Genomic DNA, 72,089 nt, shown 5'->3' with positions numbered 1-72,089 from the left:
AGGGCAGAATGTAACACACTTTCTCAGTGTGGCTTTTGCTTTTTTTTTTAAGTGTAGTTGATTTACAATATTATATTCGTTTCAGGTGTACAACATAGTGATTCAGTATTTTATAGATTATGCTCCATTTAAAGTTAGTATAAAATATTGGCTATATTCCCTGTGCCGTACAGTAAATCCTTGTATCTTATTTTATACAAAGTAGTTTGTACTACTTAATCCCCTACTGCTATCTTGCCCCCTCCCTGTCCCCACTGGTAACCATTAGTTTGTTCTCTATATCTGTGTTTGTTTGTTTTGTTATATTCATTCGTTTGTTCTATTTTTTAGATTCCACCTATGAGTGATAGCATACAGTCTTTGTCTTTCTCCATCTTATTTCACTAAGCATGAAACCCTCCAGGTCCATCCATGTTGTTGCACATGGCAAAATTTTGTTCTTTTTTATGGCTAATATTCCATTGTGTGTGTCTGTGTATGTATATATGTGTGTATGTATGTGTGTGTGTATATGTATACACACACACACACACACACACACAGATTCTTTATCCATTCATCTATTGATGGGCACTTAGGTTGCTTCTATATCTTAGATATTGTAAATAAAGTTGCTGTGAACATTGGGGTACATATATCTTTTCAAATTAGTGTTTTCGTTTTCTTTGCATGTATACCTTGGAGTAGAATTGCTGGATCATAGGGTAGTTCTATTTTTAGTTTTTTGAGGAACCTCCATACTGTTTTCCATAATGACTACACCAGTTTACATTCCCACCAACAGTGTAGGAGGGTTTCCTTTTCTCCACATCCTCACAAACATTTGTTACTTGTGGTCTTTTTGATGGTAGCCATTTGGACAGATGTGAGGTGATATCTCACTGTGGTTTTGATTTGCATTTCTCTGATGATTAGCAGTGTTGAGTATCTTTTCATGTGCCTGTTGGCCATCTGTATGTCTTCTTTGGAAAAATGTCTATTCAGGTTTTCTGCCGTTTGTTAATTGGGTTGTTTGGGTTTCTTTTGATATTGAGCTATATGAGCTCTTTATATATTTTGGATATTAACCCCTTATCAGTCATATCATTTGCAAATATTTTCTCCCACTCAGTAGGTTGTCTTTTCATTTTGTCAATGGTTTCCTTTGCTGTGCAAAAGGTTTTAAGTTTAATTAGGTCCCATTTGTTTATTTTTGTTTCCTTTGCCTAAGAAGACATATCCAAAAAAATATTGCTATGACTTATGTCAAAGAGTGTGCTATATTTTCTTCTAGGAGTTTTATGGGTTTTGGTCTTATATTTAGCTTTTTAAGCCATTTTGAATTTATTTTTGTATATAATGTGAGAAAATATTCTAATTTCTTTTTTTTTTTTTTGCAGTACGCGGGCCTCTCACTGTTGTGGCCTCTCCCGTTGTGGAGCACAGGCTCCGGACATGCAGGCCCAGCAACCATGGCCCACAGTCCCAGCCGCTCCACGGCATGTGGGATCCTCCCGGACCAGGGCATGAACCCATGTCCCCTACAACAGCAGGTGGACTCCCAACCACTGTGCCTCCAGGGAAGCCCTAGATTCTACTCTTAACTATGAATTATTTGCTTTATCACATATCTATACATGTATCTATCTTTCTATGAATGTATTTGATGCCCATTTAAAAAATTGTTACATATCGTTTTCTTGTCCATTTTTGGAAGATTTTATCTGTTATATGTTGCAATGATCTGCATGTGTCTTTTGTCTTTATGGAGCCTCATTGCTTCTAAGCTAGTGTGCAAAGAAGCATGTTTAAGTAGAACAAAATATTGTAAGGGGCCATTTGAATAACCAGTGTCTGGTTAGCCCATTACAGGTTAGCCCACTTGGATAGTTAAGTGGGAAGAGAGGTTTGAGCACAAGAGAAAATATCTAGTGCCAGCCCTTAAAAGTATGGAAGCAGAATGAACCAGAGGGTGGGAGTATGAGTCCTGATGAATTTGTATGGACCACGTAACCATGAGGAGACTCTCTCTCTATCCCACAGAAAGACAGGCATGATATAGTAAGTGTAACTTAGATGTTGGATGGTTGAATTTTTGTTCTGCCAACACTGGAAAATCCATTAAGAAAGACACAGAATATTCAGGTCATTGGCATGTTTTCTTTTTGTGTTTTTGACTGGATTTAGACTGGTGTTATAAACCACTGGCTGCTTACTTGTTTGGACTGGTACAAGGGTTGGTTTTCTTGGTAGATATGACTAAGTCAAGAAGGTGGTCTATATTGCTAATCTATACTCTCTTCAAAATAAGAAGGGAGGGGCTTCCCTGCTGGCGCAGTGGTTGAGAGTCCGCCTGCCAATGCAGGGGACGCGTGTTCGTGCCCCGGTCCAGGAATATCCCACATGCCGTGGAGCAGCTGGGCCCGTGAGCCATGGCCGCTGAGCCTGCGCGTCCAGAGCCTGTGCTCCGCAACAGGAGAGGCCACAACAGTGAGAGGCCCGCGTACCGCAAAAAAATAAAATAAAAAAAAATAAGAAGAAAAAATTTTTTTGGTTGCATCAGGTCTTAGTTGTGGCACGTGGGATCTTTGTTGAGGCATGTGGGATCTTTCGTTGAGGTGCACAGTCTCTTCATTGTGGTTTGTGGGCTTCTCTCTAGTTGTGGTGTGTGTGTTTTCTCTTCTCTAATTGTGGCATGCAGGCTCCAGAGCACATGGGCTCTGTAGTTTGCGGCATGTGGGCTCTAGTTGAAGTGCACAAGCTGAGTAGTTGTGGCATGCGGGCTTAGTTGCCCTGTAGCATGTGGGATCTTAGTTCCCTGACCAGGGATCAAATCCACATCCCCTGCATTGTAAGGTGGATTCTTATTTTTTTATGGTTTTATTTTATTTTATTTTTAAAATTTTATTTATTTTTTATATTTATTTTTGGCTGCATTGGTTCTTCATTGCTGCGCGCAGGCTTTCTCTGGTTGCCGCAAGTGGGGGCTACTCTTCATTGCGGTGGATGAGCTTCTCATTGCAGTGGCTTCTCTTGTTGTGGAGCGCGGGCTCTAGGCACGCAGGCTTCAGTAGTTGTGGCACACGGGCTTAGTTGCTCCGCAGCATGTGGCATCTTCCCGGGCCAGGGCTCGAACCCGTGTCCCATGCATTGGCAGGCAGATTCTTAACCACTGCGCCACCAGGGAAGCCCTAAGGTGGATTCTTTACCAATGGACTACCAGGGAAGTCCCAAGGTGCATTTAACTTTTGAACAAAGATTATTTTATCTTATAAAAACAACTCATAACCTTCAGAAAATTTGGACCACACAGAAAAGAGCTACAATTCAGCAATTTCACTCCTATGGTTTGCCAAGAAAATCGAAAACATATATCTACACAAAAACTGGTAAATGAGTATTCATAGCAACATTATTCATAATAACCAAAAAGTGGAAACAACCCAGGTATCCATCAACTGATGAATAAGTAAACAAAATGTGGTATATACACACAATGGAATATTATTTAGCAATAAAAGGAATGGCACAATATATTCAAAGTACTGAAAGAAAAAAACTTCCAACCAGGAATACTTTAAACAGCAGAGTTATTCGGAATTGAAGGAGGGACAAAGAGGTTTCCAGACAAGCAAAAGATAAAGGAGTTCTTCACCACTAAACCAGCTTTACAAGAAATGTTAAACGGACTTCTTTAAGCTGAAAAGAAAAGGTTCTGGTTAGTAACAAGAAAACATATGAAACAGTAAATCTCATTGGAAAGGTAGATATATAATAAAGTTAGTGGATTAATCACTTATAAAGCTAGTATAAAGGTTAAAAGACAAAAGTAGTAAAAATAAATATGATTACAATAATTAGTTAAGGGATACACAAGATAAAAAGATGGAAATATGATGTCAAGAAACATAAAATGAGCAGTGGGGAGGGTAAAAATGTTGAGCTTTAGAATGGAATCAAACTTAAGTTGTTATCAACTTAAAATATGCTGTTATAGATACAAGTTGTTAAATGTAAGCTTTATGGTAACCACAAAGCAAAAACCTATAGTAAATATGCAAAAGATAAAGCGAAAGGAGTAACATAATACCACTAAGGAAAGATATCAAACTACAAAGGAAGAGAGCAAAAGAAGAAAGGAACAGAGAGGAACTATAAAAGCAGAAAACAGTTAACAAAAGGGCAATAAGTATATACATATCAATAATTATTTTAAAATGTAAATGAACTAAATTCTCCAATTGAAGGACATGGGAGTTCCCTGGTGATCCAGTGGTTAGAACTTGGTGCTTTCACTGCCATGGCCCAGGTTCAATCCCTTGTCGGGGGAACTAAGATCTCACAAGCCATGTGGTGTGGCCAATTAAAAAAAAAAAAAAAAGACATAAAATGGCTGAATGGATAAATAAAACAAGACCCATCAATATGCTGCCTACAAGAAATTCACTTTAGATGTAGGATACACACAGAACGAAAGTGAAGGGATGGGAAAAGATATTCCATGCAAATGGAAACCAAAAGAAAGCTGGAGTAGACATACTTATATCAGACAAAATAGACTTTGAAAGAGAGATTATAATAAGATACAAAGATGGGCATTACATAATGATAAAGGGGTCAATCCAACAAAAGGATATAACATTTATAAATATTTATGCACCCAACACAGGAGCACCTCAATATATAGAGCAACTATTAACAGACTTAAAGGGAGAAATAGACAACAATACAATAATAGTAGGAAATTTTAATACTCCACTTATATCAATGGCTATATCATCCAGACAGAAAGTCAATAAGGAAACATTGGCCTTAAGTGACACGATGGATCAGATTGACTTAATAGATATACACAGAACATTCTATCCAACAGCAGCAGAATGTACATTCTTTTCAAGTGCACATGGAATATTCTCCAAGATAGATCACATGTTAGGACACAAAACAAGTTAATAAATTTAAGAGTATCAAAATCATAACAAGCATTTCTTCTGACCACAAAAATATGAAACTAGAAATTACATGAAGAAAACTGGAAAATTCACAAATATGTGGAGATTAAACAACATTCTACTGAAAAATAAACGGATCAAAGAATTAAAAAGTAAAATAAAAAAATACCTTGAGAAAAATGAAAATGTAAATACAGCATACCAAAATTTGTGGGATGCAGCAAAAGCAGTTCTAAAAGGGTAGTTCATAATGATAAAATCCAACCTCAAGACACAAGAAATATTTCAAATAAACAACCTAACTTTACCCCACAAAGAACCAGAAAAAAAAAGAAAAAACAAAACCCAAAGTTAGTAGAAGGAAGGAAATAACAAAGATCAGAGCAAAAATAAATGAAATAGAGACTGAAGAAACAATAGAGAAGATCGATGAAACTAAGAGCTAGTTCTTTGAAAAGATGAACAAAATTGACAAGCCTTTAGCTAGACTCACCAAAAAAAAAAAAAAAAAAGAGAGAGAGAGAGAGAGAAGGCTCAATTAAATAAAATCAGAAATGAAAGAGGAGCTATTACAACTGATACCACAGAAATACAAAGGATCATAAGAGACTACTATGAATAATTACACACCAATAAATTTGACAACCTAGAAGAAATGGATAAATTCCTAGAAATATACAACCTACCAAGACTGAATCATGATGAAGTAGAAAATTTGAAGAGACCAATTACTAGTAAAGAGATTGAATCAGTAATCAACAAACAAAATCCAGGACCAGACAGCTTCACTGATAAATTCTACCAAACATTCAAAGAATCCTTCTCAAACTCTTCCAAAAAAATAGAAGAGGAAGGAACCCTTTCAAATTCATTTTTTGAGGCCAGCATTACCCTGATACTAAAACCAGAAAAGGATGCCACAAGAAAAGAAAATTACAGGCTAATAGCCCTGATGAACAAAGATGAAAAAATACTCAACAAAATACTAGCAAACCAAAATCAACAATACATTAAAAGGATCATACACCATGATGAAATGGGATTTATTCCAGGGATGCAAGGCCATTTCAACATTCTCAGGTCAGTCAGTGTGATACACTACATTAACAACATGAAGAATAAAAATCATATAATTATATTAATAGATGCAGAAAAAGCCCTTGAAAACATTCATCATCCATTTATGATAAAAACCCTAATCAAAGTAGTTATAGAGGAAATGTGCTTCAACATAATAAAGGCCATAGATGATAAGCCCACAGCTAACATTATACTCAATGGTGAAAAGCTGAAAGCTTTTCCTCTAAGATCAGGAGGAAGACAAGGATGCCCACTCTTGTGCAAGTCCTAGCCAGAGCAATTAGGCAAGAAAAAGAAATAAAAGGCATCCAAATTGGAAAGGGAGGAGTAAAACTGCCACTCTTTGCAGATGACATGATATTATATACAGAAAACCTTAAAGACTCCATCAAAGAAAATTGTTAGAGCTAGTAAATGAATTCAGTAAAGATGCAGGATACAAATTTAATATACAAAAATCTGTTGCATTTTTGTACACTAATAATGAACTATCAGAAAGAGAAATAAAAACAATTCCATTTACAATTGCCTCAAAAAGAATAAAATACCTAGGAATAAATTTAACCAAGGATGTGAAAGACCTATATATTGACGACTACAAGTCATTAATGAAATAAATTGAAGAAGACACAAATAAATGTAAAGATATTCCATGCTCATGAATTGGAAGAATTGTTATTGTTAAAATGTCCTTAGTATCTAAAGCAATCTTCAGATTCAATGCAATCTGTATCAAAATACCAATGATATTTTTTAAAGAAATAGAACAAATAATCCTAAAATGTATATGGAACCACAAAAAACCCTCAAATAGCTAAAGCAATTATGAGGACAAACAAACCTGGAGGCATAACCCTCCCTGATTTCAAACTATATTATGAAACCATAGTAATTAAAAAAATATTGTATTGGCATAAAAACACACATAGATCAATGAGACAGAATAGAGAGCCCAGAAATAAACCCATACATATATGGTCAATTAATTTACAACAAAGGAGTCAAAAATATACAGTGGGGAAAGGACAGTCTCTTCAATAAATGGTGTTGGGAAAACTGGACAGCCACATGAAAAAGAATGAAACTTGACCACTATCTTACACCATACACAAAAATTAACTCAAAGTGGAGTAAAGACTTGCATGTAAGACCTGAAACTATTAAAATCCTAGAAGAAAACAGCTGTAAGCTCCTTGACATTGGTCTTGGTGATGACTGTTTTTAATCTGGCACCAAAAGCAAAAGAAAAGGAAAAATAAAGTGGGACTATATCACACTAAAAAACTTTAGCATATACACATAAAATAAAATAAAATAAATAAAATACTTATGCACAGCAAAGGAAATCACCACCAAAATGAAAAGGCAACCTACTGAATGGGAGAAAATATTTGCAAATCATATATCTGTTAAGGGATTAATATCCAAAAATATATAAAGAACTCATACAACTCAATAGCAAAAAAACAAAAGGAAAAACAACAAAAAAATCCCAATTTGATTAAAAAATGGGCAGAAGATCTGAATAGACATTTTCCCAAAGAAGAGGTACAGATGGCCAAGAGGCACATGAAAAGATGCTTAATGTCATTAATTATCAGGGAAATGCAAATCAAAATGACAGTGAGATATCACTTCACACCTGTTAGAATGGCTATTATCAAAAAGGCAAGAAATAACAAGTGTTGGTGAGGATGTGGAGAAAAGGTAACCCTTGTACACTCTTAGTAGGAATGTAAATTGGTATAGCCACTTTGGAAAACAGTATGGAGACTCCTCAAAAAACTAAAAATAGAACTACCATATGACCCAGCAATTCCACATTTGGGTATTTATCCAAAGAAAATGAAAACACTAACTCAAAAAGATATATGCAGCCCCATGTTCATTGCAGCATTATTTATAATAGCCACAATATATAACTTAAACAACCTAATTTTCTATCAATGGGTGAATAGATAAAAGAAAATGTAGCATAGGTAGGTAGATAGATAGATAGATGATAGATTGATAGAAAGAAAATGGAACAAAGGAATATTATTCAGCCATAAAAAAGAAGGAAATCTTGCCATTTGTGACCACATGGTTGAGGCTGGAGGGCATTATGCTAAGTGAAATAAGTCAGACAAAGACAAATACCATATGATCTCTCTTATCTGTGGAATCTAAAACAAAACAAAACAAATCAAACAGAAAACAGATTGGTGGTTGCCAGAAGTGTGGTGGGGGTGATGAGAGAAATGGATGAGGGCAGGTCAAAGGGTTAAAAAGTGTAGTAAGTCAGGATGTATGATAGCTACAGAGGGGAAAAAAAAGTCTTTATAATACCAGAACACTTTACTCTGTTCTTAGAACTAAGCGTGACATTAATGAAAAAAATTTTTTTAGAATGAGACCTCAAGTTATCCCTAAGTGGTCATAATAAAGTCTAATAGTATTTTTAATTTAGTGAGGGAATTAGCATTTTTGAGGAAACCTGAAAAAATATTTTTGTTAGGTTAAAAAAAATAAAAAGAAATGAGGTACTGATAACTGCTGCAATATGTATGCACTTTGAAAACATTATGCAAAAAGAGAAAGGCGCCAGATACAAATGTCCACATATTGTATGATTTCATTTATATGAAATGTTCAGAATAGGCAAATACATAGAGACAGAAAGCAGATTAATAGTCGCAAGAGCTGGGGAGAGGGGGAATGGGAGTGATGCTAATGAGTATGCTGTTTCTTTTAGGGTGATGAAAATGTTCTGGAATTAGAGAATGGTGATGATGTACAACTCCAGGAATATACTGAAGCCATTGAACTGTACACTCTAAAAGATTGAACTTTATGGATTGTGAATTATATTTCAATAAACTTGTTATTAATATATGTATATGAACAAAAAAGGACATAAGAACAACTCATGATCCTAATACTTAGAGCGGACCACTAGTAATTTTTACTGCATTTCCTTCTAGTCATTTCTTTAACATATTATTTATGTAGCTGAAATCTTAGGGAATTCTTGCCTTTTTTTTTTTTTACATAATATGGCAACTACAAACTCCTTGTAAACACTAATTTTAATAGATGCTTAATAGTTTACTGGCTGAAAGATGAGAGGGCCTAAATTGGCAGGAAAATCTGCACATAGAGTGGTGTTCTAGGAATCCTAACTAGCTGGGTGATTCAAAAGCCAAAACAGATAAGCAAAAACCTCTAGGTTCTCACTCTTCCTTAGGAAAGAGATAACTTCAATAGTTAATGAAATCAAAAGAAAAATGTCAAAATGTCATATGTCAGAGGACTAAGTTCCTTCATATATAAAAATCACTTTAAAATAAATAAGAAAAAAATGAGTAACTCAATAGGAAATAGAATAAGAACATGAGTAAGTGGTTCACGGAAGAAATACAATGGATAGCAAATTAATAAGATTTAAAATGCACATACCCTTTGACTCAGCAATTCCACTTCTAGGAATTTGCCTTGCCTCTATAATCAGACAAGGGGACAATGAAAAATGGACAAGAGGATTTATTTATTGCATTATTGTTTATATTTGCAAAAATCTGGTCATCTAACTCTTCCTCAGTTGGGGACTAATTAAATAAATTATGGTAAGCCATGGAATGGAATATATTAAACAAACCACTGAAAAGAATGAAGTAGACTTATGTGTAAGAATATGAAAAAGTCACCAAAATATATTGTTTGGTGAAAAAAATCAAGGAACAAATCATGTAACTTCACGTGTGCTTTTAAAAAGATATATTCCAATATGCTTATGTGTACCTTTAAATAATTCTGGAAGGATATGTACAAACTGTTAACAAAGGTCTCTTTCTAGAAGAATTTTTTCATTTTATACCTATTTATATTGTTCGAATTTTTTACTCTCTATATTTTCATTAAAAATATTAAAATGTATGTCAGTAGTTGCCACTGAGTTTAATGGGTTTTAAAAGACTATGTTTATTCCCCAAAGTGAGGATAATTTGCTGAGTTATATTCAGGAAGCCACTTCAGAGGAAAGATTTAGAACATTCTGCCGCTGATATTCTAAGGATGCCTTTGGATCCCGAAATATCCCTCCTCTTCTCAATTTCATGGTGAATGATGCCCAACTACTACATTTTCTGCTCTTTGATTCCGGCTCTCATTGCTCTGTCTGTATCTTTATAAGAAATCCCACCCTTCCTCCACTTACCTGAGTTAACAGGAGCTAGTTCTTTTTAACCAGAACACCCCAGGTAAAAAAGATATTAAAAAAAAATGTTAGTTTAACTTATTTAGGTTCTTAAGCATATGGACACTGATGTTTTCTGACCAAGACTCTAGGGAATATACTAGTGTATTAACTCATTCTTAACCAACTGAATTATATTGAAGGAGACATTTATGATTAGTAAGGGCTTATAACCAATTGTTCTTAAAATAAAATGAGGAAAGTGAAAAATAGAGACACTCTAACATTTCTCAGAGAATAAATGAAAATCATCTGGAGGTCTCACTCCCCACTGTGATGGAGGTTGTGGGTAGGAATGACAATGCAGACGGGGAAAGAACCATGTGAATTTCATTAGAAGGAAATCAAGGCTGGGACTGGGAGATAGATATGGGATGGAGAGAGGCTTTGACATTCAGCAGTGCTTCTCAAGTGATGGTGCATGGACAAGCTGCCTCAAATTTATCTGGGGGAGATTTAACCATTTGTACGGGGCTGACTAATGAGCCTCCCTAAAGAGGTCCAGACCCTAATCCCCGGAATGGGTTAACTTACATAGCAAAAAGGACTTTGCAGGTGTGATTAAGGTCCTTGAGATGTTGATAGCATCCTGCATTATCCAGATGGGCCCAATTTAATTACACAGGCCCTTAAAGAAGGAGGAGGGAGGCAGAAGAGGAGGTCAGAGTGAGGTGATGTGAGAACTCACTGTGCTGTTGCTGGCTTTGAAGGTGGAGAAAGGGGCCATGAGCCGGGTAATGTAGGCAGCCCCTAGAAGCTGGACAAGGCAGGGAACAGATGCTCTCCTAGAGCCTCCGGAAAGGAAAGCAGCCTCGCCGAGACCTGTGTTGGATTTCTGACCTACTGAATGGTAAGAGAATAAATTTATTTTGTTTTAAGCCACTAAGTTGGTAATTTGCTATAGCAGCAATGGGAAGTAAATATGCCATCTACAAGCTCTGGGACCCCATCTTAGGTGATTCTGATCCAGCATTTTTTACAAAGCTGATATCCGTCCAGGTTTGGAGAACCCTGCTTAGAATATGCTTTAAATCCATTTAAGGAGAATGGATTTAAAGAATGTAAGTCTTGAAAACTTTTTGTAGATAAAACATTTTGGAGATCTCATTTTCCTAAAGCATGTCCAGCCAAATACTCCTCCTAATGAAGGAGAGTGTTGTGACAGAGAGACCAAGAAATCCAGAAATCAAGTTTGTTTGTTGGTTGGTTTTTGCGGTACGCGGGCCTCCCACTGCTGTGGCCTCTCCCGTTGCGGAGCACAGGCTCCGGACGCGCAGGCTCAGCGGCCATGGCTCACGGGCCCAGCTGCTCCGTGGCATGTGGGATCTTCCCAGACCGGGGCACGAACCCGTATCCCCTGCATCGGCAGGCGGACTCTCAACCACTGCGCCGCCAGGGAAGCCCCAGAAATCAAGTTTTAATACGTACTGATTTTTAGTGAATTTGGTGTGTTATTACTTTGCCGAGTTCTGGTATGTTTGCTGTCTACTTCCTGGAACAGTTAATTCCAAACTTATCTCTCAGATAAAGAGATTAATTTTTGTAATTCTTTTTATTTTTTTCTTTTTGCGGTACGCGGGCCTCTCGCTGTTGTGGCCTCTCCCGTTGCGGAGCACAGGCTCCGGATGCACAGGCTCAGCGGCCATGGCTCACGGGCCCAGCTGCTCCGCGGCATGTGGGATCTTCCCAGACCGGGGCACGAACCCGTATCCCCTGCATCAGCAGGCGGACTCTCAACCACTGCGCCACCAGGGAAGTCCTGTAATTCTTTTATGGTTACACTTTTTGTTTCAAAATTCAACGAGTCCAGCCAGTATTTGGTGGGCATTCCTGTGAGCAAGGCACACCAAACCCTCCTTCTTCCCGGTTCTTGCCTCGGGGCTGGGTCAGCAGTCCAGGGCTTCTCGAGGTGGCAGCTGGCCCTTGGTTCTGTGCTGTCACCGAAAACCGAATTATCCTCACTCTTGAGGTAAACACACAACATGATTACAGTTTCACCAAAACTGCTGCTTCGCTCAGACTCAGTGTTCACATTGTGTCATCAAAGACATTTGAATCTTATGTTTTGTAATGAGAGGCTCCAGCCTCTTTGTCAGTTATAATTTTTGCTCTGATTAAGGTCTAAACAAAACAAAACAGAAGCCCTCTAAGGTAGAGGTTTTCAACATGGCCACACATTAGACTTTAAAATAATTGTTGATGCCCAATTTCCACCCCCAGACTTTCTGATTCTGTTGATGCGGAATGGGGCCCAGGTGTCAATATTTTTTAAAATGCTTGCCTCCCCAGATGATTCTAATGTGGAGAACCATGTTCTAAGGGACTTGAACTCTAGGGTGCCTGTCCTGCCTCCTTTCTTTTTGAGATTTGAGACGCCCAAGAAATCCTGCTGGTGGTTGTAGGGAATCCCACTGTTGGAGGGGCCGGCGGCAGGCACTTTGGCCTCGGCAACGCAGTTTCTTCTTGGATTAGAAAGCTGACAGGACAACCTACTCTTTCAAGTGGAGTTATGGATGCCCAGTGACCTTGTTCTTGTTCCCAATGGCTTGGGAAATGGACACATTACTGCAGGATTCCTGCAGATGACTCCAAGTGACAGCCCAAAATCCGAACCTGCATGAACGTCTGGTACAAGAAAGAGCTGTGAGCAAATGCACTAATTAGGGCTATGTTCATAGCTCTCCAAGGAAGGGTACTCTCACTAGGTTACGTAGGCACACTTGGGGAACTGTTGTTTTGGGCTGGTGATCATGTAGCGCACACAGTGTAGCTGAGAGCGCCCAGCTCTGTTTTCACTTGCAGATATGTAGCAGTGATGACTAAACAAAAACTAGAATTCCAACAAATGCTGTCAGGTCCGGCACTCGACGGACATGACAAAGCCGTTTTCCATGTATTCTGTCAGTAAGATGGTAAATACAGAGGAAATATTTGAAATGCCCCCAAGCAGATTGGGAGGAAGGCAAGCATCCAATGGGTGAAGCAAATGCTCCCTATTTAGGCTGGAGAACCTATCTTTACCCCAGCCATAAACATAAATGGGGAAGGAAGGCCTAGGTTGATACGGGAAGCATTTGCTTGGGAGACTTGGCCTAAAAAAAGCAGTCAAAAACTGGAAAAAAATGAAGAGGCCCTCAAGTAACGTCCTATCTGCCTATATAGAGAGTCAGTCCTGATGTGATGTAAAGGGCTACAACCCAAGATCAAGGGGTTGTCTGCAGGTGAGGAAGCATTGTGTTTGCTCTGAATACAGTATCATGTGTTGTTATTGTGGGGATCACAGAGACAAGGGATGTAGAAATGCCTTATGTAAACTATAAAGTGCAATATAGATTTGATGGTAGTGGTTCATTACCCAGAGGACCTTGCTACTCAAAGTGTGGTCTGCAAACCAACATCATCAGTCTCCCCTAGGAGCTTACTAGAAATGCTTCTGAAAGTGCTTTTTTTAAAAAAAAAAAAAAAAAAAATTTTAAAGAAAAAATTGTGATAAAACGTACATAACAAAATTTGCCATTTTAATCATTTTAAAAAGTACAGTTCAGTGGCATTAGGTAATTTACATTGTTGTGCCACCTTACCATCCATCTCCAGAACTTTCTCATCTTCCCAAACTAAAACTTGTACCCTGAGTTGCAAGGTCTCCAGGTGATTCATATGCACAAAATTTAAGAAGCATTTGGTCTGTGGGATTTCTGGCAGTAGATCCTGTGTTAAACTTAATCATAGTTTACTATGTAGTAGATGCTATGCTAAGCATTCTTTATCTCACTTAATCTCATTTACACTTTATCTCATTTAATCCTCCCAGCAACGTTATGAAATATTATCATGAACCTCACTGTACAGATAGAGAAACATTTCAGCGTTTTACTGAAGGTTACACATGGGTAAGGGGTAGAGCTGGGGTATCACTTAGCATCTGTGGTTCCAGAGCATATATTTTCCTTCTTCTGGACTTCCTTGGTACCCGTAAAGATCCCATCCAGGTGCTTGCATTTGAGGATATGTATTGAGGAAGAAAGATGCCTGGATATGTAGAGGGAAGAAGTAAAGTAAGATCCCACCACACGTAAATCTTTATTTCCATGGTTTTACACAACTCATGCATCTAGTAAAGAGACTTGGAGAATCTGGGATGCTGCTTTCACAGCGTTATTTCACTTTGTTTCTCCAGAAACTTTACTCTCAACCTGATTTTCTTTCCATTATTATGCATTTCAACGGATCCTATGTCTCTCTTTTCAGAACCTTCTGGAACAAACCAGAAGGTCAAACAGGAAGTGTTTGTGGGGAATTCTGTGCTGAGTAGATTGGTGTGGTCAGGCTCACTGCTCTCCTCCCTCACACCCCGTGGTTTCAGGGCTCAGCATGACTCAGGGATGCAAACTCTGGGAGGTCTGACTCGGAATCTGAGTCAGGAACCCTGACCCGCCTCCTTTGTTCATATCTGAAACTGGGACTTTTACAAAACCCCAAACCTTTTATAATCAGAAAAGATAAATCCCCTATAGGGAAGAAAAACACCATGAAAAATTCCATGGGAAATACCTAAAATTCCCTGTCTCTTTTGTCAACCACTGGGAAGTCAGGTGTGGCCAGACGGTCACAATCAGTGCACAGCTGGACAAGTCCTTGTCCTTTCAGAGAGCAAACACCTTAGAGGGTGCTCTAGTCATTAAAAGTTGCTTGAAAATTACATAAGCCAAGACCCAGGCTTTTTTTTTTAAATTTTTTTATTAGAATATAACTGATTTACAATGTTGTATTAGTTTCTGCTGTACAGCAAAGTGAATCAGTTATACAGATACATATATCCACTCTTCTTAAGATTCTTTTCCCATGTAGGCCATTACAGAGTATTGAAAAGAGTTCCCTGTGCTATACAGTAGGTCCTTATTATCTATTTTATATATGGTAGTGTGTATACGTCAATCCCAATCTCCCAATTCATCCCTCCCCACCCCCTTTCCCCCCGGTAACCATAAGTTTTTCTACATCTGTGACTCTATTTCTGTTTTGTAAATAAGTTCATTTGTACCATTTTTTTAAGACCCAGGCTTCTTAAAGATTACTCAGAACTACTCGTTGATCAAAATCGATTAGACGAATGGTTCTCAACCGTGGCCCCACAGTGGAATCAATCACTCGTGAAGCTCTAAACAAACAAAATCCCTATGCCAAGACCCACATCCAGAGACTCTGACTTAATTAGTCTGGGCGAATGCCCAGGCATTGGTATTTTTAATGTGTGCCCAGGGTTGAGAAACACGGAATTAGACAAAGCCGGCTAAGGTCCCATCATCTTTGTATTCACAGTGCCTAACGCAGCATCTGGCCCTTCATAAATGTTTACGGAACATACGTGTGAATAAATGAACTAGTGTTACCACATAAACTACTGTTAGAACTCGGGTAGTTTGTCATGGGTTTCAAAATACTCTTTGATATGCTTCTTTCATTGAAGTCACGTGACTCCCCTGGAAAATACCGATGTGATGCCCATTTACAGATAAGGAAGCTGAGGCTTAATTTCCCCTCCCAAATCCCACAGAACTGATAAACGAACTGTGTTTATTTAGCTCTTGTCCACTGGGAAATTTACTGACTGCTGTGGTTCTCATCTGGCTTTAGTTGTGCCCTGAGGAAGTTTCTCTGATTGTTTTTTTTGGCAAGTATGTCATTTATTCCTCCCATCTTAACGCTGATGTCTAATTTTAAACAATGCTTATAGTAAAATTCAAACAAAAAAGTAAAAAGAACAGTATAATTAACTCATGTAATCACCCAGCTTCAACAATGATCAACTCAGGGCCAGTGTGATTTCATCTATAACCCCTCACACTGGCCCTTAGTTTGAAACAAATCCCAGTAAATATTTCAGTATGTTTCTCTAAGGACTTAAAAACAAAAAAACCTTAATATATTTATCATACCTAAAAACTTAACAGTAATTCTGAAATATCAAATATCCAGTCACTATTCACACATCTGATTTTTTTTTTTTCCCATTAGTTTCTTTGATTAGGGATCCAAATAAGTTCTATACGTTGCAGTTGGTTGACAGGGCTCTTAAGCCTCGTTTGATTTAAGGGTTTCCCCTTCATCTCTTTCTATTTGTCTCCTTATAATTTATTTGTTGAAGAAACCAGGTTATTGGTCGTGTAGAGTCCCCAGTCTGGGTTTTGCTGACTGTAAGCTCATGTTGTCATTTCACGAATTCCTCTGGGCTCTGTAGCGCCTGTCATTTGCTAGGTAGATCCAGAAGTTTGATCAGATTTGGGCTGGATTTTCTTTTTTTCCCCACAACTCCTTCCTAGGTGCTGGAAAGGTTTTGCCTGAAGGTAGAAATTTTGGAAGCAAAATTTTGGCAGCTAATACACATAAATTCGTGGCCCAGAAGTAAGGCGAAGCTGCATGACCGTGGCCATGGTGGGCTCCGCTTCTGCTGGGAGGATCCCTTTCCCAGCTCAGGGTCCAGGTCCAGCCCTGCCTCCCTCCGGTGTCCTGTGTCTGCGTCTCACCTTTCCTCACTTGCACCCCTTGGCACACTGTGTGGCACCTGCTGGAGCTCTGCGGGGACTCTTCCCCGGAAGTCAGCGTTTGCGAGACCAGATAACATCTCTACTTCTAGCTAGCTGGTGATGAGGGATCAGCGTTTTCTAACAGCCACGCTATGACACAGAGCATTTGCTTAGAGTGACATCTAGTGGCTTTAAAAGTATCATTTATTGAGGTGTAGGGGCCCTTATTTAAAGGAACATCAAACTGTAGTTTGGTTTATTTGTATTTTTTTAATTACAAAAGTATGTTATGATCATGGGACTTCCCTGGTGGTCCAGTGGTTAAGGCTTCACGCTCCCATTGCACGGGGCCCGGGTTCGATCAGGGAACTAGATCCTGCATGCCCCAACGAAGATCCAGTGCACCACAACTAAGACCAGGCACAGCCAAATAAATAAATATTTTTTTTAAAAAGTATCTCATGATCCTAAGAAAAGCCTTAAAGGATACTGAATAATAATAGCCTTGCCAATTATATTTTTTCCCAGAATTTCACCGAAAACTTTGATGGTGCACTATATGAATAGAAAGTGAAAGTCCCACATAAATGCACACCCCAGGAGTAACCACAGCTAATGGTAGATAATTCTCTTTAATGACTGCATAGTGTTTCATAAATTTTTTTACCCCATCCTTCATTAATGGACTTTGGGGTAGCTTCTAATTTTTTTTTTGCTATTACAAGCAATGCTGCCAAGAACATCTGTGTACAAGTGATTTTGGTACTCTTGAGAGTGTTTCTGAAAATAGTCATCCAGAAGTGGAAATACTGGGTCAAAGAGGATGAGAATTTTTTGCACCAATTTACACCTCTACCGACAATGTGTGAGGGTACATTTCCCCATTTGCTCGAAACACCAGCATATTATCATTTACATAAAAATCTGTGGAGCTTGTTTTTATCTTTCTGTTAAAAAAAAAAAAGGATTTTTTTTGTTGCCATGACGAGGTTGGGTTCTGTGTGATACAGTTTTGTTAATCTTCCCAGAAACACTTGTAGGAATTTGTATCCTAGTGGTGGATTCCAACCTAGAAACAAGGAAATTCTTGACCCTTATTAATATTCATTAACTCAAATGATATTTGTGGAGTGTCTGGCCAGTTGCTGGAGACGCAATGTGAATAGAGTATGAAACCTGCCCTCTGTTACTAGGGAGCTGGTGGAGCTCGCACGTAAGCGGATCACTGGGAGTGTGCGAGTTGGGATTTAGTGGAAGGAACCCAAGGAAAGCTGGATTGAGGAGAAGATGCGTTCCCAGAAGGCCTCACACAGGAGAAGGCATTTGAGCTAGGTTTTAAAGAATGAGGCTAGGCCAACAGGTGGGGAGAGTTGGGTGGGACACATGCAATTCAGGATCAGGGAACCAGTATGTGAAAGGTAGGGTATACCTGGGGGAACCATAGGAAAACCCAAGTGGCTAGAAAGTGTTTGGAAGCAGCTCAGATTTGAGACTGTAGAGATGGGCACAGGCTGGATCATACAGTCTGGACTTTGTCTGCAAGTCTGATGTTTCTCAAACTCTGGATCTCTTATTTTATTTTTATTATTTTTTAATGTTTTGACCACACCCACGGCATGTGGGATCTTAGTTCTCTGACCAGGGATGGAACCCACGCCCCCTGCATTGGAAGCACAGAGTCTTAACTGCTGGACTGCCAGGCAAGTCCCTGGACTCTTATTTTAAAAGAAAACACTACCTCAATGCTGTAATTGAAAAATCAGTATCCTTTGCCATAAATGTAAGATTCCATAAAAACAACTTCAGAAAAAAAGAAAAAAATCCAAGTGAGTACATTTGAAATAGTTAAAATTAAAATATAATAATGTTTACAAAAAATGAACACCTAAAATTATCTTCAGCTGGGAAAAAAATAAAATGATTTATAATTGGTCAGTAATAGAGATTCAGCCCTGTGTCCTATAGTTTCAGACCAAGAAGAGGGCTCGGTCAAGACAATTCTGTGTTTCTGATTTTGTGTTTATTAGCCCCCAGAATCAACACACCTGTGTGGGTGTTTATGGCCCCAGCCTCCTAAAGAGCAGGACGGCAGGGAGCTCAGATGACCTCCCAGATCCCATAGCTGGGAATCAAAATCCATGTCTTCTGACTCCAGACCCTCATACCAGGCTGATGTTTGATACAAGGGAAAACTTTCCAACATGTACATCTCTCTGAAAACAGAACTAAGCTGCCTCTGGGAGCAGTGCCAGCGCACACCTGCCTGAGAAGTGGGGTATTTTTTGTGTTTTTTTTAAATTAATTAATTAATTAATTTATGGCTGTGTTGGGTCTTCGTTTCTGTGTGAGGGCTTACTCTAGCTGTGGCAAGCGGGGGCCACTCTTCATCGCGGTGCGTGGGCCTCTCACTATCGCGGCCTCTCTTGTTGCGGAGCACAGGCTCCAGGTGCTCAGGCTCAGTAGTTGTGGCTCACGGGCCTAGTTGCTCCGCGGCATGTGGAATCTTCCCAGACCAGGGCTCGAACCCGTGTCCCCTGCATTGGCAGGCGGACTCTCAACCACTGCGCCACCAGGGAAGCCCCTGAGAAGTGGTTTTGAGGTTATGTTTAGTGTCTGAAGTCTGTGCCTGGGAAATATTTCAAGATACTAACCCAAAGATTAAGAAATTTATGACTTTGTTTTAATCATTAAAACAAGGGTAAAAGGGGGTTTTGAGTTCTACAGAAATAAACATTCAAATTTGAAGCAACGATTGTTAGAGATTTATAGAACCCTAATTATAACCGCATGTGAGTTCTCTGTCCAGCAGCAGTAGTAATTGCTTAGAAAACAAACCTCCAAAATATTTATAACTTGAAGATATGTCAAAAATCCCGCAATAGGGAAAGACTGTTAGTATATTCTTAGAAAATAATGTTTCTGGGAAGTATGAGCCCTTTCGGACACTATCCTTCATGGACTGACATGGTGAAACTTTAATTCCTGGGATTGTCAAATGTCTTGGGTTATCTATTGCTGGATAACCAATTATCCCAAAAGTTAGTGGCTTTAAACAACAATAACTATTTATTATATTTCACAATTCTGTGATTAACTGAGCTCAGCTGGGTGGTTCTTCTGCTCCATGTGTTATCAGCTGTGGCTGCCATTAGCTGGCCTGGAACATTCAGCAAACCTAACTTTGTTCAATTATAGGTATGTTCCTGGTGGTCTTTGCCTGTATAGTATTGACAGCATGAAACGTTTATTGACATGGTTTCAAATTCCCCATTTATACTAACCTTTAAGAACTACCATTTGTCAATTTTTGGCATAGTATCAAAGAAGAATATCCACAGTTATCTGAAAAGGCTATTAAAACAGTCCATCCTTTTTCAACTATCAATATATATCCGTATGAGGCTAGATTTTTTTCATATACTTCAGCCAACAAAACATTTCATGGCAGATTGACTGCAGAAGCAGTTATGAGAATCCAGCTGTCTTCAATTAAGCCAGATATTAAAGAGATTTGGAAATATGTAAAAATGCCATGCTTTTCATGGAATTTTGATTGTTGTAGGGATATATAATTAATCTTCTTTAAAATATGCTATTTATTATCAATTTGGTTTTGATAATGTACTGTGGTTAAGTAAGATGTCACCACTGAGGGAAGGTGGGTGATGGAAACCTGGGATCTCTTGGCATTATTTTTCAACTTCTTCTGAGTCTCTAATTATTGCAAAATAAAAAATTTTAAAATATGTTATTTGTATTAACATAAGTATAGCTTTTATTTTAAAATGATTGATAAGTAAAATATTTCTCAGTTTCAATTTCTAATACAGTAAACATACATAAACAAAAGCTCTTTGGGATCTTCAATCATTTTTAACAGCATAAAGGGATCCTGTGATCAAAAACTTTGAGAATCACTGCAATACAAGTAAGGGAAGAAGTGGGGAGACTGGTGAGAAATCATATGGTTTAGACTAGGGAGGTAGCAGTGGAGGAGTAAGAAGGGGTTCAACTCTGGACGTGTTTTGAAGGTAGAGTCAACAAGATTTGCTGAAGGATCGGTTGTGGGAAACAAGAAAAACAGGTGTGTGTTTTTGTTTGTCTTTTGCCTAAGAAACTGGTGGAATGAAACTGACATTTAATCAGCTGGGAAAGATCATGAAAGGAATAGATTTTGGGGGGAATATATTATTTTGGAAATGTTACGTTTTGAGATGCCCATTAAATATCCAAGTGGAGAAGTATATATGTTCCGTCTGACACAAGGCTTCCTTGTGTCTGGTAATACTATTGGGGGTTATTTAGCAGTTTCCTCATCTAAATCTGAAAATGTTAGGTTTCTGAATTGGCCTCCTATACTTACAGTTACACTAGTACGAGTAGCGGTTAATGTCTTAGCAAATAATCACCCTTCCCTATTGCAGGGTAAACCAATTAGATACGCAGTATACGCAGTATTGGAGTTAGAATCACCTGGAGAACCTTTAAAACATTCTGATAGCACGGCCTCTTACTCAGAGATTTTGATTTAATTGTTCTGGAGTGGGGTCACAGGCATCCTATGTTTTAAAAGCTCCCCAGATGATTTTAATGAGCAGTTAAGGCTAAATCACTGGATTCCAGTCATGATTTTGCTATTTCTTCCTAGAGCAATTAAAAACTTCCTTTTAAATTAAAACTCCCTTGAAACCAACCGCCTATTAATTCACTATGCAAATTGATAAAGGAAATTTTCTCTGAGCCTTGAGTGGTGCAAATAGGACTTGCCCACAGAACACAGAGCCTGAAAGGTGTAAACAGCAGTGAGGGCCCCTGAAGAAGGAGCCAGAGAAACTTGCTTCCCAGAAAACTGATCAGAGTGAGAAGAGCCTGATGTGAACCTGTGACTATGCTATCTAGACTCAAGGAAGGAACTCGGAGTTCAGCCGTTGACACTCCAAGCCTCACTACAACCAACCAATCCTGAACTGACAAGCCAAGGACTTGTTTAAACTGACCCATCATGTTACCTTGTGAAGCTTTGTGGCTTTTGCCTTTATAAGCCCCACCCTTGCCTTTGGTTGGAGTGACGGTCTTCAGGGGCTCCTCTCCACAATATATTCCTATACATAGTAACCCCCCAGGGCTCTAACTCATCCTCTCTGAGTTATTTTGAAGCCTCAGAGTCCTTGTTTACCTTTAATCACAAAGAAGGGGTGGGGGTGGGGGGAACAACACATACTTCATTTGCTGAGTTTTAACTGTTTTCAGGAGATATGTCAGACAGATATAAATGTGAATTCTTTGGTATACTTGGTCTCTCAGTTAATGAATCAGGCAAGGTAAACACATGGGCCATATGTATTCACTAAAATATCTGAACTTTTCTCCAGACTGTACTCACTTTTCTGGAGTAATGGAATAAGAAAATGAAAAGTTTTCCAGGAAGCACAGTGTGTTGGTTTTCTATGCTGTGAAACAAATAACCACAAACGGAGTGGATTAAAACAACACACATTTATTAGCTCACAGTTTCTGTGGGTCAAGAGTCTGGGCACAGCTTTACTGGATCTTCAGCTCAGGGTCTCACAAGCCTGCAGTCTAGGTGTTGGCCAGGAGGCCTTCTCACTGGGAGGCTCAACTACATCCGGAAGAAGCTGCTTCCAAGCTAAGTCAGGTTGTTTGCAAAATTTATTTCCTTGTATGAGAGAAGGCCCTGGCTTTTCATAGCCATCAGTTGGAAGCTGTCTGCAGATCCTACAGGACACCCAAAGTTCCTTGTCATGTGGGTTCCCTCAACATGGCTGCTTGTTTCCTCAAGCCAGCAGAGAATCTCCTGTTCCACTCTACTAACATGGGATTTTATATAATGTAGTATAATCACAGGAGTAACACCCCATCACCTTTGCCGTATACTACTGCTCAAAAGCAAGTCACAGGTCCTGCCTGCAACACATGGAGAGGGGAAACACACAAAGGTGTGGCCACCAGGAGGCAGGATATCACTGGGGGCCGGGGTCACTTCAGGGTGTGTTTGCCAAACAAGAAAAGAGGGCAGGAGAAACGGATTGTTTATAGTCAAACCAAACAAACCTAGTTTGTCCTGAAAAAACTGGAAAGGACAGTGGATGGAGCGAGGGATCAAGGGTTCTGGTCTTGGTTGTGTCATTAACTAGATTACATACCCAGCTGGACCTCAATTTCCTTACTTTACAAATGAGGCAGGGCAGATGCTAATCAAAGAAATGCATATTAAAATAGCAAGGAAACACCATTGTTTGCCTTTAGCAAAAGTTAGAAATGACTGTACTCTAAGGTCGTGAGTTTTTAGTGAAACAACTATGCTTCATCCTGGAAAGCAATCTGTCGTTAAAATGTTCACACCTGTGATGATTAATGTTATGTGTCAACTTGGCCACGGGGTGCCAAGATACTTGGTTAAATATTATTTCTGGGTATATCTGTGAGGGGGCTTCTGGATGAGATTAACATCTGAATCAGTAGACCGAGTAAAGCAGATTGGCCTCCCCAGTGTGGGTGGGCCTCATCCAATTCATTTAAGTCCTGAATAGAATAAAAGGCTGAGCTCTTTGATAGGCTCCCAGATGCCCCAGCGCTCCGTGCCCCCGCCACTGGGTCCGCAAGCCAGTCCAGTCCCTGGGATATGCCGGGTGGGCAGCCTCGGCTCTGGCCCGCCGAGAAAGGCCCGGTAACATTGGCCCGGCTCCGGGTTCGAATCCACCTCCTTCACTGGCTGGCTCTGTGACCTTGGGCCGGGCCCCTTGCCCGAGTCCAGGTGACTCATTGGGACGAGAATGACCCTCCTCGTGGGCTAGGCAGTTCCGGAGGGCACCTGGAAAGTGGTGGCCTGGGCCACAGTTGGGTGGGGGACCACCGTGGGTGCTGCGGCTACCACGAACCGGCAGACCTTGATGTTAACTTAGAACCACTGGCCCGGAGGCGCCCTTCCGAGCTCGCCCTCTCCCTGAGGTCCTGTGCAGCCGTCGCCCGGCCTCCCGGTGCCTTGCAACTCTGCACGGTCCCAGGGCAGTCCAGCCATTTCTCACGACCTCGCAATCACCCCTCTGCACAGGCCACGAACCCCGTCAGACACTCTCGGGCCTTCCAGTGGGGCCGCTCCATCTGGACCCTCCTTCCAGGGCCCCTTGCCCATCATCAGCAAGCCCCAGAGCAAAGGGTGATACAGTCAACAGTCCCTCTGGTGCCTGGGGACAGGAGCAGCCTCTCTGAGGAGGTGAGCTGAACCAGAGCCAATCACCATCACAGCAAAGGACTTTCAGCAGTGCGAGACTCAAGCAGGGGAAAGCTCAGCATGTCCCAGGAGCCAACAAAAGCAAGCCTCTCTACACTTGGAGTCATCGTGTTTCAAGTACTCAGCAGCCACATGTGGCTCATGGCAACCGTATTAGACAGCAACCTATAATTTTTTACTCGGAAATAAAAATATCATGCAAGAATGAAGATGGCGGAGTAGAAGGACGTGCTCTCACTCCCTCTTGTGAGAACACCAGAATCACAACTAGCTGCTGGACAATCATCGACAGGAAGACACTGGAACTCACCAAAAAAGACACCCCACATCCAAGGACAAAGGAGAAGCCACAATGAGACGGTAGGAGGGGCGCAATCACAGTAAAATCAAATCCCGTAACTGCTGGGTGGGTGACTCACAGACTGGAGAACACTTATACCACAGAAGTCCACCCACTGGAGTGAAGGTTCTGAGCCCCACGTCAGGCTTCCCAACCTGGGGGTCCAGCAACGGGAGGAGGAATTCCTAGAGAATCAGTCTTTGAAGGCTAGTGGGATCTGATTGCAGGACTTCAACAGGACTGGGGGAGACAGAGACTCCACTCTTGGAGGGCACACACAAAGTAGTGTGTGCATCGGGACAGGGGAAAGAGCAGTGACCCCAGGGGAGGCTGAACCAGACCTACCTGCTAGTGTTGGAGGGTCTCCTGCAGAGGCGGGACATGGTTGTGGCTCACTGTGGGGACAAGGACACTGGCAGCAGAAGTTCCGGGAAGTACACCTTAGCATGAGCCTTCCCAGAGTCTGCCATTAGCCCCACCAAAGAGCCCAGGTAGGCTCTAGTGTTGGGTTGCCTCAGGCCAAACAACCAACAGGGAGGGAACCCAGCCCCACCCTCAGCAGTCAAGCAGATTAAAGATTTACTGAGCTCTGCCCACCAGAGCAACAATCAACTCTACCTACCACCAGTCCCTCCCATCAGGAAACTTGCACAAGCCTCTTAGATAGCCACATCCACCAGAGGGCAGACAGCAGAAGCAAGAGGAACTACAAACCTGGAGCCTGTGGAAAAAAACCACATTCACAGAGAGACATGATGAAAAGGCAGAGGGCTATGTACCAGATGAAGGAACAACATAAAACCCCAGAAAAACAACTAAATGAAGTGGAGATAGGCAAACACCCAGAAAAAGAATTCAAAATAATAATAGTGAAGATGATCCAGGACCTCAGAAAAAGAATGGAGGCAAAGATCGAGAAGATGCAAGAAATGTTTAACAATATCTAGAAGAATTAAGGAACAAACAGAGATGAACAATACAATAACTGAAATGAAAACTACACTAGAAGGAATCAATAGCAGAATAACTGAGGCAGAAGAACGGATAAGTGACCTGGAAGACAGGATGGTGTAATGCACTGCTGTGGAACAGAATAAAGAAAACAGAATGAAAACAAATGAAGACAGCATAAGAGACCTCAGGGACAATATTAAATGCAACAACATTCGCATTATAGGGGTCCCAGAAGGGGAAGAGACAGAGAAAGGACCTGAGAAAATATTTGAAGAGATTATAGTCGAAAACTTCCCTAACATGGGAAAGGAAATAGCCACCCAAGTCCAGGAAGTGCAGCGAGTCCCATACAGGATAAATCCAAGGAGAAACATGCCAAGACACATAGTAATCAAATTGGCAAAAGTTAAAGACAAAGAAAAATTATTGAAAGCAGCAAGGGAAAAAGGACAAATAACATACAAAGGAACTCCCATAAGGTTAACAGGTGATTTCCCAGCAGAAACTCTACAAGCCAGAAGGGAGTGGCATTATATACTTAAAGTGATGAAAGGGAAGAACCAACAACCAAGATTACTCTACTCTATTATTCAGATGCGATGGAGAAATCAAAACTTTACAGACAAGCAAAAGCTAAGAGAATTCAGCACCACCAAAGCATCTCTACAACAAATGCTAAAGGAACTTCTCTATGTGGGAAACACAAGAGAAGAAGAGGACCTATAAAAACAAACCCAAAACAATTAAGAAAATGGTCATAGGAACATACATATTGATAATTACCTTAAATGTTAATGGATTAAATGCTCCAACCAAAAGACACAGGCTTGCTGAATGGAGACAAAAACAAGACCCATATATATGCTGTCTACAAGAGATCCACTTCAGACCTAGGGACACATACAGACTGAAAGTGAGGTGATGGAAAAAGGTATTCCATGAAAATGGAAATCAAAAGAAACCTGGAGAAGCAATACTCATATCAGATAAAATAGACTTTAAAATAAAGAATGTGACAAGAGACAAGGAAGGACACTACATAATGATAAAGGGATCAATCCAAGAAGAAGATATAACAATTATATGCACCCAACATACGAGCACCTCAATACATAAGGTGACTGCTAACAGCTCTAAAAGAGGAAATCAACAGTAACACAATAATAGTGGGGGACTTTAACACCTCACTTACACCAATGGACAGATCATCCAAAATGAAAATAAGGAAACAGAAGCTTTAAATGACACAATAGACCAGATAGATTTAATTGATATTTATAGGACATTCCATCCAAAAACAGCAGATTACACTTTCTTCTCAAGTGTGCACGGAACATTCTCCAGGATAGATCACATCTTGGGTCACAAATCAAGCCTCAGTAAATTTAAGAAAATTGAAACCATATCAAGCATCTTTTCTGACCACAACACTATGAGATGAGAGATGAATTACAGGGGAAAAAAATTTAAAAACAGAAACACATGGAGGCTAAACAATACGTTACTAAATAACCAAGAGATCACTGAAAAATCAAAGAGGAAATCAAAAAATACCTAGAGACAAATGACAATGAATACACGGTGATCCAAAACCTATGGGATGTAGCAAAAGCAGTTCTAAGAGGGAAGTTTATAGCTATACAATCCTACCTCAAGAAACAAGAAAAATCTCAAATAAACAATCTAACCTTACACCTAAAGGAACTAGAGAAAGACGAACAAACAAAACCCAAAGTTAGCAGAAGGAAAGAAATCAAGATCATAGTAGAAATAAATGAAATAGAAACAAAGAAAACAATAGCAAAGATCAATAAAACTAAAAGCTGGTTATTTGAGAAGATAAACAAAATTGATAAATCATTAGCCAGACTGATCAAGAAAAAGAGGGAGAGGACTCAAATCAAGAAAATTAGAAATGAAAAAGAAGTTACAACACACACTGCAGAAATACAAAGCATCCTAAGAGACTAGTACAAGCAACTCTATGCCAATAAAATGGACAACCTGGAAGAAATGGACAAATTCTTAGAAAGGTATAACCTTCCAAGACTGAACCAGGAAGAAATAGAAAATATGAACAGAACAATCACAAGTAAGTGAAATTGAAACTGTGATTAAAAATATTCCAACAAACAGAAGTCCAGGACCAGATGGCTTCACAGGGGAATTCATTCAAACATTTAGAGAAGAGCTAACACCCATCCTTCTCAAACTCTTTCAAAAAATTGCAGAGGAAGGAACACTCCCACACTCATTCTATAAGGCCACCATCACCCTGATACCAAAACCAGACAAAGATACTACAAAAAAAGAAAATTACAGACCAATATCACTGATGAATATAGATGCAAAATTCCTCAACAAAATACTAGCAAACAGAATCCAACAGCACATTAAAAGGATCATACACCATGATTGAGTGGGGTTTATTATAGGGATGCAAGGATTCTTCGATAGATGCATATCAATCAATGTTGATACACCATATTAACAAATTGAAGAATAAAAACCTTATGATCATCTCAATAGATGCAGAAAAAGCTTTTGACAAAATTCAACACCCATTTATGATAAAAACTCTCCAGAAAGTGGGCATAGAGGGACCGTAGCTCAACATAATAGAGGCCATATGCAACACACCCACAGCAAACATGATTCTCAATTGTGAAAAACTGAAAGCATTTCCTCTAAGTTCAGGAACAAGACAAGGATGTCCAGTCTCACCACTATTATTCAACATAGTTTTGGAAGTTTTAGCCACAGCAATCAGAGAAGAAAAAGAAATAAAAAGGAATCCACATCAGAAAAGAAGGAAAACTGTCACTGTTTGCAGATGACATGATACTATACATAGAGAATCCTAAAGATGCCACCAGAAAGCTACTAGAGCTAATCAATGAATGTGCTAAATTTGAAGATACAACACTAGTGCCAAGAAATCTCTTGCATTCCTATACACTAAAGATGAAAAATCTGAAAGAGAAATTAAGGAAACACTCCCATTTACCATTGCAACAAAAAGAATAAAATACCTAGGAATAAACCTACCTAAGGAGACAAAAGACCTGTATGCAGAAAACTATAAGACACTGATGAAAGAAGTTAAAGATGATACCAACAGATGGAGAGATACACCATGTTCTTGGATTGGAAGAATCAATATTGTGAAAATGACTGTACTACCCAAAGCAATCTGCAGATTCAATGCAATCCCTATCATATTACCAATGGCATTTTTTACAGAACTAGAACAAAAAATCTTAAAATTTGTATGGAGACACATAAGACCCCGAATAGCCAAAGCAGTCTTGAGGGAGAAAAACAGAGCTGGAGGAATCAGACTCCCTTACTTCAGACTTTACTAGAAAGCTACAGTCATCAAGACAATATTGTACTTGTACAAAAACAGTAACATAGATCAATGGAACAAGATAGAGAGCCCAGAGATAAACACACTCACTGATGGTCAACTAATCTATGACAAAGGTGGCAAGGATATACAATGGAGAAAAGACAGTCTCTTCAATAAGTGGTGCTGGGAAAACTGGACAGCTACATGTAAAAGAATGAAATTAGAACACTCCCTAACACCATACAAAAAAAAACCTCAAAATGGTTTCGAGACCTAACTGTAAGACCGGACACTATAAAACTCTTAGAGGAAAACATAGGAAGAACACTTTTGGACATAAATCAGAGCAAAATCTTTTTTGATCCACCTCCTAGAGTAATGGAAATAAAAACATAAATAAACAAATAGGACCTAATGAAGCTTCAAAGCTTTTGCATAGCAAAGGAAACCATAAAGAAGACGAAAAGACAACCTTCAGAATGAGGGGAAATATTTGCAAATGAATTAACAAAGGATTAATCTCCAAAATATATAAACAGCTCATGCAGCTCAATATTGAAAAAACAAACAACCTAATCCAAAAATGGGCACAAGGGGGCTTCCCTGGTGGCACAATGGTTGAGAATCTGCCTGCCAATGCAGGGGACATGGGTTTGAGCCCTGGTCTGGGAAGATCCCACATGCCACGGAGCACCTGGGCCCGTGAGCCACAATTACTGAGCCTGCGCCCCTGGAGCCTGTGCTCTGCAACAAGAGAGGCCGTGATAGTGAGAGGCCCACGCACCGTGATGAAGAGCAGCCCCCACTTGCCACAACTAGAGAAAGCCCTCGCACAGAAACGAAGACTCGACACAGCCATAAATAAATAAAAATAAAATTGGCCCTGGTTTAAAAAAAAAAAATGGGCAGAAGACCTAAATAGACATTTCTCCAAAGAAGATATACAGGTGGCCAAGAAGCACCTGAAAAGCTGCTCAACATCATTAATTATTACAGAAATGCAAATCAAAACTACAATGAGGTATCACCTCACACCAGTTAGAATGGGCATCATCAGAAAATCTACAAACAACAAATGCTGGAGAGGGTGTGGAGAAAAGGGAACCCTCTTGCACTGTTGGTGGGAATGCAAATTGATACAGCCACTATGGAGAACAGTATGGAGGTTCCTTAAAAAACTAAAAATAGAATTACCATATGACTCAGAAATCCCACTACTGGCATATACCCAGAGAAAACCATAATTCAAAAAGACACATGCACCCCAATGTTCATTGCAGCACTATTTACAATAGCCAGGTCATGGAAGCAACCTAAATGCTCATCGACAGACGAATGGATAAAGAAGATGTGGTACATATATACAATGGAATATTACTCAGCCATAAAAAGGAACGAAATTGAGTCATTTTTTGAGACGTGGGTGGATCTAGAGACTGTCATACAGAGTGAAGTAAGTCAGAAAGAGAAAAACAAATATCGTCTATTAACGCATGTATGTGGAACCTAGAAAAATGGTACAGATGAACCGATTTGCAGGGCAGAAGTTGAGACACAGATGTAGAGAACAAACGTATTGACATGTATATACTGATGTGTATAAAGTTGATGACTAATAAGAACCTGCTGTATAAAAAAAAGTCCAAAAAAAAGGCTGAGTAAGAAAAAATTCTTTCTCTCTGCTTGACAGTCTTTAAGCTGGAATATCGGTCTTCTCCTGCCTTCAGACTCAGACTGGAACCACACCATCAACTCTCCGGGGTCTCCAGTTTGCTGACTGCTGATCTTGGAACTTCTCAGCTGCCATAATCATATGAGCCTTACAGTAAATCTTTTTATAGACTCTCCAACATTTGACAAAGTAATCTGATTCCTGGGAGTCTAGCCTAAGAAAATGTACAATTCAAGAGCTTTTTATGAAACAAGCTATGTGCGCAAAGTTATTAACCACAGTATTATTTATAATAATTAAAAACTGGAAACAATATACATGTTTAACAATTGGAGCATGGCTGAATAGATTATATTGCATCTATTTGATATTATGCAGCCATTAAAGGAATAATCATGAAGAGTATGTAACAACACAGATGTCAATTTATAAAACAAAAGCAGAACATTAAATTATATAAACATTTTAGTTTTAACAAGAAAAAGTAAATAATGAAAAGAATCCATATGTTTGGGTCATGGGATTACACAAACAATTTTTCACAACTTTCCTTTACCAATAAGACATTATAAAAACAATAAATAAAAGGTATACAATGAAGGGGTTGAATTATCAGTGGTTCTTAATTGAGATAGACTTCAGAATTTTAAAATACTTATACCTACCTTGCGAAAATTCTGAAATGGGATAGGGCACCTATGTATTTAAAAGTATGCAGAAACACTCTAACCTCATCCCCACCCCCAAATACACAGGTGATTATTATTTTTTATTGAAGTATATTTGATTTATAATATTGTGTTCATTTGTTCTGTAGAGCAAAGTAACTCAGCTATACACATATATACATTCTTTTTTATATTATTTTCCATTATGGTTTATCCCAGGATACTGAATATAGTTCCCTGTGCTATACAATAGGACCTTGTTGTTTATCAATTCTGTAAGTAATAGTTTGCATCTACTAACCCCAAACTCGCAGTCCATCCCTCCCCTTCTCTCCCATCCTTTTGGCAACCACAGGTCTGTTCTCTATATCTGTGATTCTGTTTCTGTTTCATAGATAGGTTCATTTGTGCCATATTTTAGATTCCACATATAAGTGATATCATATGGTATTTGTCTTTCTCTTTCTGACTTACTTCACTTAGTATGATAATCTCCAGTTGCATCCATGTTGCTGCAAATGGCATTATTTCCCTCTTCTTTATGGCTGAGTAGTATTCCATTGTATATATGTACCACATCTTCTTTATCCATTCATCTGTCGATGGACATTTAGGTTGTTTCCATGTCTTGGCTATTATGAATAATGCTGCTATGAACGTAGGGGTGCATGTATCTTTTTAAATTATAGTTTTGTCTGGATATATGCCCAGGGAGTGGGATCGCTGGATAACATGGTAATTCTATTTTTAGTTTTGTGAGGAACATCCATACTATTTTCCATAGTGGCTGCACCAACTTACATTCCCACCAAGAGTGTAGGAGGGTTCCCTTTTTTCCACACCCTCTCCAGCATTTGTTATTTGTAGACTTGCTAAAGAACCACCTTAGCAAGCACCACTCGCTAAAGAAACTGTCTTTTTCTCTTTTTATAGCCTTGCTTCCTTTGTCAAAGATTGACCATAGGTGTGTGGGTTTATTACTGGGGTCTCTATTCTGTCCCATTGATCCATATGTCTGTTTTTGTGCCAATACCACACTGTTTTGATTACTGTAGCTTTGTAGTATTGTTTGAAGTCTGGGAGGGTTATGCCTCCTCCTTTTTTCTTTTTAAATTTTTATTTATTTATTTATTTATGGCTGTGTTGGGTCTTCGTTGCTGCGTGAGGGCTTTTCTCTTGTTGCGGCAAGTGGGGGCTACTCTTTGTTGCAGTGCACAGGCTTCTCATTGCAGTGGCTTCTCTCGTTGTGCAGCACAGGCTCTAGGAGCATGAGCTTCAGTAGTTGTGGCATGCAGGCTCAGTAGTTGTGGCTCACGGACTTAGTTGCTCCATGGCATGTGGGATATTCCTGGACCAGGGCTCAAACCTGTGTCCCCTGCATTGGCAGGCAGATTCTTAACCACTGCGCCACCAGGGAAGCCTCCTCTTTTGTTCTTTTTCCTTAGGATTGCTTTGGCAATTCAGGGTCTTTATGGTTCCATATAAATTTTAGGATTATTTGTTTTAGTTCTGTGAAAAACGTCATGGGTAATGTGATAGGGATCACATTAAATCTGTAGATTGCTTTGGGTAGTATGGCCATTTGGACAATATTCTTCCAGGCCAAGAGCATGGGATATCTTTCATTTCTTTGAATCATCTTTAATTTCCTTTATTAATGTTTTATAGTTCTCAGCATATCAGTCTTTCACCTCCTTGGTCAGGTTTATTCCTAAGTATTTTTTTTTTTGGTGTGATTTTAAAACATATTGTGTTTTTACATTCCCTTTCTGATATTTCATTGCTGGTGTAAAGAAATGCAACCAATTTCTATATGTTACTCTTGTATCCTGCTACCTTGCTGAATTCATTGATCAGTTCCAGTAGGTTTTGTGTGGAGTCTTTAGGGTTTTCTATATATGGTATCATGTCATCTGCATATGATGACAATTTTACCTCTTCCCTTCCAATTTGAATACCTTTTATTTCTTTTCTGATTGCTTTGGCTATGACTTCCAATACTATGTTGAACAGAAGTGTTGAGAGTGGGCATCCTTGTCTCGTTCCAGATATTCACGGTAAGTCTTCCAGCTTTTCACCATTGAGTATTATATTGGCTGTGGGTTTGTCATAAATAGCTTTTATTATGTTGAGATATGTTCCTTCTATATCCATTTTGGTAAGAGTTTTTATCATGAATGAATGTCGAATTTTGTCAGATGCTTCTTCTGTATGTATTGAGATGATTATGTGGTTTTCGTCTTTTCTTTTGTTGATGTGGTGTATCACACTGATTTGCGTACGTTGAACCAAACTTGTGAACTTGGGATGAATCCCACTTGGTCGTGGTGTATGATCTTGTTTACGCGTTGCTGGATTCAGTTTGATAATTTTTTTTGATACTTTTTGCATCTATATTCATCAAAGATATCAGCCTGTAATTTTCTTTTTTGGTGGTATCTTTGTCTGGTTTTGGTATCAGGATGATGGTGGCTTCATAGCATGTTCATAGCTCCTCTTGAATCTTTTGGAAGAGTTTGAGAAGGGTTGGTAAAAGTTCTTCGTATGTTTGGTAGAATTCACCTGAATACACAGGTGATTCTGATGCATACTGGTAGGCAAATTCTCAGCATAAAGTTCCACAAAGCTATGGAGAATAAGGGAGATATTCCCACAATGAGCTCAGCATTGCTTACAAGGCACCTTGGACGATGGGGACCAGACTGGCCTTAGTGTATTATCTGGGCTGCTGCAGTCACTGTTATTAGTGTTTGTGGCTTGTCAGCAATCTGATGCATAACCCTTTGAGCAGGATTGCTCCACAAGGCGGAAGGCCTCCAGGAACTCGTTGATGTCAATGTGGCCATCTTTGTTGAAGTCAATGCTCCGGGCAAGGTCACAGATGCAGTCGTCTGTGACATCAATGTTCATATGAGAGCTGAACAGCTTCCAAGTCTGCCTGAACTCGTCCAGTGAAATGAACCCTTACCAGAGAAAGCAAGTCACTTTAGCGAGTCAGTCTAGTTTTCAGTGCTCATTTCCTCTGACATTCTTGCAAGGATACCTGCTTCCTACTGTTAAACAAAGGCACCCAAGGCCTAGTATCCACTTTAAACTCCCAAGAGGATAGCACTGAACCACTTAATCAGTGGTTCTGAGAGGGAAGCAATAGTGTTCCTCTCCTTATAGGGACATTTAGAAATGTTTTGCGACATTTTTGATTGTCATGACTGGGGTGGGGGTAGGGTGTTACTGCATCTAGTAGGTAAAGGCCAGGGATGTTACTAAACACCCTAAAATGTACAGGATGTGCACCAAAACAAAGAATTACTCAAGCCAAGATGTAAGTAATGCCACTGCTGAGAAACCCTGCATTAAATCATCCTAAACATATGCTAATTTAATCTGCTTGTAAAAAGGTTTTGGACCTATACATCTAAGGTCAGTTGACTTTTTTTTTTTTCCCTTTTTTTGGGCTGTACCACGTTGCTTGTGGGATCTTAGTTCCCTAGCCAGGGAGCAAACCCATGCCCTCCTCAGTGAAAGCATGGAGTTCTAACCACTGGACAGCCAGGGAATTCCCTCAGTTGACTATTTACAAGGGTTCCAAGACCATTCAACAGGTAAAGGATAATTTTTTCAACAGATGGTAGGGGACAACTGGATATCCACAGTCAAAAAATGAAGCTAGACCCCTACCTTGCACTGCAAACAAAAATTAACTCAAAATGGATCAAAGACCCAACTGTAAGAGCTAAAACTGTAAAACTCTTGGATGAATACATAGGTGTTAAGTCCTTATGATCTTCAGTTACTAGTTTTTCTTAGATATGACACCAAAAACACAATAAAAGAAAAAATAAATTGGACTTTTTTTAAATTACAAACTTTTGTGCATCAGAAAACACTACCAAAAAGGTGAAGAGATAACCCATAAAGTCAGAGAAAATATTTGCAAACCATATATCTGATCATGGCCTAATATCCAGAATATATACAAAGAACTCTTACAACTCAACAATAAAAAGAAAACCCAATTAAAAGATGGGCTAAGGATTTGAAGAGACATTTCTTCAAAGGAGATATACAAAGTTCCAATAAGCACATGAAAAGATGCTCAATATTATTAGTTATTAAGGAAATTCAAATCAAAACCATAATGAGATATTTCACACCCAGTAGGATGGCTGTAAAAAAATTTTTTTTAATGGAGGATAACAAGTGTTGGTGAGAATGTGGAGAAATTGGAACCCTCTTACAATGTCAGTAGGAGTGTAAAATGGTATAGCCACTGTGAAAAAACAGTTTGACAGTTCCCCCAAAAGTGAAACATCATTTTACCATATGGTCCAGCAATTGCACTCCTGGGAATACATCCAAGAGAATTGAAAACATATGTTCACACACAAAGTTGTATATGAATGTTCATAACAACATTATTCATAACAGCCAAAAAGTGGAAAAAAATCCAAATGTCTATCAACTGATGAATGGATAAACAAAATGTGATATAGCCATACAATGGAATATTATCCAGCTATAAAAAGAAATAAACTGATACGTGCTACAACGTGGGTGAACCTTAAAAACATGCTAAGTGAAAGAAGCCAGACACCAAAGGCCATGTATCATACACGTCTATTTATATGAAATGTCCATAACATGCAAATACATAGAGACAGAAAGCAGATTAATGGTTGCCAGGGACTGGTGGAGAAGGAACAGGGGATGGGGAGTGACTGCTAATCGGTATAGGTTTCTTTTTAGGGTGACGAAAACGTTCCAAAATTAGATAGCGATAATAGTTACACAAGCTTGTGAATACACTAAAAGAGCACGGAACTGCACGTTATAAATGGGTAAATTATATGGTATGTGAATTGTATCTCAAAAAAAGTAATAATATTTGAAAAGGCCTTTGGAACAATGAGGAAACAGGTGAGGGTATACAGGACCTCCCTGGACATTTTTTTGCAACTCCTTGTGAATCTATAATTATTTAAAAATTTAAAATTTTGAAAAATAAGACTTTGGGAGTAAGATTGCAAAAGCCTTTCTGTTCTAGACACTCTTCATTCCTTTGTGGCTACTTTGATAGAAGGGATAAGGGATATCATAACTATTACAATTCTTCCTATAAGAAGTTCTCATTCAGTTTGTCTTCATTCTTCTCTGCCCAACCCCTCTTCTGTAGGGACAGCTCATGTTGCTCAAATACTACCCTAGTGTCTGCCCATTTATAAGCACTGCCACTAATTTTGCTCCAAAAGCGCTTGAGTAGAAAGGTAAATAATCAGGGAGGAGACTGAAAGGTGGGAGGTAAAATACTTGCTGTGTCAGAAATGGCAGGATAACGAGCGCCTTTACCTGAATGATCACTGTCTATGATCCTAAAAATGGTCTCCAGGTTGGATCGGTTCCGATACAGTGCTTCCAGCAAACTTGATTGTATATTCTGCAAGAAAAAACTCATTTTCCTTCTATCTTTTATGTTTAGGCTTCTCCTAATAGATAATTAACACACAAGTAACCCTGACAATAAGACTCTTGAAAGAACCTGAAGATGTTTTATGATCCCTCCACTCCAGCCCCCTTCAGCCTACTAAATAATCTGATGCTTTAAGAAGTACCTAGTCCATGGTGAAAATGTTCTAAAATTGACCATGGTGATGGTTGCACATATCTGCAAATATATTAAAAACCATTGAACACTTTAAATGGGTGAACTGCATGATATATGAATTATATTGCAATAAAGCTGTTTGTTTTAAAAAGTACATAGCCCAAGGCCTCACATACATTACACATAAGCATTTACCGAACAAATACCGTTTTTTTGTTTTTGTTTTTTTTGTACGCAGGCCTCTCACTGTTGTGGCCTCTCCCGCTGCGGAGCACAGGCTCTGGATGCGCAGGCTCAGTGGCCATGGCTCATGGGCCCAGCCGCTCTGCGGCACGTGGGATCTTCCCGGACCGGGGCACGAACCTGTGTCCTCTGCATCGGCAGGCGGACTTGCAACCACTGCGCCACCAGGGAAGCCCACAAATACCTTTTCAAATAGGGGAAGCAGCATCATGACAAGGAAATCAGTCAGACCTGGGTTTGAGTTCTAGTTCTATAACTTAGAAACTCTATTATCCTAGGCAGGTTATCTAACCCTTGTGACCAGTGTTCTCTTGGGTATGTTGGTGCTGATTATACCTACCTCTTGGAGGTGGTTTTGAGGATAAACTGAGGCAATATGTGTAGGTCACTTAACACAAAGTCTGACACATAGAAACTCAACGAATAGTTGTTTCCATTCATCTTCCTTTTGGGGTTCTCAATATTTGGTTGTTTATGATTCAAAGTTCTCCATAAGGGGCTTCACGGTCCACAGTATGCCTTCATCCACCATTTTCACACCCTTACCTCATGGCTGAATTGTTCTTTGGCCAAGTTTTTCAGCCAGGACTTGTACTCCAGCTTGTTATCTGTCAAGCTGCTCACCAGCTGTGGCCTCAGCATCCGCCATGGCAGTCCTAGATGCAACACAGACTCCACGGCTGCTGCCCAGTCACTCAGGGTGATTAGACCTATAGGAAAGAGCTAACTTGTTGACTCATCACCTACAAATCTTTTATCCTGACATTCTTCTTACTATCAGTAGATAATAGAAGTAATGAGTACTGTCACTGTTTTTCTTGGTTATGGTAGAGTTGGCTGGAAAGTAGGGTTGCCAGATAAAATACAGGATGCCCAGTAGATCTGATTTTCAGACAGACTATAAGTATGTCCCAAATATTGCATGGGACATACTTATATTTAAAAACTATTTGTTGTCTATAATTCAAACGTAATTAGGCATTCTGTTTTTATTTGCCAAATCTATTTGGCAATACTACTGGAAGTCACACAAGACTCTTGTAAATAATATCATAAAACACTATATATATATATATATATATATATATACACACACACACAATACATATACACAGACACACACACATGTATACATAGCATTGGTTATTTCTATGTGTACGAAAAGATAGTGCTATGATTTTATGACTGTTACTGCTATTTTTTAATAGGGCTACATTGTAGTCAGTGTCCATTAGACATTCCACTGGGTTGAGAAAAGACAAAATTTCCAGCTTGGATAATAGAACGAGGAACAGACAAGCACACACTGAAGAGTGAGAAACCGAATCATTGATCTTTTGTTAGTCTTGGACCCACTCTGGTAACCTGTCCCCCTGTTTCTTTTTGCTTAGTTCTGGCCTTGTCACCCTTCCCTGGACTCCATTTCTTTTCACCAGCTTTGTTTATATTTAGCTAAGTTCACGTTCTTCTAAAAGCTTAGAATTTATGAATTTAGGAACGATAACTAGGAGGTTAAGTTGAATAAGGGAGGACGTCTTCAAAAAGGTCTTCTGGTCATTTAAACAAATATTTATTTGCTAATTACCTGAAACAGAGGGTTTTTTGGCCAGCTGCCCTCCTCTATGAATATTTCACTTGAGTAGTCTTACCAGTCTTATCTTTATCACGCTTCTTAAATTCAACAAGAAGATCTGAGGAATGGGCAAATAACTTTTCACGTAGGGCTCTCAGAGCCGACTCCCCAACTCTGCTAATCCTGGGACAGGAGATGAAAAGGAACATTTTAAAACATTAGTATAGAATAAATAGTCTTGGATTTTTACTAAGTTTCTCCTCTCTCTTTCTTAATGTCTCAACCTTCAAAGAGCTCGTCTCTTTTTTCTCCCCAATGCTCTCCTGCTTTGCCCTGCTGTGCACAGATAGGATCTGTCTGGGGAATGCTGCTGTCCTTCCCAGTGTAGGACAGTGGTTAGAGCAGAAGTTCTAGAGAAACACCACCTTTGTGGTAAAGTTATCTAATTATACTGTACCTCTTTTTCTCCATCTGCAAGATAGTGACAAAAATGGTACCTAACTCACAGGATTATTGTGAAGATTAAATAAGTAAATTCATGTAAAGCACTTAGAAGAAAGCCTGGCACATAGAAAGCACTCATCAAATGGTATCTGTTATCATAATCATATGCTTTCCTTGAAATTTATTATTACATTAAACAGTCACAAGGCAGGATTTATGAATAACAAGGTATCACTAAGTTAGTTTTCTTATGCTTACTGGGTCAACAGAGTAATGCTGGGCATGGTACTTGGCCTAAAATGTGTTCAATAAATATCTGTAGTTGAATAAACAAGAATATAAAAAGAGATAAAAGGTAAATATGTACTTTGTCCTATGTCATTGAGGAAGCAGCCATTCTATAAATGATGACCAGATAACCTATCTTTTCAAGTGCTAAAAGTAAAAAAAAAGGCCAAAACACAAACCAAAAAACCCCATTTTAATCATGTTTGATGCAAGTCTTCCTTGAAATTTAAGGTACTTAGCATAATGGTCTCCATAAACCCTCAGAAAAGTATGAGCTGCCTAAAATTCATCTCAGATTTCATGGGTATGTGAGCGTATGTGCTTTTACTGGTGAGTTTGTTGTCTTATCAGAGGCTAAAAGAAGTATGGGACCCCCTAAAAGTTTAAGAACCACTGGTTTGAAAAGCATTTAAACTATTTCTGGTAAACTGTGCTCATGGATGGTTATCATGCAGGGATGGAGTATAGCAATGGCCTTGAGAGCTGCCTGGATGCACAAGGCTCTCTGTCCCTACGTCAAGCAGCGCATATTGAGCTCCGCATGGATCATCTGATTAATCCTCCAACACCCACTGAGGTAGGTACAACTATTATGCCTATCACAGTGTAAGTAACTAGCCCGAGGTCCCATAGCTAGTAAGGGGTAGGGCCAGAAATCAATCTTGACAAGTGGACTCCAGGCTGGCTAAACTATTATCATGAGACATGGGTTTAAACCAAAAATAAATGGATTCTGAATGAGGGTTCCTCTAGGAAAAACACTTGATCTTGAGTTGATGGACACTGAGACATCCATTATGGTTGTCAGAGACATTTTCCTCTTTACTTCTTAGTTCTCTATTGTGGTCCAAACAGTTGGAATTGTTAGACAAGTGACTTCTGCATAAATTCAGGGATGTTGTACTTGCTTTAATGCAATCAGTGAATATTTTTAAAAGGTGAGTGTTCTTTAATTATGGTATTAAAACATGTTATTTATAGGGTTCCCCACAGTGATTCCTTTTGCGGTGGGAACATCTGAATCACATGGAATCATGGTATTCCAGGTTCCTGGGGCTCACCCCTGGAGATTCTAATTTGGGAGGGATGGGATGAGGCTCCAATAAATGATTTTTTATAAAGCTCCAGAGGATTCTGTAGCACAGTAGGTTTCACTATCAGTTGGTGAGCTTAAATTTTCACATAATACTTCTTTTTGAATGATGCTGGCTCCGATTGTGTAAAACTTGAGTGTTCAGTAACTCTTGAGTATTTAATAACTCGAGTGATTTAAAATAATGCACTTTTATGGCACTCATACAAGGCAGATATTAAATATTCCTGTATTCTTTTCCCACTAGATTTATGCTGACTTTAAAAAAAATAACATTATTTCACTTAAAAAAATTTTATTTATTTTTGCCTGTGTTGGGTCTCTGTTGCTGCGCACGGACTTTCTCTAGTTGCAGCGAGTGGGGGCCACTCTTCGTTGCGGTGCGCAGGCTTCTCATTGCGGTGGCTTCTCTTGTTGCGGAGCACGGGCTCTAGGCGCGCAGGCTCCAGCAGTTGTGGTGCGTGGGCTCAGTAGTTGTGGCACACGGGCTTAGTTGCTCTGCGGCATGTGGGATCTTCCCAGACCAGGGATTGAACCCATGTCCCCTGCATTGGCAGGCGGATTCTTAACCGCTGTGCCGCCGGGGAAGTCCCTATGCTGACTTTGTTTTGATTTCTAATTTAGTTTGGCTGATAATTAAAGAAGCTTGTTCAGCAGCACTGCAACTGTATCTTTCAGCAGCGTATATACTCCGGGGCCAGCTTCTAAGTGGGCAACAGCACTGCAGAGTTGTTAAGTATGTGGGTTCTGAAATACGACTGTCTGGGTCAAGGCTTACTTTCACCACTTACTAGCTGTGTGGCCAATGGCCACTGATTTAACCTCTGTTCCTTAATGATCTCATCTATAAAACTGAAATTAGTAATGCTGTGTATTTTATAAGCTCATTGTGAAACAATATATAAATTCTTTACAATAACACTTAGTGTATAGTAAGCTCTCAACTAAGATTAGAACTCAGAATCATCTCAATAGAAACCATTTAAGTAATATTATATGCTCTCTTCCCAGGAAGAAAGGAGCATTGTTAACAAATGTGTGCACTGAAATCTATCTGCTAAATCCCTAGATAGTGAAAGAACCTTTGTCTGTGGTTGACCGCGTAACACAAACGCTTTAAGGATGAAAGAAAAAGGAAGAGTGACCCTGGAAAGATTTAGTGGCCTGGTATATGTATTTCACCCAAGACATACCCACGGAGAATAATTTCTGCAGGAAGCAAATTTGTCCCTTCCATTAATGATGGGTAGGTGGAGATTTTAGAGTATATGGAGGAGAAAGAAGAGGCCCTGTTGTAATGTCTATTCGAGGTCCTACTGCTGACACAGCTAAATTTTGAACTCTGACTTAGAATTTGGATAAATGTAATGACATTTGCACTTCAAAGTTTCCACAAACACTATAATTCTGTCTTTCTGAAAATCACTCATTGAAAAGTCTTGCCTTTGCCTCATGGTAAGCGTGTGGGTTGCCTTGTTAGCTTGAAATTGCACAATGTGTGGGCTCAAGGCCGGCCCTAGTTTGACATAGGCTCCTCTGTTACTGCCGACTTCGTAGTAGTTGGAGGCAGAAAAGATGGTTAACACCTAAATGAAAAAACAGGAAAGAGACGAGCATTCAGGTTCACTGAAGAACTCTTCACCCTCAACCCTACAGGGCCCAACCCAATTTCAGGGGTGGCTGTTCCTTCTTGATCTCGTCTATGTTTTTTTTTATTATTTTTTTTATCATCAATGCTAGTAGGGCAGGAGTTATGACTCAAGTAATAAAAACTTGAATTCTGATAGGACATCCACAACATGTTTTCTTCACATTTTTATCCCAATCAAAAATAGCAGGGGTCATAGAAAACACTTCATTTGGTTCGACTCAGAGGCAAGCTAGGTCTGATTAACTGGGATGCCCACGACAACTAGCAGGCAGATCAGTTATTAAAGGTGGTGCGAAGCCTCACAGCAGGGTTTCCTTTGGAGTGTTGGGCCTGCTGAGATGTTCTGTGAAAAAAATTTCCATTGTCAAGACAATGGGAAATGCTAGACACTGTTATCTCTTCTTGGAGATTTACAATGAATAGAGGAAATTAAAGGCTCTCAGAAGTCCTGCGATAAAGAAACTTATACAACTGTTTAACATTCCTGTTAAACATTTCTTACATTAGTTGATGTCAAACTTTTCCTCAGCGTGGAAACCTGTAATTCTCCTGTAGAGTTGGTATTTCTGGGCATTAGGCTAAGCAAACATTGTAGGATTTGGAGATGCCCAAAGGTTTAGACAGGATGTTAATTATGCTCTTAGGAGACAAAACAATCCTGAATGCCTGCCTGGGGCTCAGTGCAGAGATCCTGTTACCCTATAGTGTAGTTTGAGACCTGGGACAGTAAGCAATGTGACAGAATAGAGATGTGGCTGGGAAAACACTGGGCCATATTTCCATCCATGAAATGGGACCATATCTGCCCCTCACTTTCCTCTCAGGGTATTGGTAAGTGGTGGCCTCAATCAAACGTGGGGTTTTAAAGAGGCTACAAAAGTCAAGGATAAATGACTGTAAAGGACCTAGTTACTTTGGGCAAGTGGATAGCAAGTGGATAACGACTGTGAGGCACAGCTGATAGTGAAGAGCTGAGAGCCTTAGCTTATCCATGTCTTGGAAGGGCAAAATGGACCGGACCACTCTTGCGCGATGGCAGAGGCCTGCCCACCTTGCGGCTGTGGCAGAACTCATAGCCCTCGGGCTTGCACTCGTGCGAGCGGATCAGGAATTGCAGATTGTATTTCTGTAGCAACCGTTCTGTCACGTTAGGCCCAAAATAACAGCCACCTCCTCGAATGGTGTTGGCCTTGCAGCCCTCCTGAGCCATGGGGTCACTCCACAGTATATCCACCACCTAGAGAGAAAAGGCATATTTTGCAAAAGGAGAGACTCGCCTTTTAAAGTTTCAGTTCTAAGTCGATGTTGAGGTCCAGATCGATAACTCAGGGAGAATGTAACCCAGACTCACCATCTCTCTCTTGGAGGTTTGTAGCCTCAGAGTCACCTGCGATTCCTCCCCTTTCTCACCACCCTCCATCCAATCCATCAGCAATTCTGAATTCTCTCCTTTTCTTTATTGAATGAGGCATAAGAAGCTGCCATTTTTCGTGGGTCGAAAATGGTTGAACACCAATGAGTTCAGGTAGTCCTATTAGCACTACTACACAAGATCACCAGCAGCAGAACCTCCCACCTGGATTACAGGTCTCCCTGCCAAGGTCTTGGCCTGGGGAAGTAGCCCCCATTCGGCTGCCAGAGTCATCTATTTCAGCAAGCACTGTGCGCGCCTACTCAATGTCCGTTCTCCTCCTTCCTAGCTGATAGAACTCTTCCTGGGGTGTTTGGCATGGCAATGTGCCTGGCTAAAATACTTGCTTTCGCACTCTCCCTTGCAGCTAGGGGTGGCCATGGGATGCAGTTCTGAAGATTTTGGAAAAGCCTTTAGTTGCCTGAAAACGGAAGACAGAAGCAGCCGATGTAGCCCTTCCGGCCTTGAGCCACAGCAGCCAACTGATAGATGTCAGATATATATAAAATAGCATCCCATAAATTGTGGCTGACCTTCTCAGCCCAGTGATGCTAGGTCCCTAAACCAAGTTCACTCAGACGATACAGCCCACCTACTACATCTTCCCATCCTTTATAAAACTCCAAAGTATGAGTCATTAGGCAAATACCAATAGCCTTCTGGGGTGTTCTAACCCCAGGGAGGGAGAGAAAGAGGGGCGAAAAAACACCCCACTCTGAATTTACATGCAAGGAGGAGATTCGTTCGGTTTTTCTGAAATCCTTGCTCCTTCCCGAAGGCAGCCAAACTGCAGTGGGCAGCGCCGGCCACACCCACCTGCCTCCACTCCTCCTGAGTGGGCTCCCGCCGCCCCTCAGCTTCCGGGTCCGCTTCGGATGCCAAGGGCAAGGGTTCCTCCTTCTCCTTGATCTCTGGGAAGCCCGCTTGCTGCCGACACTTCTCCAGCTCCAGGTCCACGGAGTGCCGCACCCAATGGGAGAGCTCCTTGGGGTCCAGGGGGACCCTGCAGGGGACGCTGGAGGAGCGCCCGGCTCTGTGGGCCTTCTGGGTGCTGGGGCAGAGGGGCGAGGTGGGGAGAGAGTGGCTTTGGGGGAGGAACCACGGGGAGGGTGTCCCGGCAGAGCTCGTCTGGTTGGCTTTTCCCTTCTCCTCCGCCTGTTTCTTATCCTCCTTTCTCGTTTTGCATCTCATGGTGGAAACAATCTAAAAATGTCCAGAGAAGATAACAGATGCTTCAATGAAATGGTTGGTGCCTCTCACTGTTGTGGCCTCTCCCGTTGCGGGGCACAGGCTCCGGACGCGCAGGCTCAGCGGCCATGGCTCACGGGCCCAGCCGCTCCGCGGTATGTGGGATCTTCCCGGACCAGGGCACGAACCCGCGTCCCCTGCATCGGCAGGCGGACTCCCAACCACTGCGCCACCAGGGAAGCCCCCGTTCGTCCTTTTTGAGCAGCACTTTGGCATCAAGTCAATGCTCCCCACATTGGGCTCCACGGATTGTCCCGCAGTGACAAGGTCAACAGAGGACTAGGAGTAAACCCTTTAGAAGCTTTTATAGCAATTGGATACGGCTGTCATTCAATCACGTGATCACTGGGCTTATATTTTTTGTTTGTATTTCAGTTTTCTAGTCATTCACATTTATTGTATTTTACAAAAGTATCAATCTGTGACAAATTAGACATTTATGAAACCTGGTCCTCCACCACAGATCATTGGAAAATGCTAACCTAGGTCATTGTTTCTAGGAACCTAGTGATTTTTAGACAAGGATGGGAAAGGGCACCTCTCAGGAAGGACAGCCCTTATCGACTTTCGTGTTGTTCCACAGACGCAAAAACAAAGGAGAAGGAATGCAGCCTATGGCTGAGAAATGTTGGAATGGGAAAAACTTGATGCTTACTGTGGGAGAGACAGCACTTACTGGGAGTTTACAGGAAGTGCTATCTTGTCTGCTGAGGAAGGACAAGGGAGGGGAAGGAAGGACCTCTTTTCAGCCTGGACCTAATCGGGAAGATACTCTTCTTGCCAAAGGGACTGAGTGTGGTCCCTCTCACTGCCTCAGAGTCATTATGGTACTGGGACCAAGCCAACAATGTAGAGGATACAAGCAGGAAGAATTCTGATCATGAGAAAGAGAGGGCTCAGGCCACAGAGCAGAGCTGGGGCATCCAGCCAAAGGGAGAGAGCAGCCATTCCCGGGATGCCTGAGTGCCACCGTGAAGACTGAGGGCCACAGTGTTCCACAAGGGCATCAAGATAAAGGTCTGGTTCACAAGAGGAATTCTGTGCAAGTGTGTAATCAAGGAGCAAGAACTTTCTGCAAATAGGTCTAAGGGCAGATGTACAAGAAAGCCACGTCCTGGTGTAGACTGACTGTGGGCGGGAACAAAGACGGACACTCAGAGTGGCTCGGCGGTAACTGACTGACGTTTGAAGAGGGATCCAGATGGAAGAGAACAGAACAGAGGTTCTTCTCTAATGTTGGACAAGCGCTAATTACTTCCTAGGCAGTTCCAGCCCTGGGCGTAGAGAGGGAAAGTCCACAAAATGTGAGTGGACTCATAACCACCTCCTTCTCTCCTCAACTGTCTTCTTGCCAACTCACAGCCGAGGGCCAGTCCATCAGTCCCGCCCTTACGATCCTCAGGTAACTTTATAAGGATGTTATCTGCTTCAAGAGGCATCCCTAGGACTTCCCTGGTGGCGCAGTGGTTAAGAATCCACCTGCCAATGTGGGGGACACGGGTTCAATCCCTGGCCCGGGAAGATCCCACATGCTGCGGAGCAACTAAGCCCGTGCGCCACAACTACTGAGCCTGCGCGCCTAGAGCCCGTGCTCTGCAACAAGAGAAGTCACGACAATGAGAAGACCGTGCACCACAATGAAGAGTAGCCCCCGCTCGCCGCAACTAGAGAAAGTTCCCGCACAGCAATGAAGACCCAACGCAGCCAAAAATAAATAAATAAAATAAATTTATTTTAGAAAGAGGCACCCCTAACTTTTATTCTTAAGGGGAGTAATAGTTTTAATATGTATTGAGCCTTTTCCAAATAGGTGCTATCCTTGGCCCTTTATAGGAATTCATTGATTAGGGCTCACACCCCTATGAGATGTCATCTTCATAGTTTTGCATGAAGTCATTGATTAGCCCTCACCTCCCTGTGAGACAGCATCCTTACTTATAGTACAGGTGAGAAAACTGAGGCATAGAGATACTAAGACTGTACCAGGACTGAATCCAGATATCTGACTCCAGAGCCCCTGCTTCTCCAATTTTCTGAAACTGTGGGTGATCATTAGTTAAATCCATTCCACCTATAACCTGCCTTCGCTAATCAAGGTTGTTTTAATTGTTGCTACAGAAGACTTGAGTGTCCTCCAAGCAGTACACAGCCTAAATAAGACGCTTGCCTGTGTTGTTTTCCGGGAACTTGGAATCAGCTGTGTCTAGTTCGGGCTGAGCTGATTAAGACTGGAGGGGACCACTGACCCTTCAACTAGGCATGCACTGGGGTATTATTAGTGCCCTTTTGAAGGTGGAGAGGCCTGTGTAGCCTGGTTACACCTGCCCAGAACCATGATTACTGCACCTTTTTCTAATCACCTTTCCCCACACTCCTCACACCTCAGATGCCCTGCTGCTTTCTCCTATAAATACATTGAGCACCTTGCCTTCAGGGAGGCAGATTTGAGATTTGTTCTCCCTTTCCTCACTTGGCTGCCTTGTCAATAAACCCTCTCTTTGTTGTAAACCTCAGTGTCTCAGCATTTTGGCTGCTATGCTAGGGCAAAAGGAACCTAGTTTGCTAACAAATATGGCAAACCAGCCAGGAGGTAAGTCCAGATGGACCTTTTGGCTGTGGTTGGTTGGCCCCTTGCAGTATTGAGAGCCTGTGGGTGAGTCCAAGCGGCTCCCTTGCCCGTTTTGTCCAGGGACCATCCTCTGGGTTTCCCTGGTGAGGTGCTGCTGACCTTCAGTGCTTAGTTTTGCAGCAAGGAGACAGTTTTGGGGATTTGGGGTTGGAAGACGTCTTTGGGTGAGTAACCTTGTTAAAGAAATGCACCTGTGCCTAGATTGTTTGGCAATTCTGACCACCATACCCGGGTTAAAGGCCCGGGGCTCTGGTTTTTGGTTTTGTTTTGGTCTTGTTTTGTCCATGTCCACCTATGGCTGATTGTCTTAAGTTGCTAAGGATTGGCAATTGGGGATTCAACTTCTTGGTGACTGTATCAAGGACGCTTGGAAAAATTTCACTGCTGCGACCACCTGGAAGCAAAGCCTCTTCAAAAGGGGAAATATTAATTCAGTTCCCCCTTGCAGCCCTCTAGGCAACATTCTCCAAAATTGGGAGACTTTCAGTTATAAATTCATGGAAAAGGTTTTTTGTTTTTATGGGGGTTTTTTTGGTAACACTGCATGGCCACAATATCCTTAAGATCCTGGAGCAAAACGGTCTGAGTGGATCCTTGAATTACAATTTTGCAACTAGATTTTGTAAATGGGAAGAAAAATAAGGTGAAATAATTTATGTATGGTCTTTTATGTTATTGTATCAGAATATTGATATGTTATTGTAAGATTATGGTCCAACAGGAAGGGAAGACAAAGAAACCTGTTTTGCTTGATTCTAATGAAAAGGAAGATGACTTGCTATTAATTCAGTCGAACGCCGCTTCGACTGCTCCTCCCCCACCCTTATATGATGGTGCTGCTGTTCTTTCATTGCCAGCGCCTGAGTCACAGACTCAGGTTCATCCCCACCCCTACCTCCCCACCCCCATTAGATCCAGAAATAGGAACGGTCTTCCCCTCTCATACTGCGTACTGATCAGGGTACTGTTTGGCCAGGGAGCTACCCAAGCTCAGGTGGGGCAATATCTGTTAAGGTAAGTCCCGGTTGTGGGTGTGAATGCTGAGACCGGGCAGCCAATGGGACTGATCTGGGTCCACTCCCCCTTTTCAGCTTTAGATGTATTTAATCAGAAGAGTTTGCCAACTTTAGAGAGATGACCCAAAGGGAATGGAAAATCTTTTTTCATCGATTTTTGCAACTCACAGCCCAACCTGGGCAGACGTTCAAAATGTGTTAAATACCTTCCTCATTTCAGAAGAACTGGACAACTAGAATGGTGCTGGATAAAGCTAGGGAGGAGGCATATTGGCTTCATACTGAAACCCCTGGCAACCGGGTACGGGCTGCAGCAAGGGTAGCTGTACCAACAGTGGATCCTAATTGGGATGTGAATGCTGGGGATAGGCCAAAACTTGAACGTTACTGAGATTCCATTCTTCATTGCGAAGAGGGGTACCAAAACAACTTTTATTGGCCAGAGCACCCCCAATATACAGAAGAAACTGCAAAAGGTGGAAGGGGCTTTAGGGATGCCTAAGTCTCAGCTTGTTGAAATTGCCTTTTTTTAATGGCAGAGACCAGGTTCGGGAGAAAAGGGAACAACAGAGACGGAAACGACAGTCCATTCTGCTGGCGGCTGCCTTAACACAGGCAAGAGCTGGATCAATTCAAGGACCCACACAAGGGACTCAGCGCAAGTTAGGCGGCCCCAAGCTTCCACTCGAATGGAGCACCCCATAGTGGGACCCCTCCAGTGACACTGGAAAAGAGTGTCCCATCCTAAATAAGACTCTTGGAGAAGGTAAACAACAAGTGGCACACCAGATGCCCGAACTGAGAATGAGTGACCAAGAATGATGGGACCCAGGGTTTCCTTTAAATCCTGTCAAAATCCATCAATATCTCTCCTACAGCGTCCCCAGTGATGATGAGGGTGGGAAATCAACTTTCAGGTTTTCTGACCAATTTGGGGCCACTCACTTGGCTTTTAAATACCCAGCTTTCTAAACTTGCTTCTGAGATTGTGTTTTAGTAACTGGGGTGTCTGGAGAAATCTTGAAAAAGTCTTTTCTCTTGCTGCTAGACTGCCAGATGGGGAAAACCCATCTGAAGTATAGCTTTCTATACATGCCTGAATACCCCGTTCTCCTTCTGGGATGAGATTTACCAACTAAATTTACTGCCAAGGTTACCTTTGCACCTGGACGAATGGGTATTAAAGTATCACCAGAACAGGCTTGCGCACTGCAGGCTTTATTGCTCTGACCTTAAAGAGGACAGCTCAGCTAGCAACGATTCTGGATGAGATACTGCAGGAAGTGTGTCTGGAGGTATGGGCAGATGGGAGGCCAGGGAGAGCAACGATGGCTAAGCCTAGACAGGTTAGACTTCACTCTGGGGCAAAAGTTCCAAACTTAAAGCAGTAATTGTTAAAGGAGCAGGCAAAGTGTGGAATGCAACCCCTGTTACTGGTCCTCCTTGAACATGATTTAATACGCCCATGCCGTCACCTAATAATACTCCAATTTTATTGGTCCAGAAACCAGGCACAGATGAATATCGGTTTGTGCACAACTTAAAAGCAATTAATCAAATCGTAGAAGATATTCATCCAGTAGTCCCTAACCCATGTATTCTGCTCACTACTTTGTCCGGAGATTTTTGTTGGTTTACTGCATTAGAGTTGAAGGAGTCCCTTTTTTTCTGTATACCCATGAGTTTTGAATCCCAAGAGTCGTTAGCTTTTGAATAGTAAGATCTAGATACAAAAGTTAACAGTACCATTGGATAGTACTTCTTCAGGGATTTAAAAATTCCCCCAGAAGGGACTTCCCTGGCGGTCCAGTGGTTAAGACTCCATGCTTCCACTGCAGGGGGCGCGGGTTTGATCCCTGGTCGGGGAACTAAGATCCAAAAAAAAAAAAAAAAAATTCCCCCACAATATTTGGAGAAATCCTGGCAAAAGATCTGAGGGACCCTCAACTAACTGAGGGAGCCTTGATGCAGTATGGGGATAATATTCTGATTGCTAGTAAGACAAAGGACACCTCAGACCAGAATACGGTTTTGACTTTGAATTTTTGGTTGAACGAGGCTATAATGTGTCCAAGAAAAAGGCACACATTTTCTGCCCTCTGTCAAGTATTTGGGTTTTGAACTCTCACAAGTGCAGAGAGACTTGCCCCCTGACAGAGGAAGCTCTAGTCAGGGTTGCCGTTCCCACTGCCGAGAGACAACTGCAGGGATTCCTAGGAATGGCTGGGTTCTGCCTCATTTGGATCCCCAACTTTGGACTCATTGCAAAACCCCTTTAGGAAGCTCTTAAAGGAGGAGACAGTGGATCTCAAGACTGGACTAGGGAAATGCCATAAGGCATTCCAGTTTATCAAAGAAAAACTGCTAACGGCCCTGGCTTTAGGTCTTCCAGATAACATCAGAAAGCCCTCTGACTTATTTGTTCATGAGAGACAAGGAATCAGCCTTGGAATCCTGACTGACTCGGAAACTGGGCAGCATAAGGAGGCCTGTTGCATATTTCTCAAAGCAGTTAGATGCAGTTACTAAGGGATAGCCAGTTTGTCTTTGGGCTATAGCAGCTACCTATGATCTTTTATGAGAAGCAGAGAAATTTACACTAAAACAACCTACCACTGTGCATACCCTTCACTGTGCACTTCTCCTCCTAGAACAGAAGGGAGGATATTGGTTAACTTCAGGAAGATGAGGAAAATATCAGGCTATATTATTGGGTAATCCTAATGTTACTCTGAAAGCAGTCTCCACCTTGAATCCTGCCACTTTGTTCCCAACTAATATTGAAGAGCCTATTCAGATAATTGCACAGGGCTATTCCAGCCATCTAGACCTGATGGACCAACCACTGGAGGACCCACTCCTTGAGATGTTCACGGATGGAAGCAGCTTTATGGACCAGGAACAATGCAAAGCTGGGTGTGCAGTGGTAACTCATCCCAAAGACACTGGAAGCAGAAGCCCTTCCCCCACGTACCTCCTCACAAAAGGTGGAACTTATAGCCCTGATGAGAGCCCCCCCATACAGGTAAAGGTAAGAGAGTAACTATTTTCACTGATTCTAAAATATACTTTCTTGGTGGTCCATGCTGGGGCCATTTGGAGAGAGAGAGGATGTGAACTGCAGGGAAGAAGGAAATTGGTATAAATAGACTTTTATACCAAATAAATTTTAACCTTATTAGAAGCTGTCATGGAGCCAAAAGAATGAATGTCCACTGTCGAGGACATCAGAAATCAGATTGTCTGACTGCTCAAGGGAATAATCTAGCAGATCAAGCAGCAAAGCTAGCAGCCAGGACTAAAACACCCTAGATCCCCAATGTTGGCCCTGATCCCCTGATGTGGATCTGACAAGATGCTATCCAAAGTATTTTCCTGAAGACTTAAGGCCAATGAATGGGGATCTGATTGGAGTCCTGGCCATTCTCAGGATCCTGACTCTAGGAAGGGTGGGTTTATAACAGACATAGCGAGATCCTTGTACCTGAATGCCTTATGGAAGATGTAATACGTTATACACACCAGAGTACCCACTGTGGGAGAGATGCCACCCTCTAGTGGATTTAGAAATTCCTTACAGGACCAAACATGCAAAGGACAATTCAAAAGGTGATACAGAAATGCATGGCATGTGCTAAAAATAATCCTAAAACTGGGCCACTGCCATTAATCAAAGGAGTTCGGACTCCAGGTACTGGACTGGGAGAAGATCTTCACTGTGATGCCAAGAGCCACTGGAAACCTTAGGTGCTTATTAGTATTTGTGGACACTTTCACTGGTTGGGTAGAAGCATTTCCTTGCTGGTCTGAAAAAGCCTGAGGTTGTTAAAGCTCTCCTAAAAGAAATAATTCCTAGGTTTGGGTTACCTGTGTTCATTCAGAGTGACAATGGAAGGGCCTTTATAGCAAGAATAACTCAAAAAGTATCTAGAGTCTTCTTAAACCTTTGTTGGAAAGTACATGCTTCTTGGTGACCCCAATCTACTTGCAAACCGGAAAAGCGGAATCATACTCTTTTGTGATGAGGAATGATGAGGAAAAGAGGAATCATGTAACTAAACTTGGTCAGATGAATTTAACCTGGGATAAAGCCTCACCAGTTGCCCTGCTTTGAGTGAAGGTAGACCCTACAAGCAGGCTCCAGTTCAGCCAACTATGAAATGTCGTATGAGAGACCCTGCCATTGTTCCAGAAATGGTTTGAGATCCAGAAGGAGTTCAAATTAAGGAACGTAGATAATGTAAGGTGTGTAGAATCACTGGCAGCTACTCTAACTGCTCTATATAAGTTTGCTTCTAGCAGGTTAATGTTTCCTGCAGATGTTCACCTGTGCCACTTTTGTCCTAGAGACTGGGTCCTGCTGAAATCTTGGAAGAATAAACATCCAGGAGGCCATCTCCATCCTTGCTGGACTGGACCTTATGAGGTGCTATTCATGACCCACTCCCTGGTGAAGTTGAAGGGATTAAGCCAGGGATCCATCACACTCAAGTTAAGCTGGTCCCACAGAGATCAATGGAGCCCACCACATCCTGCCTACAGGAATGTATTGACACTACATTCTGACCAATGGGATGAGAGCAGAAGAGATGTATGCAACGTCTTCATTATGTCTTTAAAGGGTAGGATATTCTTCTTCCCTTCATTCTTCTATTGTATTGCCTGGAACACAGACGTGGTGGCAAGCTGTGCAGGTGAGGGCACGGGGATGACACGCTAACGATGGCAGGGAACAAGACCTAAGAATCCTTGGTCCCTGGACAATCTAGTAAACAAAGGTGCCATACCAGCCAAGAAGTGCATGTTCCCAGATTCAAACCCAGGTTTCATAAATGAAACGCTCTTTCATTTATGTCTCATAAAATACTTTTATACCGATTAGAGTTGCCCAAAGTAGACTGGCTTGTGTGTAATGACTTCTCTGTCTTTGTCTTTGGAACTGCTCAGGCTACTGTTGTCAAGGATGTCATAGCTGGGATTCCTGTGTGGATGGGCAGTGGAGGAGAGAGGCTACAGGAAGATACCATTCAAGTGTAAGAGTCTATGATTAAAAGGAAACAGAACCTTTGCTTTTTTTTGGCCACACCGTGCAGCTTGTGGGATCTCAGTTCCCAGACCAGGGATCGAACCCGGGCCATAGCAGTGAAGGCACCGAATCCTAACCACTAGACCACTAGGGAACTCCCTAGAATCTTTGCTTTCTAGTTTTCCACTTCCAAAATGAAACAGAAAATCGAGACCTATTCATATTGCAGTATAATGTACTCTGTCTTTCATTCTCACCCTCCCCCTGCTGGTTATTGTAAGTTCCTTTAAGGCAAGTACCATCTCTGGTTATTTTTGTATTTCTGCTAGCACTTCCCTTGCACAGAGTAAGCAATTAAAACACGGTTGTTGAGTTTAACTGCAATTGATCTTCATCTTTGTATCTGCCAATAGCATCCCTGCATGTAGTAGGCCCTCAATATACCTTTGAGTTTAACTGAAGATGATCTGAAGTATTTAGGAAATGGAGGCACATCAGGTGCAGTGATCGAGGGGTAGTGATTAGAATTACCTAGATCAGGAATGGCAAACATGGCACTAGCTGCCTTGCCCTACTGTCATGTCCACGGCAAACATTAATTGATCACAGCACGCTTGCACCAGCTGTGGGTTCCCAATCCTCCGTTCAAAGATTTAATGGCTTTATTAGTCAACTGGAATCAGCATGGAGTCAAGATGACGTTTATGTTGGCAGTGACACCTGGCATTATAGTGAAATCTGCATTATTTTAGCACTCAGTCAGTACCTTGTGCCTGTCTAGTTTAGCCAAGAACTCCAAGTCAGTCATGTCTGACACTCCACCATGAAGAATCAGGACTTTCTCATCAACCAGCGTGGCCAGCGGAAGCCAGCAGAACACATCTTGCAGTAGTTTTAGTATTTTCTTGCCATGTGTCTAAAAAAATGACATTAATATGATACTAAGTTTCAGATAATTTACTCAACTTATCTGAACTAAGAGAAGCTTTTGCTTTTAAAGGCAGCGTACCTTATATTTATGCATCACTTCCTTTGTGAAACCATATCTAGAGTTAGAAGCAGAAACAGATTTTAGATTTAGTGATATTAGTTATAGCATGCTTGCATTTTTAATAAAAATGCATACTCTAGAGGCATCTACTTAAATATATGGAAAAGACACTGAGAAGTAATTGCCCAAATGTTTAAAATCATACCATTATCTGTGGGTAGAGATGTGGGATATTTTCATTTTCTTTTGCTTATCTATATTTTCTACTTTTTCTACAGTGAACCCTTATTGTTTATATGATAAAGTGTATGGGTATGTGAAAACAAAGGTAATGGTTTTATCAGAACAGTAGGATATTGTATAAATCTTTAAAAAATCTTTTAAAATGTTATATATTGTGTATTCCACTTTATAAGATTGGAAAACTACTTGAAAAAGGCATCTAACAAATAAGAAAAGCTCTGGCAAAATAACTTTACAATCACAACAAGTAAGGATCAAATCCCCAGTCACGTTTTTCTTTGTACCGTAAGTTCACCATATGGTCCTCATGGTTTCCTCGGTTGAGATGGAACTCTTTTGGGTAAACCAACATGAAGGCAAAAAGAACCATCAGGATCTCTACTGAATCCTTCCCTCGATCCACAAAGTCGCCGTTGAACACGTAGGCCCGCTCTGGTGACGGGAGGCCGTTCTTCCCAGTAAGGGGAGAAGTCCGAGAAGAGGCAGTGGAAGGAAGGGAATAGGAAATTGGGTCAAGCCAGTGTGCATTTGACAGTCATATCAGGCCTGAAAGCCAATTCTGTGCTGTCTGGCTCTCTTCCAAACATGAAATGTCAGTAAAAGATGGGAATATTGGAAACATTTTGTATTGGTCTCATATTTCCTTTCTAGCCAGGCTGAGGTTATGACATGCTCATCGAAATAAATGCGTTATCCAAAGCATTTCTCAGGATTTAACAAGACAATACATCAGAAACTGCTTTGTGTTAATTACATTAATAGAATATTTATATAGCTTGTTATATGCTCTGATAACTAAAAATAGATATGAAAATAGCTTTTGGTTGCTTTGATAATAAACAATTTCTCTATTTAGGAATTGATTTTCTTTTTTCCCAGTAATGATTCCTTCTCTTTATTAACCTTAGATTTTATATTTTTTAAACAGTTTACAAAAATACACTAGAATATAATGCAGTGATGACTTTTACATTACACATTTGCTACATAGTAGCAAATATTTTTCTAAAATATTTTAAAATCCAAGTAATAACTTAAGCATTTCTTTAATGGAGACCGTATTTGAACTTCTAAATTAAACCTCAGAGCAAGACAGGAACATAATTTGAGCGTTCATACCTTATAAAATATAAAGATTAAGTCATCCAACTGGCCGTGTAAATCTCCTAACAAAGACAGAAAAACGTCAGTTTTGATTGGTCTTCACCATTGTTTCTAATTTTTTATTATAAAAAGGAAAACACCCAGTGTATACCTACAACTAATACAGTATTATGTCAGTTATATCTCAATTTAAATAAAAGGAAAATACCCAGGAACGCCTGAAAAACTTATATGCTTACTCATTTTTCCATATAAAAGATAGGGATAAATATTAACTTCCCTAGTTGCAGGGGTAGTTAATATTGAAAGCAGAAAGCATGATATTTCTCCTGTGCGATTACCATGAACAGTGAATGACTTACATTTTCACTGAAGCAAAAATGGGACAGAATACTGCAGGGTTGAAAACCTGGATGAGAACTAGAGAGATTTTTGCCCCACCTAAAGCAAGAAGCTGCTACTCACGGGTCAGTGTTACAAGATTTTAAGAAATTGGAAATCTGGATTTTAATATGAAATCCTCCAATTTTCAAATGTTGGAAGCTAATGTTAGAAATTTAAGAACATTCTGAGGCAGACAAGACATACTGCAGGCTGCCCGTTTACAATCCCTGGTGTATCACCGTCTCCCCTAAGTTCAAGTGCGGGGCATCAGTCTATAATGGTTATTAAAACATCACTGAAAACATAAGGAGATGGAGAAGATTGTCAGCAATAGGATTTCTCTCTGGAAGCTGAATAAATATGGATGGAAGGAATAATTTGCTAGGCATTTAGGCCTTTTCGAGTCCAGTAAGTAAGTAAACCGTCTTCTAACAAGGGAAGGTCTGGGTATTTTGCTAGGATTTTGTTCTGAATGGAGAGGAGGAATTTGGGGCCAAATCTGAATCTCTGGGAAAAAACAAAGCAGAGGCTGGGCCCTCTCACCCCACAGTTCTCCTTCAGGGCACCACCCCTACCTTAAATAACTGTGGAGTAAATATGTAAATGTAATCAGTGTGAAGGCGTGAACCCGGCCTGCCCGAGTGGCCATCGGGTCCCCTCCAGCCCTCCTGCCCCTCCTTGATCACAGGCAGAGTTTTCTGGTTCGTGAAAAGCCGTTTCTGACTGGCTCTTACCACATACTGTGATTTCCTCGCTGTAACAAGTGGAGACCCGGTTGATGTTTGGTAGTTGTACCAGATGTTTCCTGGCTTCATACAAAAGATTCAAGACATAGCGAGCATGGAGCCTCTACTAGGAGGAAGAGGAGGGATGGGACAAAACAACACATACTTGTGAGGGAAGATGGGCCTCACCTTTACTGCTTAATGACCCCAAGACCACAAACGTGACCCCAGTAAACTGCTCCTGGGACCCTCCCTATGCACAGATCCTTTCCTTCTCACCCATCTGTGCCCTTGTTTGTGCTTTGCATCATCCCCCAAATACTGAACTGATGTCCTCTTTCCTACCTACTCTATGTAACCCCTGCTTGCCTTGAGCTTGGGAGAAACACAGGATTGTCTCAGCAAAGTATGAATAAGTGCATGTATATCGATGGTATCGGTGATCCTGACATTACTGGGAAAATCGTCCCAGCTCTTCCTGCAATGAATAATCTTCATATGAAAAAGGGGAAGGATTGGAATCTGTCATAAGAGCCAGAATCTGACCACTTCTCACCAGCTCCACCTCTACCACCCGGGTTTCAAGCCACTATCATCTTTCGCCTAGACTATTGCAGTAGCCTCTTGCCTGGCCTCCCTGCTCCAGCCCTTGCTCCCAGTACTCTATTCGGCAAACAGAATGATTATATTAAAGGGAAAGCTGGATTATATCATTCCTGCGCTCATTGTCTCCCCCTCTCTTTCAGAATGAAAGTCCACCCTACTCACCTCTCTGTCTCCATCTTCTAATAGCTGTTCCCTGGTTCCCTCCTCTCCAGCCACAATGGCCTTCCTTGATGTCCCCCGAGCAGTCCAGGCAAGGTCCTGCCTCAGGGCCTTTCCATTTGTTCCCTCTGCCTAGAACGCATTCCCCAGACGTCCACATAGCACCCTCTCTCCCCACCTTTGACCTTTGCTCAGAAATCACCTTTTCAGTGACACCTTCCCAGACCACCCTGTAAAATTGCTATCTCTCCCACCTAGAACTTAGTTTATGCTTTGACATAGCTCTGTCACCTACTATATTAATATATCACTATTACTCATTTGTTTTTTTTGGTTTTTTTTTTTTTTTTTTTGCGTTACGCGGGCCTCTCAATGTCGTGGCCTCTCCCGTTGCGGAGCACAGGCTCCGGACGCGCAGGCTCAGCGGCCATGGCTCACGGGCCCAGCCACTCCGCGGCATGTGGGATCTTCCCGGACCGGGGCACGAACCCGTGTCCCCTGCATCGGCAGGCGGACTCTCAACCACTGCGCCACCAGGGAAGCCCTCATTTGTTTTTTATTATCTGTCTCCCCACTAAAAATCTCAGCCCCATGAGGGCAGAGATTTGCGTCTGTCTTGCTCACTGTTCAGTGCCTAGAAGGGTAGCTGCACATAGCAGCACTCAGCAATCACCTCTGGGATGAATGAACAGAGAGATTACCTGATGGGGAGGAGGGATTTTCAATCCATAACAACTGGCTGATCAATCACAGGTCCTGGCTAAGAAAAGGGCAAGCGGATCTCTCTGACGGATCCCTGACACAAACACCCTAAATCCAGGGCCATTCCTTCTGCACTGCGTCTGCTCTACTTCTACACATCCCGTGGAATTGGTGGTGACCCAGGTCCCCCGGGGGGAGCTTACTTGTTTCACTCTGAAAGCTTCCACCAGAGCAGTTGCATGGTCGGGAAGGAGCGGGAAGGAGAGGCGTGGCCCTGTGTAACTGTCTGGTACCTCGATGGATTCATAGTCCCTGCAATTCTCCATCTCGGAGTCCTGGGGGGATCTCTCTTCAGTGAACATGCGGTTCAGGAAGTCCCCTAGTCAGGACAGAAAGGGTGGGCCGGCTTATGATCAGACCTGCAGGCACGGGCAATATAGAATTCATTCCCTGGACCATACTTGAAGTGGGTCCTGGCCAGTCTGGCTTCGGCTCCAACACAGGAGAGGAGAAAGTAAAGGGCAAAGTGATGACAAATTAGAATGGGCGGGACATGACGTTGTTATGTCAATTCCATTCTACTTTTTTTTTTTTTTTTTTTTTTTTTTTTTGCGGTACGCGGGCCTCTCACTTTTGCGGCCTCTCCCGTTGCAGAGCACAGGCTCCGGACGCGCAGGCTCAGCGGCCATGGCTCACGGGCCCAGCCGCTCCGCGGCATGTGGGACCTTCCCGGACCGGGGCACAAACCCACGTCCCCTGCATCGGCAGGCGGACTCTCAACCACTGCGCCACCAGGGAAGCCCTCCATTCTACTTTTATTTTAAAAGATTGCCTTAGAAAGTACAGACATTTACAGGCCTAGGTTGGTAAGCAGGAGGAAAGTGAAAACTGCGGTGGAAAAAAAGTTCACGGGCATTTCTGGTGTACTTAGGGAGTGTGGCAGATGCCTCAGACTTTCAGGCAATTCATTTCCAAATGCTGCCCCTGCATCTCTGCCTGAGGGCTTTGTCCCTGGATCTGCAGAGAGCCCTGCATGGCAGGCCAGACCTGCGAGAACAACCCTTCCCGTCCGCCCCTCCCAGCAACCTTCTACCAATGACTCTCGGGCATTGAGACTCCAGTTCCCTCTGCCTTCAGACGGGATACTTCCCAGGCTGCGTTTTGCACTATTTCCCAGGTACACTGCAGGTTTAGTAACCCACCCTTTTTTGCCTGCCTCCCCTTTCCTGAATCCCTTCCCCACTCCCTCCCCACCTCCCAGTGTTTCCTGTATTTACCAAATAAACTCCTTGCACCCAAACTTTTGTCTCCAGGTGTGCCTCTAGGAGAACCATTTATTTGTCAGCCTCCTCGCTCATTCCCTGGCTGTCACCAGATTCACATTTCCCCTCCCTGTGCATCCCACACCTCACCCCGATGTCTTTGACCCTGAGACAGGAGGACCGGCCATGTGGCCGTTCATACTCACTCTCGTTGTGATTGTTGGGGGTGAAGTGATCCACAAGGTAGCTGAAGAAATTGTGGAGCTGCAGAAAAACCCAAGAAGACGTGGTTTTAGAGATAGGAAGAAAACCCAGGAGTGGTCCAGATCAGCTGCACCATCTAGGCACCTGGGCCTTGCTGTGTGGGGCCTGGAAGGCAGACCTGGAGGTGGCCCCATCCCACATCCCATCGCACCTTGACCTGGTCTTGCTGCCCAGCATACTCTATAGACTGGAAGATGCTCCAGGTGCAGTGCCGCCTCATCTCCAGGCGGGCCATGTAGCGCCGGTACCATCTCTGGATCAGGACCGCTGCCTTGAAGGCTGTGACACAGACGGAGAAGCAAGCCTGTGAGGTGGGACTCCCTGGGCCTGCAGGGGGAGTTGGGGGGGTGCCTCTCCCACTGTCACATGGGGACAAGATGGTAGGGAAAGCACTATATTTTGCCACCAGTAGGAAGGATTTGCCTCACTGCTGGCCGGGGTGCTTTTTCCCCATTCCCGCCCCCATCCCTCCTCCATTCTTACCTATTACTTATACTAAAATCACTGGAGGACTATTGGAATTCCCACTTTTTGATGAAAACATTTATATGTGTAGAGATGCAAAGGTTGGATTCTGAGAAAGAGATGTAAACTGGGGAGGTTGCAAGGTTGCAGCATCCTTGAAGAGTAGGATGATGGAGATACTACTCAGCCATAAAAAAAGAATGAAATTTTGCCACGCGCAGGAACATGGATGGACTTGGAGGGCATTATGCTCAGTGAAGTGAGTCAGAGAAAGGCAGATACTGTATGATATCACTTATATGTGGAACCTAAAAAATATCAATACAACAAACTAGTGAATATAACAAAAAAGAAGCAGACTCACAGATAGAGCAAACTAGTGGTTACCAAGTGGGGAAAGGGAAGGGGGGAGGGGCAATATAGAGGAAGGGGAGTAAGAGGTACAAACTATTATGTATAAAGTAAGCTACAGGGATATAGTGTACAACATGGGAAATATAGGCAATAGTTTATAATAACTGTAAATGGAAAGTAATCTTCAAAAATTGTGTTAAAAAAAACATTCAAATGCAAAAAAAAAAAAATAAAGGATGGGATGATGCAGGGGTCAGCGGGTGGGGAGGACATTTTGATACTGCAACAATAGACAGGATGTCAGGAGTCTGGTTCTGGGCCTGGAACTGCCCTGACCAGCGATGTGGCCTCAGGCAAGTCAACTTTCTGGGCCTCAGTGTCCTCATCTGGAGAAAGAGATGAACTAGATGATAACTGGGGAGAAGAAACACACACACAAATTACTACATACTATCATGTCAGGTGGTGGTCAGTGCTTGATATCCCCAAATTCCTTCTATCCCTGTGGCTTTGTGTCCCCATCACAATACACCCAAGACTGTGCTGACTATCCAATCCGAAGGGCAGCCTTTGCTTCTCCTTTTGCCAGGACCTGTGCTGGGTGATCGTGTACTGCAGGATGGCATGAGTAGGTTGAATTCTTCCTATGAGCTCTAGAACCTGCAGTCATGTACTGCTGCCAGAGAAGAGGACAGCTGTCCACGTGAGTAACTAGATTCTCCTTAAGCTCCTGGGCCTGAATGTGCCACCAGGGATAAATGGAGCCTTTGTGGATAAAGCTGGATTGCAAAGGAAACCCAGCAGGTTCGCTCAGGTCAACCTTGTGAACAGTAGACAGATTGATTTAATACATCTAGCTTGCATTAGAGAGCTAATGGAATTCCTAATGATGTCCCTAAGAGGAGATGAGATACAATAGTGAATGGGAAAAGAGAACTTGAGAGAAATTTAAGCAAAGATGAGTTTGGTTTTCTGTGAGGAAAAAATGTCATACACTAAGGATGTCCCAAAGGCACCCACGAGGCCTTTCTCACCTTCTGAGGTGGCCCACACTCTGTCTGTGGCGTGTGTTTCTCCCAAGGCCACTCTCGCCTTCTGAGATGGCCCATACTCTGTCTGTGGAGTATGTTTCTCTCTAAATAAATCCATTTCTTACCTATCACTTTGTCTCTCACTAAAAAAAAAAAAAAAAAAAAAAAAATAAAGTAAAATAAAATAAAATAAAACAAAGGCACCCACGAAATAAGAAGTGATGAGGATTGAATTCTGTAAATCCCCATTCAGAGTAGTGAATGAAACGCCCAGAGTGAGCGGTACTCAGCTAAAGTAACAAGTCATGGGAAACACAGACATCTGCACCTCACCCTAGACCGACAGCATCAGAGTCTCTACAGGGAACCCAGGAATCTGTAGGTTTAACAAGCTCCATGAATGATCCTGACTTGTGCTAAAGGGCAGGCATCACTGAGGAATATGATGACCATCAAGTTTCTGTGAAAATGTTGTTTGCTAACACCTTGCCTCAAGCATTTTAAGGTAAATGCTGCCAACTAGACATACTATCCTCAGTACCTCTTCGGCTGCTCAGGGTAGGCAGACCAGGCAGGCAGTGCCTCTGTTTCTCCCTTTTATTCTCCCTCCCAATCCTCTGTCTAGGGCCTGTGTTCCATTGACAAGGGTGCTGTGAGGTTGTAGCATAGTTTAAGGACCTCTACCCAATCCTCCCTTCCCATCAGTGCAATACTACATGCTTGGGCTCCTCTTCCTCAGCCTTGAGCAGACTAAATCCTATGGCAAAAGTTACAAATACACCTGGCTGTTAAAATTCCACACTAAGGACAAGGCAACCATGTGGGGAGACAGAGGCCAAGGTGAAGAGCCGTCCTGGAAGCAGAACCTCCAGCCCCAGCTGCCCTGAGGATCATAGACAAGCCATCTAGCTGGGCCCTTTGCACATTCCTGACCCACAAAATCATAAGCAGAATAAAATGATTGTCTTAAGCCACTCAGTTTTGGGGTCGCTTGTTACACAGCACCAGATAATTGGAATGGGAATTGTATAAATGTTTTATAAAATTATAAAGCAAATTTAAATCAAAATTAAAAAAAAATATCAATCTCTAAAAAGCAAAAGTCAAACAAGTGAATCTAATCTTGTACAAGTTAGTGGCATAACCACACAGAAAGGAGTTCTTTCAAATGATTTGAAAATTCAGTAAGTTGTATATGCCTAGTGGATGTACTCAAAGGACAAAAAGAACTACAAAGAAATCTTAAAGAGTTTTCAGTAATCATATCATTATAATAGTATTGTTATTATTTTTCAGAAACTTTTTTATATACTATAGGACAAAGTAAATAATACCACATCAGTATCATTAGGGAAAAAAGGTTTTTTTTAAAGAGAAAGGAGATATAGATATAATATCATATCAAAGTTAAGTAAAAATATTGTGATCCTAAATATAAACTGGTCATTAAAATAATACATATTTTCTGGATCTGGTCACTGAAAAGGTGTAGAAAATAATGACCAACCTGGTAGCGAACACCCCAAGCTCTGGAGAAATAGCTATTTCTGGTCTGGAGCCAAAAATATGCAAGATGAGCCTGGGACCTATTGCCAAACTAGAAAGGAAGCCATGAGCTTATAAAGTTGCTTAGGCTTATATAAACAAGGTGCTGTCACTATTTCCCTTGCTTCTTCCTTCATCTCTGGTTGCCTCTCCTCGGCCTCTTTCGTTGGCTCATCCTCTTCGACCGATGCTTAATAAGTACTGGAGTCCCTCATGGCTCTGTCCTAGGCCCTGGTCTCCGACCTGACTTTACTGTCACTCTAGGCTACTTCAGTGACTCCCATGGCTTCAACAATCACCCGTACTCTGATGCCTTCCAAATGCATGTATCTCCACCAACGTCTCCAAAATCCAGATCTGAATATGCAACTACCTACTCAGCACATCCACCTGCATGTTGCATGGGCATCTCAAACCTAGCGTGTATGAACTACTCAGCACCTTCCTTCTACTCGAGCTTGGTTCTTCTCCATTATCTTTATGTCAGAAATTGGCATTATCGTCTGCCCATGTTTGCTAGCTAGAAACCTGGAGGTCATTCTTGATCCATCCTTTTCCCCAACCCCACACATGTAATCAGGTGGATCCTATCAATTCCACCTCCTGAATATTGTTGGAATTCACCCTCTTCTCTCCATCTCTACTGCCACCAACTCTGGACCAAGGCATTATCATCTCCTGCTTAGATGACTTTAGTAGCTTCTAAATTGTTCTTCCGGGCTTCCCTGGTGGCCCAGTAGTTAAGAATCCACCTGCCAACGTAGGGGACACGGTTCGAGCCCTAGTCCGAGAAGATCCCACATGCCATGGAGCAGCTAAGACTGTGCGCCACAACTCTGAGCCCATGTGCTGCAACTACTGAGCCCGTGCGCCTAGAGCCCATGCTCCGCAACAAGAGAAGCCCGCACACCACAACGAAGAGTAGCCCCCGCTCGCCACAACTAGAGAAAGCCCGCGTGCAGCAACAAAGATCCAACGCAGCCAAAATAAATTAATTTATTTTTTAAAAATAATAAATAAATAAATAAATTTTCTTCCTTCTACTCTTACCACCACCATCCAGCCTGTCTCAATCCCTTCTTCATGGAAGCCAGAAGGGTATTTTATGTATGTAAATCTTATTCTAGAACTCCCTGTTTTGAATTCTTCAGTGGTTCTTCTTGTCTTTAGGATAAAGTTTAAAATCCTACAAGCTCCTGAGTGACGTGGGCTCTGCACACCTCAGCAGCCTCATGCCATGTCACCCTCCATCTTGTTCACTTCAGACCACTCAGTTCCTTGAATATGTCTCTCTCCTTGCTACTTCACGACCTTTGTACCCTCTACCTAGAACGCTCTTTCATCCCCTTTTCGCCCAATCTTATTTCATTCAGTTGTAAAGGTGTAGCTTGGGATAAACCCCAATGGACAACACTGACTCCTTGAGTAAATTTTAATTCTATTAAATATAGTTCATCAAGTCCTAAGACATTCAGCTGAGTATCCTAGTGGTCATGTTATAAGGAGGAGAAGCCGATTTTCAAGAGTTAGCATGAGGAGAAATGTAACGATTTCCTGCCCACCCTGAGAAGCCCCTCCCTATGCACCGTAGGCTTCGGGGTACCCACAGTTAGTCTGAAGGTGGGAAGCGCATACCTTTCTCTGCATTCTGGAAAGCAAAATGATGTTGGGTTGAGGTGCCGCTTCCCATAGCGTAAGTGTAATATTTCTGCAGGACGCAGATAGCAGGTCCAAGGGAGAGTGAATTGTTTGTTGACAAAAGGAAGAAGGAACCTGCAATAGGGAGATTTGGGCGGAATATTAGTTCAGGTAGACCAAATTATCTATGAACCTTGTCTCCCACATCATAAAAAAAAATGTGAGGCTATCATGTGATAGCACCCTCCCCCCACCTCCCCGGCCTCAGTGCATGAGATATTCCTCCCCTATGTTTCCTCCATGTGTCATCTCGTCTCTCCCCTATGTTTTCAACCTTCCTACTAGATTTTCTTCAGACTAAAAACATACCGAAGTCTCTTCTCAGAGCATTTCATCATCATCATCGTCCTTTGACCTCCTATATCCCTCAAGCTATAACCCAACTTCTCTTTTCTTCTCGTCCAGATTTCTCTGGAGCAGACCACTTATATTCTCCTTAATTCCTCTTAACACCATGTTTTTCATCCTCACTATTGACCAAACCTTTTCATGCTGATGTCTCCAATGCGTTCATCTTTTCAGCCCGGACCTTGTCAGAACAGCAAGGCCATCATGTCATAAGCCATGCCTTGGTTTAAATTCTACCCCTTGGCTTTCCATGATGCCATGCTCCTATCTCTTGTTGACACAACATTGATCAGTCAATCTAAGAAAGAGTTGGAAAATTTTACTTGAGCCAAATTTGAGGATTTATAACCCAGGAAGAGCGTCTCAGAAAGCTCTGAGAACTGTTCTGCTGGTTAGAAATCAAGGCACGGTTATATAAGTTTCTTCTGAGACAGAGAGCTGTACAGCAAATGATGTATTACAGTTTACACAATCCAGATATGCAAGTACAAAGTGGCGGGTCATGTGACCCCTTACAAGATCAAGAAGGAATGTCATCTTCAAGCAATTGTCTTGTTGGTGGTGGGAGAATGTTGTCTTTATGGCTGAGCAGGTATTCCTGCCAATGGGGGAGGTCTGGTCGGATACACAGTGCACAGTAGAGGGGAGAGAGGAGGCCAAAGGGCAGAGAAATTTTTTTATGTTTAAATTCTTCTTGTCTTGCCATAAAATATGAATTTTATTTCATACTGTCTCTTTATTCTCTCTCCTTCCTGAGCTCATTTTTCTCTATCCACCCCTTAAATGTCGATTTGATTTGCATTCTAGTCTCAAATGTCTGCTCTCCTCACTCTGTATATGCTTCTTTTTTTTTCTTTTTTTTGCGGTACACGGGGCCTCTCACTGTTGTGGCCTCTCCCGTTGCGGAGCACAGGCTCCGGACGCGCAGGCTCAGCGGCCACGGCTCACGGGCCCAGCCGCTCCGCGGCATGTGGGATCCTCCCGGACCGGGGCACGAACCCGCGTCCCCTGCATCGGCAGGCGGACTCTCAACCACTGCGCCACCAGGGAAGCCCTCTGTATATGCTTCTTAAATAACTGAGTCAACTCACACTTTCAGCTATCACTTCCTCCCTCTTAAATCTCCATCTCCATTTCAGACTGACTAAACTTCAGCCTCACACACCCAGCTTCCTGCTGAACTTTGGGGTGCCTCAGACTCCATGTAACGCAAATAGAACTCATCTTCCCAAAAGCCTCCTCCTCCAGCCTCATCTCTCTTTTCTCCTTTCTTCGACTCTACTTCTTGACCACCATGACTTCTGGGCTTTTGCTCTTACCTGGAATGTCCTAGCCCACACTTGACTAACTTTACTCATTCCTTAAGGCTCACTTCAGGCCTCGCCTTCCTTAAAGGAGCCAGTTCAACATGCCCCTCCTCTGAGCTCCTGAATATCCCAGTCACATCTCTGATGAAATAAAATTTACATTTCAAGGCAGGACAAGAAAAATGAAACACAAAATTCTCTCTGTGTTTGTTTGGGCCTCTTCCTTCCCTCCCTAATGTGTAGTATGCATCTGTATTACACATTAACCAGACCTCCTCAAAGATGGGGGTGCCTGCTGAAGCATAAAGATGCGTTTTTTTTTCTTTCTTCTTATGCTAGCAATGTGATTTCTTAGAAGAACAGTGCTCTTTCCCAGCTCTGTAGGGGGTCATGGCGACTTGCTGCTCACTTTGCTCATGCTTACCTGGACTATGTATCCTCGATGAACTTTATGTCAAATACCAGTGTGTCATTTTGATGTACAATTCTTTGTCTCCAAAATGTATATGACTGTGCCATTGACGCCTAACAAGTGGAACAGTTCTTAGAGCTTTCTGAGAAGCTGCTTCCTAGGTTACAATCCTGTTTGGCTCAAATAAAGTTCCCTTTATTTTTCTTCTTAACTTGATAGTTAACTGAATTTTCCTCGTCATTTTCTTGGGGTAGCCAACAGGATATCAGAGACACCCCCCAGAGGACACCTGGAGTCTACCCCAAACCAGTGCTTGGTACCAGCATGGGCCCTTTGAGCCCCATCCACTTCTCAGTATGCCTCAGGTGCCTGATATCCAGACACCATTGCTTTAAATGACGTCCTGAATTTTATTCAAGCCGTTTCTCTTGGGACTTGGAGTCCTAAGGGGATACTGGTATATTTCCTATTTCCTAGGCAGGGGCCTAAGGGGAAATTCCTAGGCAGACACCTAGGAGGAACTTTGAAGTGAACTGGATTGCCCATCTTTTTCTAAAATTTGGCTTAAATTGGAAAGATTAGGTATATATGGTCTGAACAAACTGTTGCTGGTGAAATGAGAGACTGAGACTGTTGAGCTCTGAAGAAAAGGGACTTCGCTCCTTCCGGCCATAATGTGTCCTCAGGTGACTGAGAACCTAGCGGAAGTGTCTGAGAATCAATCCTCATGCCATGCAGTGGTCCTACAGGGGATCCCAGTACAATCATTAAGTAAATTCTGCTCCCCAGGGGACACTATAAGGCTGATCACCTAGTGCTCTGGGCACCCATGGCAGTTTTAGACTGCTGGAGGGAGAGACTCAGACATGTAAGAGAGTCGAACAGACCCAAGGGTAACTCCTTGGGAAGCTAGACTCAGAAGCAGCACACATTCGATCCATCACACTGACCTCAGAAAGTTGTTCGGATCATATCTGAGTTAGGGTACCAAACGAATAATGGAAAACGGTGCCTCAAAGGCTGAACAGCTCCCGTATGTGCACCCACTCCTGGAACCCCGGCTGGCTTCATGTACAATGGAAACAAAGCCAATGCTTGCAAGCACTTTAATCTTAACTCTTAAATGGCCAGGATAGAACTCTTTTGACGTTCCAAAACTGTAGAGAAAGCCAGTTTGATAAAACATCTTCGCAAAATTCTGACCCTGAGAGAACAGAAGTATTCCTAGGAGAAAGCTTAAAGTTATAACTCTTATCATGTCTTGAAATGTAAACATAGCCCATATCGCCTGAGACTACAACCTTGGCTCAATTAATAGAACTTAAAACTGAAAGGGGGAAAAAAAAGGAGAGGGGAGCTTTCTAAAACTCAAGCAAGAAAACTATGAGATCTCTGTCTGTGTCTATCTGGATGTATGTATGTCTGGGTGTATTTATAAAAACAATATAACCCTACCTCTGGATGGTGTTATCAAAATTAATTTGTAAAATAGCTCCATTTAATTGACTTAAAAGCAAGTGCTTACAAATCAAATATTTCTAAATGTAACTTAAACTAACACAAATTTTTACAGAATCACGTGATCTAGGATTAATCTTTACTGAAATAAAAAGAAAGCTTAAACTGATGGTTTAATTAATATAGACATGTCTTTAGAGTCATCAACATTAAGTAGAATACTGTTATTGTACCTAGGTTTACTGAAATTCAGTAAGTTCATTTATCTAGGTTATAAAATTTGTTAACAAGAAAATTAATGATCTGATGATATTTTCATAGGTAATGAAATAAATGGGATAAAAGGTTTTGGTTAAACTATTTAAGAACAATTATGTTTTATGGTATGCCTACCTAAAAACCGTTTCTCCAGATTTCTGGCAACTTGAAACCTTAGAGCTCTGATAAGTTAAATGATGGAAATTCATTGAATGTCTAGATCATTTTTTTTCCTCTAGACCATTTTTAATAAGATAAAATGCTGAAACATTAATTGCTAAAGGAGGCTATGTTTACCTACTTTTGACTTCTTACTACAGTGAAACTAAATATGTATGAGAATATTAATAAATATTTTGTGCTTTATTGAAAGATTATACTTTGAAATGGCATATATTTCTAGAAATTTATTCTAAAATGGGAACCTTGAGAAAAGAGTTTTATGCATGGTCAAGAGTATCTTAGAGGAACTTCCCTGGTGGAGCAGTGGTTAAGAATCCGCCTGCCAATGCAGGGGACATGGGTTCGATCCTTGGTCCGGGAAGATCCCACATGCCGCAGAGCAACTAAGCCCATGTGCTACAACTACTGAGCCTGCGCTCTAGAGCCTGCAAGCCACAACTACTGAGCCCGCATGCCACAACTTCTGAAGCCCGCATGCTTAGAGCCCGTGCTCTGCAACAAGAGAAGCCACCGCAATGAGAAGCCCGTACACCGCAACGAAGAGGAAGCCCCACTCACCTCAACTAGAGAAAGCCAGCGCACAGCAACGAAGAATCAATGCAGCCAAAAAAAAGAAGAAAAAGACTGTCTTAGATTAGATTGAATTTGATTAAATAAGTGAATTTTAATATTAAGTGTGAAAACGTGTAAAACTAGAATTTGATTTTTTTCTCTAAGTTTTCTTTGAAATGTTAATTTGCTTTTAATAACAGATTGTGAAGTTTCTTTACCAGTAACCTTCTGCACTTGCCTTTATAATCTTTTACTGTCACTTTGGTTAAGTGAATAAATACTGTTTCACAGTGACTTATGATCCTACTTGGCCAAACATTTAAAACCTTTTGATACCGTTGACAAACTTTCTCACATCAAATTCTAAATGAAGTTCTTTTGACCTCTAGCTAACTTTGGGGTACTACAGAGGGCCCCTGAACATCTCAAAGAGAGATATTAAAATAATCAGGCTTATTTGGTCTGTTAAATTACATGGGAAACATTGTCAAATGAGTAATGATAAACCTTCTTAAGTTATAGTCTATGGGTAAACGTTATTAATATAAATGTTCTAGAAATGATCTGAAGTTTCTAAAATTTGAAATGTCCATAATTCTAGTCATTATCTTAAAATTTCATACCTCACAGAAATAGCCCAATTTCCTTGACAACTGCATTGTAATCAGGTCTTTAACCATGCTTTTAAGTCTTCTGTCACTTATAGATAGCTACTGTCTTACTCTGACCCTTTTACAAAAATACTTGTAAATGACTTGCTTTTATGCTCCAAAACTAAATTAGACTCGGTAGCAAAAGGACTTCTACATTGTATGTGGGCCCTTTCAGCAAGGGCTCTCTTATGTAAGGCTACTGAAGAGATAGTAATGGGGTCTCCTTTTACTATTTATGTCCCACACTCAGTTGAGGCTCTTCTAAACTCTCACTACATTTAGCACTATTCTGTATGCCAACTAACCTCTTAAGAGGCACTGTTGCTTTCTGCACCTAATACTATCTTGGTTCTATGTAATAACCTTAACCCTGCAACTCTGCTTCCAGCGCTACAGGAAGAAAACAACCAAACTGTACACTGTGAAGAGATTATCTTTTTGCTCCCAGGAATGACTTACAGGAAACTCCTATTGATGAGGCTAGTCTATTTGATTTACAGATGGGTCCTCCTTAAGGGATGAATATTACCGAGCTGGATATGCAATAACATCCACAGTGGACACAACTGAAAGTTCTTATTTACCAGAAACAACGTCAGCAAAATAAGCTGACCTAACTGCCTTAACCCAAGCTTGCCAACTAGCCAAAGACCAGATGACAAAATTTTACACCGACAGTTGCTTTTGCTTTCGGAGTGGCACACAATTTTGGAATGCTATGGAAACGATGAGGTTTTTAACCTCTTCGAGACAACCTATTTAAAAAATGGGGGAATTCCCTGGCGGGCCAGTGGTTAGAACTTAGCGCTTTCACTGCCAGGGGCTGGGGTTCAATCCCTGGTCGGGGAACTAAGATCCTGCAAGCCGTGAGGTGAAGCCAAAAAAAAAAAAAGGAAAACAGGTTGCAGAGATGTTCATTGTTATGCAATTGCCTAAACAGTTAGCAATTATTAAAACACCAGGACATTCCAAATCTGACACTGTGGAAGCGAAAGGAGATCAGCCTGTTGATGCTGCAGCCAAAGAGGCAGTTTGAAACACTAATCTTGCCCAGCCTTGAGAATGTCCACTGCTCTCCATTAACCCTGCTAATGAAATAAAAGATTTCTTTCTACAGGCTCCGGAAACCACAGCTAAAGAAAAGAAGCAGATACTGGAACAAAAAAGGGGAATTTTGACCCCACAACACAAATATGGTATAGACCTGATTAAAAAGCAAACCAGAAAAACCTTATGGTGTCTATTGACGCACAACTGCCATTACTCCCGCATGTACGTTCGTTACCTCTTGGGCATCTGAGAAAATGGTTTTATAGAGAAAACAATATTTTTGGAAACTTTCACCCATGGTGGTTCAAAAGAAATATATTACATTATTGACAGGGTCTTATTGAGACATTTTAAAACACTGGTAACTAGCTCCTTTTACAGCAAGCTTCTAGGAGATGAAAACCTTAAGGATCGTGGAATACTACCTAAAGGTTTTGTTTACTGGAAAGGACATCAAATAAAAGATTCTTTGCAGCCATGATGGCAAGAACCTTGTCAAGTATTATTAACTGATCCATGTACAGCCAGACCGAAAGACATTAATTCATGGATTCACATCTTTATTTTATTTATTTATTTTGGGACTTGCCATGTGGCTTGTGGGACCTTAGTTCTCCGACCAGGGATCAAACCTGGGCCGCAGCAGTGAAAGTGCCGAGTGCTAACCACTGGACCGCCAGGGAAGTGCCCCACATCTCTCATTTTTAAAAAGGCCCCTCCAAACTTGCACAAGCCTCTTAGATAGCCTCATCCACCAGAAGGCAGACAGGAGAAGCAAGAAGAACTACAATCCTGCAGCCTGTGGAACAAAAACCACATTCAAAGAAAGATAGACAAGATGAAAAGGCAGAGGGCTATGTACCAGATGAAGGAACAATATAAAACCCCACAAAAACAACTAAATGAAATGGAGACAGGCAACCTTCCAGAAAAAGAATTCAGAATAATGATAGTGAAGATGATCCAGGACCTCGGAAAAAGAATGGAGGCAAAGATTGAGAAGATGCAATAAATGTTTAACAAAGACCTAGAAGAATTAAAGAACAAACAGACATGAACAATACAATCACTGAAATGAAAAACACACTAGAAGGAATCAATAGC

General features: G+C 41.5%; 1 protein-coding gene across 1 annotated transcript; it reads right to left on the bottom strand.

The window, feature by feature from the left end:
- Window positions 1-33,767: 33,767 nt before the first annotated feature.
- Window positions 33,768-64,756, bottom strand: PPEF2 (protein phosphatase with EF-hand domain 2). The gene is made up of 16 exons (XM_065877763.1): window positions 64,702-64,756; window positions 59,823-59,950; window positions 59,614-59,671; window positions 58,349-58,524; window positions 56,688-56,802; window positions 55,585-55,631; window positions 54,750-54,916; window positions 54,241-54,277; window positions 53,998-54,147; window positions 44,129-44,515; window positions 42,953-43,138; window positions 41,694-41,836; window positions 38,502-38,608; window positions 37,399-37,562; window positions 36,354-36,441; window positions 33,768-33,970 (listed from the first exon to the last, which is right to left on the bottom strand). The coding sequence occupies exons 1-16, from the start codon at window positions 64,754-64,756 to the stop codon at window positions 33,768-33,770; spliced, it is 2,211 nt and encodes a 736-aa protein (XP_065733835.1).
- Between the last annotated feature and the right edge of the window lie 7,333 nt (window positions 64,757-72,089).

This window comes from Phocoena phocoena, chromosome 5, assembly GCF_963924675.1.
Source record: "Phocoena phocoena chromosome 5, mPhoPho1.1, whole genome shotgun sequence".
Classification (NCBI taxonomy): Eukaryota; Metazoa; Chordata; class Mammalia; order Artiodactyla; family Phocoenidae; genus Phocoena; species Phocoena phocoena.
This window is presented reverse-complemented; position numbering and strand designations above follow the sequence as displayed.

Excerpts from the sequence above, each read along its gene's own strand:
- PPEF2 (XM_065877763.1), bottom strand. The coding sequence starts at position 64,756 with ATGGGAAGCGGCACCTCAACCCAACATCATTTTGCTTTCCAGAATGCA. Across the intron at positions 58,525-59,613 it reads CCCCAACAATCACAACGAGA|GGGACTTCCTGAACCGCATG; the intron begins GTGAGTATGAAC and ends TGTCCTGACTAG. Across the intron at positions 44,516-53,997 it reads CTAAACTAGACAGGCACAAG|ATTGTTTCCACCATGAGATG; the intron begins GTACTGACTGAG and ends GGACATTTTTAG.